General features: G+C 41.6%; 1 protein-coding gene across 1 annotated transcript; it reads right to left on the bottom strand.

Annotated features, from left to right (window-relative positions):
• Positions 1-30,548: 30,548 nt before the first annotated feature.
• On the bottom strand, positions 30,549-55,226 carry LOC130192664 (ATP-binding cassette sub-family C member 12-like). The gene is made up of 26 exons (XM_056412771.1): positions 55,122-55,226; positions 54,367-54,423; positions 53,972-54,123; positions 53,694-53,840; positions 52,959-53,106; positions 52,333-52,569; positions 51,342-51,515; positions 50,900-51,047; positions 50,338-50,486; positions 50,118-50,225; positions 49,509-49,739; positions 49,352-49,423; positions 48,998-49,122; positions 43,553-43,625; positions 42,982-43,185; positions 42,153-42,287; positions 41,761-41,860; positions 41,219-41,269; positions 40,827-40,888; positions 34,536-34,601; positions 34,115-34,304; positions 33,539-33,698; positions 33,338-33,416; positions 32,475-32,588; positions 31,351-31,515; positions 30,549-31,275 (listed from the first exon to the last, which is right to left on the bottom strand). The coding sequence occupies exons 1-26, from the start codon at positions 55,209-55,211 to the stop codon at positions 31,183-31,185; spliced, it is 3,330 nt and encodes a 1,109-aa protein (XP_056268746.1). The 5' UTR covers positions 55,212-55,226; the 3' UTR covers positions 30,549-31,182.
• Between the last annotated feature and the right edge of the window lie 5,767 nt (positions 55,227-60,993).

The following is a 60,993-nucleotide window of genomic DNA, read 5'->3' as shown; positions in this document are numbered from 1 at the left end:
AAAAGGGAAAATCCCGGGGTAAATTTCAAATCCCAAAAAAAAATTTAAAAAACCCCTATTTAAAAATTTTTTTTAAAATTTTTTTTGGGGGAAAAGGGGTTAAAACAAAAATTTGGTTGGGGGGAAAAAAAGGGAGGGTGGGGGGAAAATTTTTCCCCCCCTGATTTTTACCGGGGAAAAAAAAAAGGGGGGGTTAAAAAAGGGTTTGGGTTTTAAAACCCCTTGGTTAAAAAAAAGGGGTTTTTACCCAAATTTTTAAATCCAAAAAAAAAAGGGGAAAAAAAGCGGGGAAAAAACCCCCAATTTAAAAAAAGTTTTTTTTGGGGTTTTTTCCCCAAAATTCCAAGCCTTTTCAACCCCGGGTTTAAAAAAATTTAAAAAGGGAGGGGTTTGGGGGGGAGGAGAAAAATTTTGGGGCAATTTAAAATTTTTTTTTTAATTTCTTTTTAAAAAAGGGGCCCAGGGAACGGTGTCCGGGGGTAAAAGGTTTGTAAAAAGGGGGGGAAAAAAAATTTTTTATCCAAGTTTGATTTCCCAAAAATTTTAAGGGGGAAAGGGGGAAAGGATGGGGGGTTTTTTTGGGGGCCCGGCCGGGGAAGGGGTGGGGCGGGGGGGGAAAAGCCACCTTTTTTTTTTTTTAAGGGGAAAACAATTTATTTTTTCCCCCCGGGCCCCCAGGGGAAATTTTTTTAAAACGGGGGGGGGGGGGGGGAAAAAAAATTTTTAAAAAACCCCTTTTTTTGGAAAAAATTTTTTAAAAAAAAACTTCAAAAAAAAAAATTTTTTTTCAAAAGGGTTAAAAAAGGGGGGAATTAAAAAAGGGGGGTTTTGCCGGCTTTTCCCCCCTTTCTTACCCAAAGGGGGGGGGAAACTTTGTTTAAAGGTTTTTAAAAAGGGGGGGTTTTAAAAAACCAAATTTTGGTTTCCGGGGGAAGGGTAAATTTGGGGTAAAAGAATTTTCCCCCCCCAAATTCCCCCGGGGGAAATAAACCCAAAAAAAACCCCCTTTGTCTTTTATTAAAAAAAGGGAAAATTTATTTCACCCCCCCCGGGGAGTCAAAGGGGGGGCCAAAATTTTGGCAAAACACCCCGGGGGGGTTGGCCCCCGGGGAGGGGGGCCCCAAAGGATTGAAAATGGTTTTGGTTAGGGAAAAAAAGGTTCCCTAAAAGGGTTTCATGGGGGAAAATTTTCCCCCGGAAAATGGGGGGAAAAAAGGGGGGGCAAACCCGGGATCCCCGGGGGGAAAGGCCCTTGGGGGGGGTTTTAAAAGGAAAAAGGGGAAAGGGAAAGGGGGGGAGTAATTTTTTTTTAGGGGGAAATTCTTGGGGGAAATAAACCAGGGGGGAAAAAAATTTTTTGGGGGGAAAGGGGGAAAAAAGGGGGGGGGAAAAAAGGGGGAAAAAAAGGGGGTAAATTATTTTTTTTGGGTTTGGGCAAAAAACCCCCCCCAAAAAAGGGGATTTTTCTTTTAAAATTTGGGAAAACCCTTTTTTTGGGGGGGGTTTTCCCCCAAAAAAATAAAAACCCGGGGGGGTTTAAAAAAACCCAAAGGGCTTTTAAAAAAAAATCCCAAACCGGGGGGCCCCCCAGGGGCTTTCTAAAGGGTTTGGGGGTCCCGGGGAAGCCCCTTTTTTTTTAAGGATCGGGGAGGCTTTTTTTCCCGGGGGAAAATTTTGGGGGGAAACAAAAAACCCCCAAAAGGTTGGGGGGGCCAATTGGCTTTCCCTGGAGGGGAAAAGGGGAAAAAAGGGTGGGGGGTTTTTGGGGAAAAGCCCCCCCTCCCCCTTTTCCCCCGGGGCCCCCCGTGGGGAAAAAAGGAAAAGGGGGGGGGAAAGACCCCCCTGGTTTTAAAAACCTTTTTCCCTTTGGGGGGGAAAAAAAAGTTAACTTTAAATTTAAAAACCAAATTGTTTTTGTTCGGGGGGAAAAAAAAAATTTTTTGAACACCCCCCCGGGGCCCCGGAAAAAAAATTTTAAGGGGCCAAAGGGGGGGGAAAAAAAAATTTGGGGGGGGGCACGGGCCCCCGGCCCCTTTTTCCCCCCCCAAATGGCCCTTAAAAACCCCCGAGGGCCCCCGGGTTTTTTTAAAAGGGGGGGGCCCCCCCGGGCCAAGGGGGGGCCCCCCGGGGTTTTGGGGGACACCCCCCAAAGGGGGGGGGGGCCCTCCCCCCCGGGGGGGGTTTCCAAAAAAGGGCGGGGGGGGGGAAAAACCCGGGGGAAACCCCCCGGGGGAAAGGGACCCGGGCCCGGGTTTGGGAAGGGAAATTTTTTAAGGGGCCCCGGGGGGGAAAAGGGGAAAACTTTTTAATTTTTAAAAACCCCCCAAAAAAAGGGCCCCCGCCTTCCCCTGAAACCCCGGGCTTTCCCCCCTTTTTCTAGCCCCCCCCTTTTCCATCACACCCCCCCGGGGCCCCTTCCCCCCCTCACCCCCCGGAAAAGGGGGAAAGGGGAAAGGGGAAAAAAGGGGGGGGGCCGGTTTTCCCCCAAAGGTTGGGGGGGGGTTTTGGGGGGAATAAATTTGGGGGGGAACCACCCCCCCCAAAAAAACCCCCGGGGCGGAAACCCCTCGGGAAAAGGGGGGCCCCTTGGCCCCCCGGGCCCCCCGGGGCAAAAGTCAAATTTCGGGGGGGGCCCTCAAAAGGCCCCCAAAAACCCCAAATTAAGCCCCTTTTTCCCCAAAAAAAATTTTTTTAAAAAACCCCCCCCCCCCTGGGGCCCCAACCCCCATTGCTTGGGGAAGCTTTGTTTTTAACGGGAAAAATTTTTTCCCCCCCATCACAAAAAACCCCCCCCCAAACCCTTAAAAAAACTAAATTTTTTAAATTTTAAAAAAAGGGTTTAAAAAAATTTTTATAGGGACCCCTTAATTTAAAAGGGGGGGGGTTTTCCCCCGGGGCCCCCCCTTAAAACCCACCCCCAAAACCCTTAATTTTTTTTAAACCTGAACCAAGGGGGCCCCCCCCTTCCCCCCCCCCCACCCCCTAAACCCCGGGGGGGCCCAGGGTTTTCCCGGGGGGGGGGGCCCCCCCCCAAACAAAACCCTCGGAAAGGGGGACAAAAGGGGGAACACCCGGGGGGAACCCTAAAGGGGGGAAGGGGTAGACTTTTTGGGAAAGCCCCCCAAAATTTTTTTTTTCCCCTTTTTTCCCCGGGGGCCCCCGAAAGAATTTTTCTTCCCCTCTTGGGGTTTTTCCCAAAAAACCCTAATTGGTAAATCAAAAAAACCCCCCCCCGGGGGGGGAAACCCCTTTTGGATAAATAAAAACCTTATCATTTTAAAAACTTTTTTTTAAATTTAGTCCCAACTTTTTAAAAAATTTTTTTTTTAAAAACCCTTTTGTTTCCCCTTTTGGGGGAAATTTTACTTTCTTTTAAATATAACCAAAAAAAAGGCCCAACTCCCCGGGGCCCTTTTTTTTTTGGGGGGGAAGGGGCCCTTTTGGGCCCCCTTTGGGTTGACCCCTTTTTTTTCCCCCCCTGCTGGGGGTAAAAATTGGGGTTTATTTAAACCTGCCCCGTTTTTAAAAAAAGGGAAATTTTTTTCATTTTCCCTCTAATACCCCCCTTTTTTTAAGCGGCTTTTTAAAAATTTAATTTTTTAAAAGTGTTACCCTTTTGCTTATAAAAATTTTCCCAAATCTTTTAAAATTAAAAAATTTTATAGGGCCCAAAGGGAAAACCCCCTAAAAAAGGAAATTTTCCCAATTTTCCCAGGCCAAAAAATAAAACCATTTTTAAAGGGAAAACCAAGGGGGAAGGGGCAACTTTTTTGGGGTTTTTTTAAAAAGGTTAAATTTTGGGGTTTAAACAAAACCAAAGAAAAGGGATTTGAGTTTAACAATTTTTTTTTTTAAATTTTAAAGGGGACCTTTTAAAAAAAGGGAGGGGGGCCAAACCCGTAAAGGGCAAATATCTTAAAAATTTTGAACCCCCCAAAACCCCAAAAAATTTTTTTGGGAGGTTTTTTGAAAAAAAAATTTTAAAAAAAATTACCCAAAAACCCAATTGAATGGGGGTGGGGGAAAACCGGGGGGATGGGGTAAAATTCGGGGGGTTTTGGGGTATTTAAAGGGGGAAAAAAGATACTTTTTTTTTTTAAAAAACAAAAAAAAGTTTTTAAAGGAATTTTAAATATGCTTCCCTTTAAAAATTTGCCCCAAAATCCAAAAAATTTTTAAAAATTTTCCCGGGGTTTAAGGGAAACAATTAAAAAAATTTTTCGCGGGAAAAAAAGGGTTTTTGGGGCATTAAAGAAAATAGGGGCTTTATGAAGGATGAAAAATTTTTGCAAAAAAGGCCCAAAAATTTTAAACAAGGAAAAAGGGGAAAAATAAAAAAAAGGGAAAAAAAAAAATTTGGGAAAAAGGGGGTTAAAATTTTCCCCCAAAAGCCCCCAAAAAAAAATTTGGAAGTTTTCAAAAAAGGGGGTTGATAAATTTTTTTAAAAAATTTTTTGGGGGGGGGAAAAAAAAAGTTTTTTTTTTTTAAATTTAATTGAGAAAATGTTCCCATTTAAAAATTTTTTCAAAAAATTTGAAAAAAGGGAAAATTTCCAAAAAAAGGGAAATAAAAATTTCCCCGTTTTTTAAAAAAAAACCCGGGGTTTTTAAAACGTTTTGGGTTTTTTTGGTTTTTAGGGGATTGGCAATTTATTTCCAAAATTTTGGGTTTTTTTTGGGGGGGGTTTTTTTGGCCAAAGGGAAAAGGTTGCCCTTTTTGAAAATTTTTGGGGAAAATCGGGGTTTGTGGAGGGGGGTTTAAAGGGTTTTTTGGGGGTTTTTTTGGGGGGGGTTTCAAGGAAAAAATTTATTTTTAAATTTTAAAAAATTTTTTTAAAAAAAAAAGGGGGTTTTGGGGGGGGTTTTTTTAAAAAACAAAAATGAAAACAAAAAAAAAAAAATTTTTTTTCCCAAAAAAATTTAAATTGGGGGAAACCCCGGGGGGTTAAAAAAAAGGGGTTTTTTTGGGGTTTAACGGGGAAAAAAACCCCCTTAAAAAATTTTTTTTTTTTTCCAAAACAGGGGGGAATTTTTTTTTTTGAAAAATGTTTAAATTTTATTTTTTTTTAATTTTAAAAAAATTTTTTTAAAACGGGAAACAAAAAAAAAAAATAAAAAAAATTAAAAAAAATTAAATAAAAAAATAAAAATAAAAATTTAAAATAAAAAAATTAAAAAACCCAAAAACTATTATTTAAAAAAATTTTTAAAAATAAAATTTTTTAAAAGGGCCCTTAATAAAAAAAAAATTTTTTTCCCTTTTTTTTTCCCCCCCTTTTTTTTGGGGGAAAAAAATTCTTTTTCTCCCAAAAAAAAAATTTTAAAACTTTTTGGGCCCAATATTAATATGAAAAATAAGGCCGTTTGAAACCCAAAAAAACAGGAAAAATAAAAAAACCTTTTTGAACAAAACCGGGATTACCCAAAAAAGTTCGTTTTTTTCTTCCCTTTTTATATTAAAACGGCCCTTTGGAATTTAAAAAATTCTTCCACAAAATAATAAGGAATGAAAAACTTAAAAAACCCTCCTTCTTTGAAACGGGAAGCCAGGGATGATTTCAAGAAATTGAGAATTAGGCCCAAAACGCTCCCACCAGGAATGCCCAACAAGAACAAAAACCCCTGGCTTTGAAACGAAAAACATGGACAGACCCCCACCCCCAATTTTGCCCCTTTTCCTCCCAGGTTTGGACCTTTGCAAAAAAAAGCAAAATTTTAAAAAAACAGTTTTATAAACCAAATGGGTAAAAACTGGTGTCCATGAAAGCAAAGTTAAATTTCTGTTGGATAATAAAGGTGCTTGGGATAGACTTTTCCTAAAAAGGACTAGGGGGGTATACAAATTAAAGGAAAAGCCTGATTGTAAGGGGGGACCAAAACTAAAAACATACCCAACTGTAATGGTAATACGCAACTGCACCTTTTTTTACAAAAAAAAATAAAGGACAAAAAAGCTTTGAGAAAACACTGATAAGAGGCCAGCAATTTGATCTCCGGCTGTATTTTAAAAGGGGGCATGGGATTTTTTTTTAAATCATTGTTGGGATATAACCGTTTTTTTTCCTTTTGGAAAAACATGTTCCTGTGGGGGAAGAGGAGATTTGGGTGGTCAACATAAAGGGCCGGTGACTCTTTTTGTTTTTTTAAAAAGGCCCCATATGTCTCCCCAAAGCCAATTTTGCCTGTCCAAGGGAAAACAAAAAGACTTTTTTACCAACGGGGTTTTGGTAAGATTGCTTAAAAAAATAACAAAAATTTCACATTAAATAGGCATAAAATGGAGTTTAAAACTTTTTTGGGAAAAAGGGGCATTTTGATTTTTCCCCTGCTTTCCCCCCGGGTCTTTTTTGATTTCCCTTCCCAAAGGGGGGGATGCCCTAAATTTAAAAGAACAAAAAAAAACGTTACCCCATTTCCCCCAAGAGGGAGAGGCCCAATGATCATTTTCCCCCCCCCCCCCTTTCCCCTTTTTTTACCTTCCCCCCCCTTTCCCCCCTTCCCCTTTCCCCCGACCGATTTTCCCTTTTCCCCAACACCTGCACCAAAATAATTTCCCCCCCTTTTTTATTCATTTTTACCCCTTAAAAATATTAAACCCCAATGCTACTTTGGATTGTTCCGAACTATTTGGAAAAACTTACTCCTTTTTTTTCCGTTTTGTCTTTTTTAAAATCCCTTCCCGTTTTTTTTCCCCTTTTCCGCCCTTGAGCCCCCCGATTTTTTCCCCCTTTTAGTTCCCGCCCCGGCCCACCGTGCCAACACCGCACCTTATTCTTTTTTTAGGGTTTTGGGCCTTTTTTAAAAAAATTAAAACTTCTTTTTTTCTTTTTTTTGACCACCTCAAAAACATCAATCTTCAAAACATTTCTTTACCATAAAACCCATCCTTAAAAAATTTTTCAATTTATTTTTGTATTGCGGGTAAATTGGGTGGGGGACCATCGCTGGGGGAAGTTCACCTACAAATCAAATTTTTGCTCTTTTAAACCCCTATTTTAAGTTTTTTTGTATCTTTTTCCCTTTTTTTTCTTTCCTATTTGGGTTGTTTGGGGGGTTTTCTTGTTGATTTTAAAAGGCTTTAAAAAAAAAAAAATTGCCAAAAAAATGCATATTCTGGTAGTTGTGCCCTTTTATAAGAATAATTTTTTTTTTAAAACCCCAACAAAAACCCCAACAAAAATTTTTGGAAAAAAAATTAAATTTTCTGTCAAGGGGAATGAAACCATTTTTTAAATTAAAAATTACATGGATTGAAAAATCCCAAAAGGTTTAAAAGACGTCGTTTTAACTCGAAACTCATCTTTTTACTTTTTTTATTTGAAAATGTTACCAAATATATTTTAATTGGTTATATGCCCTTCTTATTTTATTTAAAAAAACTTTAAAATTTTCTTAAAATATTTAATGGCTTTTGGGAATTTTTTCCATTAAAGGGGTTTTAAAAGAAGTTAAATCTTACTAATTTTTTCAGTTTAATTAATCCAACCCATTTTTTTATTTGGTTTTATGTAAAAAAATTGATCAATTTTAAATAGAAAAAGGGGTTTTTTAAAATCTAAAAGAAAAATCTCTTTTAAAAAAGCAAAAACCATAAAAATTAATGTTTACTGAATAAACTTATAAAAAAATAAAAAATGTAAAAAATTTAAAGGGCTGATTAAATTAAATAGAAAGTAAAACTCCCTTGTGTGGAAAAAATTTGGATTTAACCCAACCCTTAAATTGAGCCTTTGGTTAAAAGGTCCTGGCCTTCAAATGGTTAGAGGTAAATACCTCCCAACCCCTCGGGGGAAAATTAAAACTGCCGGGAAATCTAAAAACTGAGTTTGTTTGTGAAACATTGAACTAAAATAATATGGTAAGAGGCAAACATTTAACCCAAACTATGGTAAAAAAGGGAAACCAAAACCATAAAATGCCCCTAGATAAGAAAAAATAAAGGGGGGCTTAATTTACTAAACCAACCCTTTTTGGGGCCCCCAATTTTCTTAAAAAACAGGGCTTTTTTTTTTAAAAACCCAGATAAAGTCACCTGTTTTAAAAATAAAACCGGCAAATTTTTTTTTGGAAGAAGTTAAAGCTGAACCTGTCCAGGGGGAAACTAAATAAATCTTAAAATTTTAAAAGAAATTTCAGGGGCAAAGTGGGTATGCGAAGATTTAAAAGTAGTTTTTGCCAAACAGTGAAATTTTTTTTAAAACATTGAGTTAAGGGAATTTTTTTTTGGAAGCTGAAATAAAGGACTAATGCTTTTAACTGCCAATTTAAATGAAAATTAAAAAATAAGGGTTAATTAAAATAAAAAAACTTTTTGCAGTTGTACCAATTTGTTTTTTTTTAATTTTTCTAAACCAGATAAAGGGCTTTTTCTTCAAAAAACCCCTAATCCTGAAAAATATACCTTATTTCTTTCATTGTTTGCTTTCCCCTATTTTAACCCATTTCATGGACCATTGTTAAACTCAATTCCTAAATAGAAAGGGCTAATAGGGGTTACTTTTGCGTGGGGGTCCCCTAATTAAAACCCCTGAATAAGCACCACGTCTAAGATTCACTTAATTCAACATTTATTTTTGGAAATTAAAATTTTACCAATTTTTAAAATCTGTCAATTGACATTTGCCCCAGGCCTAAATATAGGAAAACCCCGAAAAAAAAAAAGGGAAAAAACCTTAAACAAAAAGGGAACCACTCCAGGGGGACAAACAAAAATTTTTTGGCATTCAGAGTAACAACCTTAAATAATTCACAAGTTTAATGTTCATGGCTAACAAAAAAAAACTTTCAACCCCTTCGGGGGAAAAATTTAAATAGTTTATCTTTTAAAAAAACCCAAAAAAAAGGTATTTAATTGGGGGTTTAACACAAAAGATAAATTTTCTTTTATTTTTTATTTGGGTTAAATAAAAACATTAAACCCTTTTGAGGGCCTTTAAATTTTTTTAACATTTAAAAATCTTCAAAAAAATTTTTATAAATTGAAAAAAAGAGAAACTTTCAAAGAAAGGGATTTCAATCCCCAAAATAAATTTTTTCTTTGGGAAACCCCCTTTCGAGGCCCACAAAATCATTTTTACAGAGGTAAGAATTTCGGGTGTGGGGGTTTATTAACGGTTAAAAGCTTTTGGGGGTTTCAATTATGGGGCCCTTTTTTTTTTTGGAGTTATTTATTTTTTGATTGGAAAACACAAATTAATTTTTTTAAATAAATTTTATTTTATTTAAGTTTTTAACTGAGGGGACAATTAAAAATTTTTTTTCATATTTAAAAATTTTAAGTTATTAATTATTGGGGGAAAATGAAAATTTAATTATTAAATTTTTTTTGAGTGTATACCAATAGTTCAAAACCCACTTCATCCCAGCTAAATCGTTAAAAAAAAAATTGAAAAAATCACCCTTCTTTTAAATGGTCACTCCCGTTAAAGAAAGAGGCCTGGTTTTTCAATTCCATTTCTGTATTTTTAATTTTTGGTATGGAGGGGGGCAACAATTTTTTTAATTAGGGGGGATAGGAAATTTAGTTGAGGGATACAATGATTGTTTTCCCTTTCAAAATCCACTATTGTTTGGGGAAAAATGCTTTAATTATGAATGAAACCGGGGGCCCCATTGGTCATAAATGTGATAAAAAAAGGGCACATCCGCCTTCCCCCTTCCCTCCATAGCTCATTTGTTACCCCCCCAAAAGACCAAAAATTTTCCCCCCCATCTACCCCACCCTTTTGGGAAGCCGGGGGGGGGCTTTTAAATTGTTCATTATTAATTTCAGTTTAAACCCTCCCCCCCTGCGGGGGCAATGAGAGTGGGCTGAACCCCCCGGGGTTTGGTTGGATTCCTGGGGGCCCCAATGGTCAGGGGGGGGAAAACCACCTAAATCCCTCCCCTGCCAAGGCCCCCCCATTGGGCCCTCCCCCCATGTCTCCCTGTAAAATGATTTTGGGGCCGGTTTCCTAAACCCTCATAAGTTTGGGTGAAAGTTTGGGGGGCCCTTTCTCCCCCAAAAGGGCCCCTGGGGGGTTGCTATCCACCGGTCCAGGAAACGCCTCCAGAATGCCCCAAAAACTAAGGAGCGAGGGCTTTGGAGGGTCAAAAAAGGGGGCGTTCACCACTTTTAAGGGCTCGTGGGGGGGGGGGGGAAAAACCTGGGATACACCCGGGTTGACTGGAAAAAAAAACCAGCCCCTTGGTAGGGAAAGGCACCCTCAACCCCTCACACAGGAAAAAGTTTCCCGGGGTCCTTATCCTTCACCGGGACTGTGGGCGTCCGCAAACACACACCGGTTTGGAATGCCCGTGGGGGGCTCGCAGAGAGAGGCTTCCTGGTTTAAAACCCCCCCCCTGCAGGACACACCAATGAGAACCAACCGGAGGATTGGGACCTAACCCCAACAACAGAGTTTCACCTGGGTACGGGCCTCCGTGAGTGAAGCGAAATAAGGGATTTTTTTTTCCCAGGATCGGACTGTAACCCGACCCCCCGGACCCCAACCCCAACCCTCCCCTCAGGCCCCAAAAAAAAACCCCAAACCTTTGTTTTTTTGATTGTAAAAGGTTACGGCCCCTTCACACCTGTGGCATTGCCCTTTCACAATGGGGTATGGCAAAAAAAACATTTGAATTTTAATTTTAACTTCCCAGATGGGTCGGAGGGGGCAAGAGGGGGGTTTTTGAGGAACCTCCACCAAAACGTTTTTTCCCGTTTTTTTGTACGGCCGTGGCGTGAAAAACAGGCCCCCCAGACGTTCCTTCTTCGCCCAAAGATGGAAAAATCCGGGATTACGACCATGACAAAATCCTTTGGGGGAAAAAAACATTTTTGGGGAAATTGTTTTAAAAAAATAAATTTTGGTGGTTTGTTTTTTCACCTTGAGCCTGGCCATAATTTATTTGCCCCGGGTGAGGCCCCCCGGTTTCCCCCCGGAACGCCTGTTTGGGGCTTTTTAAACCCCGGGTGGGCTTGCGGAAACAGGGAATTAATTGGGTTTGGGGATTGGAACGGTTTTTTTTTTTTAAAAAACTTTAATCATTTTATAGGGTTGTTCTCAAATTTTAAAAACTTTAACTTAAATCAGGGGCTTTTATTTTTCCCATTTTTTTGAATTACATTGTAATTCATTTCAAAAAATATATTAAAATAAATTTGTTTCTTTTTTATTTACTTTTTTAGAAATCAAATATTTTTAAAACTTTTAAAAAAAGTTTTTTTTTGAAAAAAAAATTTTAAAAAATTTTGTGTGGGAGGTGTCGGAAATTAAAGTCGATGGTTCTGCTTCCGTGGCGTTTATTTTTTTGAAATTTTTTTTTCCTTTTGGGTTTTAACCCCCCAAGGGTATTTTTAAAAGGGGGGAATTTGAATAATTTTTTTTTTATTTTTAATTATTTAAAATATTTACTTTAAAAATTTCAATAATAATTTATAAACCAACAAAAATATTTGAGTATAATAACTTTTAATCCAAAAAGTTTCCCCCTTTTGGGTTCCCCCAAAAGAAAAAAGAACACAATTTATCATTATTGGTTGAGCGGAAATTTTTACCCGAAAGGGTGTTGCGGGGTCTAAATGGGGACCAAAAAAAATAACTTTGGTCTACTCTTTAAAAGGGGTTTTTAATTTTTTTTAAAAAACCCCTTGTTTTCCCCCTTGGTTAATTTGGTAATAATTACTTTAAATTTTTAAAAAAGAAAAAAGAAAAGGGAGAAGTGATTTGTTGGGTAATAAAAAAACGTGTTCATAAAACCGGTCTGCCTGGCGGATCAGGAGGGGTCAAAACAGGCTGGGTTACCAGGGGAATTGGATGGGGGCAGTTTAAAAAGGAAAAAAGGAAAAGGTTTAAAGTCGGAGAGCCAGAAGAAAACTTTTCTTAGAAAGTGCAAGAATTTTTTGGGCCCTTAGTCCCCCCCGTAAAAAAAGGGGGTCAGGTTTTTTTTTGGGGGCCGAATGGGGGGGTAGTAAATAAGGGGGAAAGGGAAAGGGGATTTAAAGAAAGGAGAATGAAATAGGTTACATATAACGGAGGTCAAGAAACGGGGAAAAAGTAAAAATGTGGCAAAATGGTGGGCGGGGGAAAAAGGGGAAAATTTTTTTTTAAAAAAGGGTGTTGGCCCCAGGGGGGGAAGGGGAACAGGAAAGGAAAATGCTCAAGGCAGGTTGGGCCTACGCTTCAATCTCATAAAAAAAAAGGGAAACCCAAAAGGCTTTAAAAGGTTGGGGAAAAGGACCAACAGGGTCGGGAATATGGTCAAGCCATATAGGTTTTGTGAGGCAAGGTCCCAAAATTTTAAAAAAAAAAAAAAATTTGGCCCCCCCCCGTAACACCCGGAGATTACGAAAGTAAAAGGCCTTTTTAAAGAGAGGTTTTTTTTTTTTTAAAAACTAAAAGATTGTTAGCCCAACCAGGGTGATTTTGCCACGTGTCCAAAACCTTTGCCACGCCCCAACTGAAGGAAAAAAAAACCCCTGAAAATTTGGAGGCCTCCCAGAAAAAGGCCATGAGTGGAAGGGGGGGTAATTTAACCACAAGAATCGAGAGTTGTAAAAACAAAAGGGTTTGGGGTGATGTCATGGGTCGAAGGGGGGAAAATTGGCTTTAGGTTCAAAGGCCAGGGGAATGGGTTTAAATTGAAAAAGGGGGTTAAATTTTTTTTAGGGGGTTAAAGATTATGTCCGAAATCCCCAGAGAAAGGGGGGAAGCCCCAATTAAGGATGAACCCCTTAAAAAAAGGGGAAAAAAGGAAAAGGGGAAGAGGAAGTTATAAAAAAAAATATTTTTAATTAAATTTTCCTTTTGGGGAAAGCCCCCCCACCAAAATTGTTCCAAGGGGTAGGAAGAGAAACCCCCCCGAGGAAACGAAGGAATCGGAAGGAAAAAATAAAAAATTTTTAAAAACTATGGTGGGCTGGGTCGAGGGGGACCCAGGGGTTTCCCGTGGGAGGAAACCCCTTTGACCCAACGTGGGGATACCGAAGCCCTTAAAAAAGGGGGGTGGCGGGGTCACAGGACAGGGGGGTCCGGGGAACCCCAAACGTGGGCCGGAACCCCCTTGTCGAGGCGGAGGACCATGGTGGCTGGGCGGGGACACAGAGCGGGGCCCCGAGGCCCCCCAAGGCCCAGGGGGCTCCGGAGGGCCCACTTGGCCTCGGGGGGGGGGTTTTTCCGTTGGGCCCCAACCACCCGGTGGTCCCCCCTCGGCCCCAATCCTCCGACCCCAAAGGGGGGCCCCCCAACCCTTTCCCGGCCAGGCCGGGGGAAGTCCGGGGCACACGGGCTGGCGGTTTGGTCCATTTTGCCCCAAAAACCGGCCGGTTTTTTAACTTTGGGGTTTAAAGGGTGTCGGGGATTTTCAGTACCCATAGGAGGGAAATATGCAAAATTTTGGGTTTTCAGTTGGGTGATCTAATGTAAAAGAATTGTGTACCCCCCCGGTAAAACCCCCCCAAGAGAAATAAGACACATCTTTTTGCCAAAAAGGGGATACTATATCCCCATTTCCCTCCATCTGCAAAATTCACCCCGTTGTAACCACCGGACAAAGCAGCCCTTCCCCCCACAAAGAGGACCATCCAACCTGGGCGTTTAAACAACTGGGGGGAATTTCGTGTCCCATGGGGAAGAACGCCCCCCCCAAACATAACCGGGAGCCAACCAGGATTTTTCCCGGGGAAATTTCCCCCAGGATCCCCCCTTGGGAAAAAAGGGTTTTTGATCTGGAAAAAAAGGGGGAAACGGAAAGGGGGACTGAGGGGGTAAAAGGGGAAAATGTTCAGGGGGAAAAGGGGCCCCCAGGGGGAAAGGGTTTGGAAGGGCCCAAACCCACTGGGCGGGGGGCCCCAAAAACCGGGGGGAAAAAGGGGGTAAGACGAATTAAAATTTTGAGGCCACCCCCCCCCCCAACCAACCTGGGTTCCCCACCCCCCCGGGACCAGTTCCCGCTTACCTTTTAAATCCCCCCCCCCTCCAAAACCCCCCCGCAACCCCTCCCACCCCGAACCCCCCCCGGGCCCCTTTCCCCTGGGGGGAAGGGGGGGTAAAATAAACCACTCCACCACACCCAACTTCCAAACCTCCAGCCACCAAGGGGGCCTTTTAAATTGAGGACTGGGAAATCCAAGTAGGAAGCCCGGGTGGGTCCCAAAAGCCCCCCCAAACCCAAAGACCGGCGGTGGTTTGAAGCCCCCCTAAAACCCCCGGGAGGCTGGTTTCCCACTGCCCCTGGGGGTTTCCCCGGACCCCCCAGGCCTCCAATTTGGCACGGGGTGGATGACACCCCTCAAAGACCTTTCCTCCCGGGAAACTGGGCCTTGGAGTCTTTTCTGACCTCCAGTCCCTTTCAACCCATCGTTTTTTTGGGGGACCGGGACAAGGGGGGCCCCACCTGAGCTGGACCTGGATATCACCCCGTCCTCAAGGGGGGGGTTGCTCGAGGGGCCTGAGCAAGGAGCCCCACGGAACCGCTGGTCCTTCCTCTTCCCACCCTCGGATTAAACCCCCTTGCAATCCATCTTTCTCCGAGACCCAACCGGTCTTTCCCCCTTCAAAACGGGAAACTAAACCAACTTTTAATTGCCACGGAAGCCTCCGTTTAACCCCAAAAAACCGGGGGGGGTTATTCCCCCGGGGTCCCCCCCCCCGGTACGGGAGCACCGGGGACTTTGGATGAAAAACAAAGCCGGGGGGGTTTATTTGAAAACAAACTGGTGGTCCGCCCTAAGCCTTTTGGGACGGAGACCCCGCTGAGGAGACATCTTTGGGTCGGGTGCCCCTAAAACCCCTTTTTGATTTGGGGGGGCATCAGCCTTTTGGGGGGTCTTCGGGTGAGAGACCTGGCTCGGGGAGGGGACCTGAAAAAAACCCACTGTGGGGCTCCTCTTCCCGGGAAAGTGGTGGGGCAAAAAATTTTTGGGGAGAGCCCCCCCCCCATGGGGAACCCGGAGCGTCCCGCCCTTGGTACCGGGATTTGGGCGGGGGAGGTAAAAGCCTTTCCCCCGTGGGGGGCTCCAAAACCGGCGACCCCGGTAGGCCATTTCCCAAAACCAAATAACTTGGTCCTAGAGTTTATTTTTTTTCCTCTCCCTCCTGGTAAACAACTGGCTTCGAAGATTTTTTTAATACTTTTTTTAATTTAAATTATACTTTTTTTCATTTTACAATACTTGAATTTTTTAATATTTTTGAGTTTTTTTTTTTGTTTTTATATTTTTTTTTATTTTTTTATATTTTTTATCAGTGACTATACTACTGTTTGTAATTTCCCCACGGGGGGGTTAAAAATTTCTTATTTATTTACTTTTTATTTAAATATCCTAATCATTGGGGAAAAATCCCCTGATCCTGTATTTCCCAAAAGGGGATTAGATTCTTATAACTTTCAACCCTTTTTTTATCTTTTCACACTAAACCCAAAAGTTGCATTGAAAGATTCCACATTTAAATGACTTTAATCCTCCTTTCGGTAAAACGACAAAGCCATTTTTTTTTTGGTTCCATTGTTTATGCTTATTTCCTTTTAAAGAAGGCTTTTAATTTTATTCATGTGTTTAATATTTTATTTTTTCTTGCTTTTTGCCTTTGGTTATCCTTTAAATCCTTAAAATAAAACCCTTTATGCCGTGAAATGGAGCAAGTTCCTTGGAGTCAGCTTATCTAATCAAGGGTATAAGATAGGCTGAACAGCATTTCCCCATCACTGACCTTTATTGAAGCTCTCCTATGTCTAGTAGTGTCAAATCTCTAGCTGCACTAAAAAATAAAAAATAATATTATCATTACTGCAGTCCCCCCCAAAAAAAAAAATTTGGGGGCGGATGGCCAAAAGGCATTTGGGTTTGTTTCATTTCAAATCTGGGGAATTGAGGTTAAAATTTAAAATAGTCCAAAAAAAGTGACTTTAAATGATTTGAAGGTATTTTTTTCCCTTTTTTTTGGGGTCTGGTTTAAAGGGTCTGTTTTCCCTGTGCTTATTGGGGGTTAGGGGGGAAAAATGGACCAAGCGATAAGAAAAAAAAAAGCCCCGGGGCCCCAAAAAAAAAAACCCCCGGGGGCCAAAAAAACCCAAAAAATTGGGGGGAAATTGGGGGCCCAAAGGAAGGGCAAGGGAAAGGGAAAAAGGGAAAAAAAGGGGAAAAGGGGGAAAAGGGGGGGGGGGGGTAAAGGGAAAAAAGGGGGGGCAGGTTTAATGAAAAAAAAAAAAAAAAATTAAAAAAAGGGGTTGGGCTAAACTGTTTTTTTTACCCCCCCCTTCCAAAATCCCTTTTTAAAATTTTTTTTTTTTTTAATTGGAAAAAACTTTTTTTTAAAGGGCCTTTTTTTTTCCGTTTGTTTTAATTTTTTTTTGGTTTTTTAAATTTGATTCTTAATTTTTTAAATGTTTTCAATTTTTAAAAGGTTAAAAAGGAAAAAAACAAAAAAAAAAAAATAAAAAAATTTTTGGTTTTTTTCCCGGGGGGGGGGAAAAAAACCCCCCAAAAAAAAAAATGTCCCCCCCGGGGAGGGGGAAAAAAAAGGGGGGGGCCCCCAAAAGGGTGCACAGACATTTTGGGGGGCAGGTGCTCAAACCAAAAAAAAGGGCAAAATGATTTTTCTATTTATCACTGTAACTTGAAGTGAGCAAGTAATTGGTTGTTACGAAACACCTGAAACACATTGTGTCGTGAGAAGACATGAGAGCTGAAGGCATGAGCGCCGCGGAGCATGTCGAGGCGAAATTCTCACAAGAACTCAAATAAATGCCCCGACAGATATCCAAACACATTTGGGGGGAATTGATGACAGAGAGAGTAAGCGTTATTCTTAAATACTGATTAATGAAGAAAAAATGTGTCTACGTCCCTGGGAAATAAATCTTGAGCCGGAGATGTGCCAGTTGTCGATTTACAATATTCTATTTCTGATGTTCATTTGTGTCTATTCCCCAAGACATGTGGTAGAATAGGTTGCCCGAACTCAAAGAAGAAGAACAACTCATGTTGTCATTTAATTTCTGGATATATTGTACTTGTGTGATACTGGGTATTGACTCTGTGCAGGTGTGTCTACATACAGATGTTCCAGATGTATGTGTGTGTGTGTGTGTGTGTGTGTGTGTACGTCTGGCTCAGCGAAATAAGGTGACCTCTTTGTATGTATTGTTTATGTATTTAATGTCCTGTACTCTAGTGTATACAGTGGGAGGGGTGGGGGAGTGGGTTTGTTATCTGATATTTCAACAAAAAGATGATAAACAATGGAAATATCAGGTAATGTTTACTGTGTTATGTACCTGTCAATATTTCCAAATAAAAGAATACATTATTTGTTTAAAGAAGAAGAACAAATGGACTGAAGACCTTACGAAAAAAGATAATGGAATGTAATCATTTGACCTCTCTAACAGTTTCAAGAAGTTGAGAGGGGAAACATATAGCTGTCAAATAAATGAAGTTTAGTCGGAAGACCATACACCTGCAAGCCCGCGTCATTTATTTCTCATCCATCTGCCAAGTACAATCTGGTGTAGTGCATCAAATGGTGACATTTGTTTTAACTGTACATGGGTCCCTCTGAAATAATAAGATTATAATATATAATATATTTCATCTAGCATACAGTTTGGCTTTACAGCTCATACAGCTACTGAATAGCACTACTGAATAGCAACAGATAACTGAGAAATAATAATATAATAATAATAATACTTATATATAATAATAATAATACTAAAATAATACAAATAATAATAATCAGGATGAAACAAATATATATTTAAAAATATGGGGAAATAAATAATGCCTCTGTATTGCTCAATCGCACGCACGCACGTCAGTCAATGCCATGGAAACCAGACCGAGGGTATTTAAGGCCGCGGACGTTCTGATTCTGCCCTTTGCACTTTGGACTTTGTCACGAGCGGACCTCACCTGTGAACCCTCCTGTGAACCCAAACCTGTGAAGGAAACTCTGAGACTTTTGCACTGCTTAAGACTTTTTGTTGGAAACAAAACTTGTTGGCGAACAGAACTACACGAGATCCGGACTACGAGAGACCTGAGACCTGAGACCCCGAGGAAGGCCCTCCGACGACCGAGAACCGAGGACGAGCCCCTGCTGAAGGGACCGGGCTGTGATTTGGACCATAAGGTAAGACCATTTCTACATTTAATTTCGCATTTTTATTATTAACGTATCCCCTTAAATCCATAAAAGTGTTCTCAGTTTAGAAATCAGTGAAACCTTTTGAGTTTTAACGTTTAGAATGTTGTTTGTGAAAAGTGACACTCAGTCGATGATTCGTCGTGTAAAATGAGATTTGAGCTGCAGAATGTCTTGAAAATGTCAGGAGATGTACGGAATGTGTTGACAATTAGTGCAACTCCTCGAAACCCCTTTTATTTTTGTTTTAAGGCATCAAAACGTCGAAATTTAACTTTGAAATTACAGAAAAATGATGGCGCCTGAACCATTTTTATAGAATTCTCAAATAAACTCTGTAAAATGCATAAACTCGGCACCATGGTACCCATATGGAACGTGCGGGCGTTCGGATGGAATCCAGCGGTCACCTGACCTGAGCTGCGCGTGACCCGGAGCTGCTCTGTTGTGACCATTGAAACGGGCCTTATTGTACACACGTCTGCTCCTTTTACTTTATCATATTAAAGTGATTTATTTAACATTAAAATGCACTGTGCTCGTTGTCGCAGCGCTTTGTGCGCACGCTGCCTCCAGCATCTCGTCCTCGCGCTCTGAGATGCACATCGTGAAGTGGAGAATAATGGGTTATGAACGAAAGAGGTTACTGTGGTCGTGTTGGGTTAATATCGCCATGTTTCACTGTGCGCCATGATGCGCGTGGTTTAACCAACCCTGTATCACACAAATCACGTTCCCCCAGAACTAAAGCGTAATTTGCAGTCACGTTTGACTGAAACGTATTTATCTCCAGATTACGTTTGTATTTGACGTATTACAAATACGTCTCTAATCAACGTATCTTTGCCGTTTGTTGTCTCTCTTTTCTACAATGCTGTTATGAATTGGAAAAAGCGTCCTCTAGTCTTATTTATTATTATTGTATATGTTGTTTCACCTTATGACAGCAATAGGCGTTGTAACGGATCATATGAATTGGCGTGAAGACTTAATGCTGGTGACGCTCCTTTATTTTCTTTCTTTAGGTGACAATACATTAATTAAAACTCGTAAACTATCACCACCTTATCACCACCTTAAGAGAGTTAGCCTCATACGGGTCCAATCAACTATTCAACTTTTGATAAAATGCGCACCTGTCCGTGAGATCTGTAGCCGGATACCATACAGTTCGCATGGACCTGTTTTTGGGGCCCTTAACTCAGAGCTATCGGTCCAAAACGTTTGGGTTTTCATATCCAGATGCCCTCTTTGAATTTGAAAAGGATCCAGATATTTAAGTTGTGTGCACGCAATCAAGACGCGCGCATTGCCATGGTAACGACCTGGCCGAGGATATATAAACAGCCGAACGTTGAGCCTCGGCCCCTTTGCACGTTGACCTCAACCCGAGCTTGAACCCTCTGGTTGACCAGAGCTGTGAAGCTAACTTCTCGAGCTGTTGACCGCTAGCTGAAAGTTATCCTTGAATCTCGTTCTAGCTCCTGACTTCCTCTTTCGCGGACCACCGAGAAGCCGGAGAATGGAGGACCACTCGTACGCGCTGCGCGGAGGTAAGTTTTATATTTAGCATTTTTGTTATTGATTCTTACCTTAAAACCATTTAAAACGTTCTCAGTTGAGAAATCAGTGAAACCTTTTGAGTTTATAGTTGAACAGTTCACAATGTCAAGGGGCCTGTTTGAAAAATGCAGATGTGGTGGAGGTTTCTCCGTGTAAAATGATTATTTGAGGACCGGAATGTCTTAAAAGTCGCTGGATATCTGTGGTATGTGTTAACTATTAGTGTAGTGGATTTAAAACAATGTTATTTTATTTAGAGGCTATCAAATATGACAGATTTTACCTTGACATTTCTGAAAAAAGATATTCTTAAGACTGAAATAGAATCATGCGTCAGTGTGATGTCATCGCACCAGGTGTGTTAGAGACGCATCTGATTGTGAGAATGAGTTGGTTTGTTTTGACTGTTTGACTGAAACGTCACTTATTCAACAAACATCTGCCCCTTTTACTTAATACTATCCCATGAACTATTTCTTTAACAATTAACCCTCCTGTCAGACAATTAAAGGTTTATGAAGGGGAAAGTGAGAAGATATGAAACATTGTTCAGTCTGGAAGGTGTGGCTCACGAGTCTAAACAGTTGTATCTTGACCTGCTAACTGATAGATTAGCAGCTGGAATCTGAATCTATTATTGCTCAATGTAATCCAGAACTATTTTATTTAATGAAGAATCCTTAAATGTTTCCCTTCGGCTGGTGGAGACTACGATGGAGCTCCTGGCCCCCCTACGGCCATCAGGTTTGTCCAGGAAGGTAACGTTGTGGATATTGAGCTTCACAATGCACGTGTGGCTTTGTTGCGTGTCTTGGCCCGTTTACCACCAGACGTGATCCGACGCCGACTCCGACCCGTCCGACTCCGATTCCTCCAACTCCCCCTGATCGTCCGACTCAGACGGGCCCGCAGGTAAGTTATCAGGTTAGTAATACACTTGTCCCTTTAAACTTACACTTACACTACACTGTTTAAAGTACTGTTATTGGTTTGTATGTGCACTTTATTTTATATTCTACTGTAAATGTAATGTTACAATTCTTGCACTTTGTTGATTGTTGATTGTTGAATGTTATTGTCTAATGTTGCACCGCCACACATTCTTTGTATGTGAAAACATCCTTTGCAATAGATAGATGGATAGATAGATAGAGAGATAGAGCGATAGGCAGACAGACCGAGAGACAATAGATAGATCGACAGACAGACAGACAGACAGACGGATAGATAGAGCGATGAACAGATACTTTATTCATCCACAAGGGGAAATTTGGTTGTAGAAGCAAGGTTACAGAGTAAACACACAATATATACAATAAAATAGCAGAGCAGGAAATATTCAATTTCAGAAAATTAGATGATAATGAAAATGCAAAGTCTATAGAGTGTATATACAGTGAAAGGGTTATTGATCAATTTAAGGAGGATATGGTCAGAGGTGAGTTATTATAAAGTCTTATAGCAGTTGGCAGGAATGTTCTCCCGTATCTGTCCTTTGGTATTCCTGTCCTCTCACCCTCTCTTTAGCTGTGGAACGTCTTGAAGCAGCTCCGGCTCCAGCCCCCCAGAAACCAGAAGAGTCCACCAGGAGGAGCAGGAAGAGGACTCGCTCGACTGCCCGGCAGGACTGATAAAGTTCCAGACGGCCTTCTGTGACACAGAAGAGTCTACCAGGATCTCCTTAACGACGACGAAGAAGATGACCAGGGAGGACCACATGAGAAGGATGAAGGACTACAGGACCAGATGAAGAGCGGCGGTTGTCTTTCTTTTAGTGGGCGGAGTAAGTAATCCCTCACTCAGACTACAGAAGTATCAGTAATACGATCCCATCATTGGAGGCCAGATCCAACACAATAATGTAAAGGTTGTGTGGTTCAGTTCAAAGGTATTCATGTCTAGTGTTTGTGTCTCACAGGGCAGGACTCCTCTGTCTCTCTCCCAGCTGAAGGTGGACGTCAACCAACCCGTCACCCTCAGCAGACCACTGAACAAGTCAATCAGGACACCCCCCCCCCCCCGCCCGTCCACCCAGCCCCCTGACACCGCCCGCCCCGCCCACACAGGAAGCAGCTGTGAAGAAGACGGACGCTTCAGCCTGAACGAGACATAATAATTCTTTCATTTGTCACATGGAATACTGTACGTTCATGTTAACTGTGTACAGTATTTAGATTATCTCCTGATTTTAATAAATACATGTACAACAACATCTAAATATGTCTTTTTATTCAAAACTACTGGGTCAGCAAACACTGTTATGATGTTCATATTGGGTTATAAATCAACTTTAATGGTTATGCACTACAATGTTATAGTTTTTATATGTACTTATTGTGTTGATTCTTAATAATTAGTGTTCATTTTTCGTCGTCATAACGGATAAACGATTAAACGATTATATTTTTGTTTGGTGTTTTGCCAAACAGCTTAAATGACCACAAAGATATTTTATCGTACAAAAAATCCGACATGGCAAAACGTGTCATGTCAGTTGGCAACCATCAGTAACAAATACCAACATATATCTTCACTCTAAATAATCCAACTAAAGCAATGCATCATTTCTATTTACAAGATTTTCATTGACAAAAATAGGAAAGTAAGTAACAGAACCCGGCAGTATATGAAATTATGCTTTTATACCAAACTCCTAACTGGATGGAGAACATTGAAACAAAACCAATGAACAGACAACATGGAGGAGGACGTCTCCACAACCGCTGGACCTCAGCAGCATGAATGGACGTCCTCTGGAGTCTGAGGACAGGAGACATGAGCCGGCACCTCGTCCAGCAGCTCCCGAAGAGACCGCCTGGAAGCTCCTCGCCTCCCAGCAGCCGGACAAAGGGCTCAGCCTTCTGGACTCGTTGAACGTGGCATGTCGGTTTCAACCTGTAGAAGGAATCAAACGGAGACTTTAATCGTAACGTTCATCTTTGGGCCGACTGGCTTTCTGGAAGAACAGCTCCCGTCTCACATCTAAAAAACAGAAAAAATAAACCGGAGCATAACGACCACAATAATGTGTATTTGACATGAATACAGAAAGGGCACTTTTCTCATCCAGGGCAAAGGGGCACGTGCTTGAGCACCACTAGGGCTCTACCTGTGCACGTGCCTATGTATATAGATATTTATAAATATACATATGTATATATATATATATATACATATATATATACACATATATACACATATATATATATATATATATATATATACAGGCACATGCACAGACATTTTGGGGGGCAGGTGCTCAAACCCCCCCAAAAGGGCACCCATCGCAAAATGATTTTTCTATTGATCACTATAACTTGAAGTTAAGTAATTGGTTGCTAGGAAACAACTGAAACACATCGTGTCGTGAGAAGACATGAGAGCTGAACAAAATGACATCTTACAATTTGTTTTTATTTACAAAACATTAGGAGCGAAAAAATGCCATATAATAAACGACTTACTAACCTCGACCGCTCGGATGAAAAGAGTAATGAAGAACAACACTTGTATACTACTACTTACAATTCCAGAGTGAGGTCATGCTGGGAAATATCAGACTGAGGCATTATAACGTTTTCACGGAAGTCTGATATTTCCTGGCATGACCTCATTCTCAATTAGTAAGTATAGTTATTACAAGTGTTGTTTTTTCTTGCGTTTACTGCGCTCTAAGTGGAGGAGGGAGGGCCCCGACAGACATCCATACACATTTGGGGGGACTTGATGACAGAGAGTAACTTTATTTCTTAAATACTGATAATGAAGAAAAAATGTGGCTCCAGCAGAAAGGGCACTTTTCTCATCCAGGGCAAAAGGGCCGGTGCTTGAGCACCACTAGGGGTCTATCTGTGCACGTGCCTGATAGCTATGGTAGGAAAATCCATGCGAACGAATGAGAGAGCCGAGCGAATTAGTGTACAGAGAGAAGAGGAGGGGACCCAGGAAGGAGCCTTGAGGGACCCCAGTAGTGAGAGGACAAGGATCAGACACAGATCCTCTCCAAGTTACCCGGTAAGTGCGGTCGTTGAGGTAGGATGAGAAAAGGGAGAGTGCAGTGCCTGAGATACCCAGGTCCTGAAGGGATGAGATAAGGATCTGGTGGTTCACTGTGTAAAATGCTGCAGGAAGGTCTAGACTCTAGAAGGATAAGGACATTGTGATTATTCGCTGCCATTAAAACAATTCAAGTGGATTAGAAACAGTATTTTCCCTAAACTTATAGCACTCTGTGATGGTCTATCAACACATGTGATCCTGATCGTTAACTGTAGTCAGAATAATTGATTATTTTATTTATTTTATTCTAAAAAACAAAGTCCATGCAAATGAGGTCTTATTGGTCTTACATTATAATGAAATACATAAATGGTGTTAGTGTGTTCAAATGAAGTTGTTATTAAGGTATAACATATAATTGGGTGAAGTATACACTTTATATTCTTTAAATTACAGTCAAACCAGACAGAGTCAATATTTACCCCAGAGGACAACAGGTGTGATTATGTGCTGCCATTAGAAATTATTTTTGAAAAGCATTCTCACTACACTTTGACATATCCATCCATCCATTATCAATACCGCTTCATCCTCATTAGGGTCCCGGGGGCGCTGGAGCCGATCCCAGCTGACATAGGGCGAAGGCAGGGGACACCCTGGACAGGCCGCCAGTCCATCTCAGGGCACACTTTGACATATACCACTCTGTAATAAGTCAAATAGTCAAAATGATATTAAGTCAAAATAATTAATATATTTTTTTTAATATCCACTAAAAAACAGGGTATACTTTTAAGTAAACACTATTGTAAACTAATGGCCGTAAATTATTTTATGTAAACACTTATGTAAAGTATTGGCTCTGAATTCCAAAAGGTGGGAAAAATTGTGCGGTCATATGCTTTAAATAAGAGTCTTACTAGGCAGGGTAATTTTTGACCCTTTAGGATAAAAGGTGTATGGCAATCGGGAGGACATTACGACGTCTAACAAACACTGATCAGCTGCTCTGGAACCGTCTCAGGGTTGGGCTCAGAGTTTGTTCTGCCAGCTTTCTAAAACAGGGCCAAGAAGCCTAATTATGTGTACAGTGTTTAACAGTGCAAACAATGGCAACTGCTGACAGAGGTAACGGTATACACCTAAGGGGGAACCTGAGGGCGATTGCTAAGCTACCATGCAACGCTGTCGGTCCGGTCCAGACCGCATTATCATATGTAACCACCGTATGAGAGCCGTACAGAGCGGCGCCCGTCAACTGTCAGGTGGTGATCAGTTGACAGCTCTGCCTGTCTGACCGACATCTCTCAGTGGATGTCTGCACACCACCTGAAAATCAACCCTGACAAGACCGAGCTACTATTCCTTCCAGGGAAAGGCTCCCCCACCCACGACCTGACTACCACCTTCAACAGCTCCGTGTTGGCCCCTACCCTGACTGCCAGGAACCTCGGGGTGACACTAGACAGTCAACTCTCCCTGACGGCCAACATCACTGCGACAGCGCGTTCCTGTAGGTACATGCTGCACAACATCAGGAGAATACGGCCTCTTCTTACTCAGAAGGCGGCACAGGTTCTCGTCCAGGCTCTGGTCATTTCACGCCTTGACTACTGCAACTCCCTCCTGGCTGGTCTACCCGCTAAGGCCATCCGACCTCTGCAGCTCATCCAGAATGCAGCAGCTCGGCTGGTCTTCAGTCTCCCGAAATTCACCCACACCACTCCGCTCCTTCGATCTCTTCACTGGTTAGCGGTGGCTGCCCGCATCCGCTTCAAAACATTGGTTCTGGCGTACCGTGCTCTGAACGGATCGGGCCCCGTCTACATCAGGGATATGGTCACACCGTACACCCGGCACGCCGCTCCGCCGCAACAGCCAATCGACTTGTGACTCCTGCACCTCGAGCTAATCACTCGAAATCCAGACTGTTTGCTGTCCTTGCTCCTCAGTGGTGGAACGAGCTCCTCACTGACATCAGGACAGCAGAAAGTCTCTACATCTTCCGCCGGAGACTGAAAACACATCTTTTCCGACTATATCTGGATTAAAACACAGATTTGCACTTCAGTGGCACTTAAATAGCTCTTATTATGGTACTTTTGTAGTTCGACTATGTTGAGGAAATGTTACTTCCTGTATTCTTGTTGTTCTTAGTTTATACTCTAGGTTGAATGCACTTATTGTAAGTCGCTTTGGATAAAAGCGTCTGCTAAATGACATGTAATGTAATGTAATGAATCAATGGAATGTTTGTTGAAATTGATTCGATCGCCCCACCTAAAAAAAATCCACCAGCCGCCACTGCAAGGATGTCTTATGTGTACAGATTGTAAAGCCCTCTGAGGCAAATTTGTAATTTGTAATTTTAGGCGACACAAAATAATCTGAATTGAGTAGAATCTCAAAACATTGATAATGTGCCAAAAATGTAATGCATACATCTGCAGAGATCACACCATTACCTGCCTCGCATGGAACTGAGGGCACATTTACATGTGTTTTACTTGTTAGTTTTAGAATATTGACATGTTGTATATGTCAGTTAATGAGTTGACTAAAATGTTGAGGTGGGTTTTACAGTGATACCAGACAGGGTCAATTCAAGTGGTTTGAAATCAGCATTTTCCCTAAACGTTGACATGTACTACTCTGTGATGATCTATCAACACATGTGATCCTGATCATTAACTGTCGTCAGAATAATTTATTATTTTATGTATTTTATGCTAAAAAACAAGATAAAAGTCCATGCAAATGAGCTCTTATTGGCCTTAAATTTCAAATGGAATAAATAAATGGTGTTAGTGTGTTCGAATAAAGTTGTTATTAAGGTGTAACACATAATTGGGTAAGGTATACACTTTATATTCTTTAAATTACAGACAGAGTCAATATTTACCCCAGAGGCTAAAAGGTGTATGGCAATCGGGAGGACATTACGAGGGCTAACGAACACTGATCAGCTGCTCTGGAACCGTTTCAGGGTTGGGCTCAGAGTTTGTTCTGCCAACTTTCTAAAACAGGGCCAAGAAGCCTAATTATGTGTACAGTGTTTAACAGTGCAAACAATGGCAAGTGCTAACAGAGCTAACGGGATACACCTGAGGGGAAACCTGAGGGCGATTGCTAAGCTACCATGCAACGCTGTCGGTCCAGACCGCATTATCATATGTAACCGCCGTATGAGAGCTTTACAGAACGGCGACCGTCATCTGTCAGGTGGTGATCAGTTGACAGCTCTGCTCCTCTCTTCACCCAAGTGCCCAAGACATACGGCTACAGATCCAATGGTACGATTATACATCAGGAGCTTTTGAACCACTCTTAGTCTGGGCTCTCCCCCGATAACTGTTTTCCTTGTGATGCCCCACCAAGGGTGAATAACCCAGACTGACAGCACATTTACCTATACCCTAATACATACATTCTTAACCTCTAATGTAAATGATCTGCATGATCGCTGTTGGTGTCACATGTAACCATAGAGATCATATAAAGGAAAATAGACTTTAAAAACACCCCTCTACTAATCATCACTTGGAATCTCCTGGAAACATAAATTGGTGCTCAGGCACCCGGGGGACTCATTTAGATAGAACACCCTGGAGAGGAGACACAACAGAGGCGAGTGACTTGAACAAGAAACATGCTTACTCGCGAAGGGATTATTATTTTTAGAATATATATGATTGTATGTTAATATGAATCTGAATTATTGAAGGGGCTGTTGTGTTCAAGTTCCTGCAAGTTCAGAATGACATCACATAGCAGATGGAATATGTGTCCGATAAGAAATATCATGTCTGCTCCTCAAAAGTTTAGGTACGCGCCTCACACAAATGCAACATTCAGACTTGTTATCGTATTGTTACAATGAGAGAGGGGAACGAGGCCATTGGAGGGCCCCATCCTGTGAGAAGGTGCGGGAAGATGAAGCACAGAAGCGCTAATCCGAGGACAGAAATTGTGGGTGCTTGAAGGGCCGTGCTTCGCTTGGGAGGGAGAGTTGTCTTGGGCTTCAACCTGTGTGTTGAGAAATAACTCGGGCGGCTGTAGCTCAGTGAGGTAAGGGGGTCGTCCTGCATTCCCAAGGTCGTCGGTTTGATCCCGCTCTCCCCATTCGTTGCAAGTCAAAGTGTCCATGAGCAAGGCACTGAACCCCCAGTTGCTCCCCGGGCGCATCACTGCAGCCCACTGCTCCTTAATAACTAAGGATGGGTTAAATGCAAAGAATACATTTCGTTGCCTCTGTACCTGTACTCTGTGCAATGACAATAAATTGAATCCAAAAAACTCCCGGTGTGGTTGCAATCACAGTGCGCTTGTATTTTACTTGTGATCAGTGAATAAATTATCTGGTTGAAAAGGAGAGAACGAGAGAAGGTCGTTGTCTGATGTGACAGGATTCCTGCTGTCACCCGAGGGTTTCCCCCCAAAGCACCAAGGATACTCCAACACCAACGAGGTTCTGTCACATCAGAATTATTCCGTTAGCTCTTCCAGGCATCCAATGTTGATGCACGCTTTCAATATGTATGTTACTCCCCATTGTTGTTAATGTGAGTCGTAGGTGGGGATGAAGAGTGGAGAAATCAAGGAGGTATTGAAAAAGCAGACTGAGGACGGCCCTCACCATTAAAACACAACGCCTTAACAGCCTTTCACAGAAAGGATAACCCTCTTCCTCATGAGCCACTGCTTAAATGTTGATGCCCATGTGTGTGAAATCTCTTTTAAAATATGTCGTAGCAAACTGTCTCTATGACCTGATCTTCAAGCTAATTCACTGACTTTGCAAAATTAAAGAGCATTAGCCAGCGACACCTATTCAATTGTAACGCCCTGTTCTGTTTCTTCTGTGTCTCCTGTGTTCTGGATATCTTGTGTTCTGTGTCTCCTCTGTGTCTCCTCTGCCTAGATTGTTTCATTCCCTTCACCTGCCCTCAGCCACTCCTGTCTCCTTGATTGTTTCATTCCCTGCACCTGCCCTAAGCCACCCTTGTTTCGCTAATGTCTCATGCTGTACACCTGTTTCCCTCCATATATAGTGTGCCAGTTTTCCCGTAGTCCTTTCTTTCGTGTTACTAGTGTGTATTCTGCCTGCCCTGACCTCCGATCCTCTGCCTGCCCCTTTTTGGATCTTGTTTTTTTTTTAAACCTTTTTGGCCTCAGTAGGGAGTGTTTTTTGTTGTTTTTTGTCTGTGCCTGCGCCTCACCCCGTGACAAGACCCTGACAGAACAATTCAGCCATGATTGGCTCAGCAGAGGACAGTGTGCACTTAGTCTATCTATCCAAGATTGAACAGTTAATCTCTGGGAGGTACAAGGAGCTCAACGACCGTCAGAGTGCTTTGACGGAACAACTGCGGGATCTCCTACTCCCAAGCGAGCCAGTGCAGGACAGCTGCAGTTCCCAGTCGCCAGCCCCGTCCGGCTACCAGCCCAAGCCCCAGCAGCCCTCACCGTTCTCCACTGCCCCCTGGCAGCCACTGTAATTCCTGACGGGCATTTCCATTGTCCCGTCCGAGCCCCGACCGTTCTCCACTGTCCCCTGGCAGCCCCCGCCATTCCTGACGGACATTCCCCGTGTTCCGGCGGAGCCCCGGCCGTTCTCTACTGTCGCCTGGCAGCCTCCGCCGTTCCTGTCAGGCATTCCCCGTGTCCCGTCAGAGCCCCTTCCGGTTTCCGCTGCCGCCTCAGTGCCCCCGTCCCCGCCGGTTCCCGCTGCCGCCTCCGTGCTCCAGTCCCAGCCGATCCGAGCTCCACGTGTCCCTTCTCCGCCCCGGATGACTCTGGTTCCCCATGCCCCTTCCCCATCCTGGTCGGCTCTTGTTCCTCCAGCCCTGTCTCTGTCCGGCCGGTCCCAGTTCCCCGTACTTCGTCTCCGTCCCGGTCGGCTCTAGCCCCCCCTTCCCGTCTCGGCCGGCCCCAGTTCCCCATGCTCTATCTTTGCCCCGGCCGGCTCTAGTCCCTTCTGTTCCTATTCCGTCCCCGTCCCGCCCGGTTGTATTTCCCTGTGTACCGGTTCTCCGTGTTCCACCGCCGTCCCGGCCGTTCCCCCTATTCCGCTCTCGACTGTCCTGCCGTCGTCCCCCCCTTTACCGCTTCCGATTCCCAGTGTCTTGTCGCCATCTCGTCCGGCTCCAGTTCCCAGTGTCCCGTCGCTGTCTCCCTCTTTCCCGCTTCCAGTTCCCAGTGTCCCGTCACCATCCCAGCCGGCTCCAGACCCCGGCCTCTCCTGAGCCAGGTACCCCAGCTGCCCGTTCCTGTACTCCGGCCCGTCCCCCAGAGCGCTTTCTTTCGCCTGGTGGTCGCCCTCCGGCTCGCCCCCCCCCCCCGGACTGCCTCTGCAGTGCCCTTTGTCCCTCCTCCGGCTCCCCTCCACCCACCCTTGGTGATCCTTTGGGACATCATGTATCCGTCCCTTAAAAACGGGGTACTGTAACGCCCTGTTGTTTCTCCTGTGTCTCTTGTGTTCTGTGTATCCTCTATGTCTCCTCTGTGTCTCCTCTGTCTTGATTGTTTCATTTCTTTCACCTGCCCTTAGCCACTCCTGTCTCCTTGATTGTTTCATTCCCTGCACCTGCCCTCAGCCACCCTTGTCTCATTAATGACTCATGATGTACACCTGTTTCCCCCCCTATATATTGAGCCAGTCTTTCCCTTGTCTCCTGCTGGATTGTTGTCTATAGTTGTGTCTTTTGTTCGTAGTCCTGGCTTTCGTGTTGCTCGTGTGTATTCTGCCTGTGCATCACTGGTTGCAGCAAACAACACACTGACTGAAGCTTGCGCAGTTTCAGACTATATTACCACTTTGTGCATGTGGCAACATAGTTTATATACTTTACATAAAAAGACAGTATATATTCTATTTTATTCTTATACAATATGATGAGTCAAAAAACATTTAACGAAAAAAATAAAACATTTTAAAAGACATGATAGTTCACAAAAACAATAAATTGTCCCATCACGTTTTACTATCCATTCAATGAGGAGGAATCATCGGTTACAATGAACCAAGTTTTGGGTTTCAGTCTTACCAAACATCTTTGTCTTGTCTCTTTTGCCATTTTGTGAAATTCCTGTTGTGTTTTGTCTCAGTGCTATCGTATAAGTATTATATTATTCACCCAGCAGACTTCACACATAAGCTTTGCAAAGTGTGTTACAAAGTCAAAGAACATCAATAAATAAAATGTTTTAAATATACATTCAATTCCGCTGTAATAAAATATGAAATACATTGTCCAGGCATTTGTTTCATCAATCAATGGACATAAATAAATCCAAATCTACACAGTTTGTAAGGCGAACATTTGTGTGTTTTTCTCCATGAACGTTGGACCCCTTCTCTGCAGTTTAGTCACACCGGATATAACCAAAGTCCAGATGACAATATTACAGGATGGATGAAGATATGGTTGAATGCGTGAATATTATTATGTTATGTTGTTAATGTGTAGTAATGCCACTGGGCCTCTGTAGCTCAGGTGTTCACAGTGTTGGCAGCCATGAGGAGTGAAGAGAACAGTGAGTCTGGTCTTTGCTTCAACACATCTGGATCATCAAATTCTGCCACCTGTCGGACAAATCACTTCCTGTTAGTCAAGGTTTGGAAGCAAACAATCGTTCTCTTTGTGTATTCGCCCGTTACCTCGCCATTCTCCATGACCAGAATACGATCTGCGTGGAGCACAGTGTTGATACGATGGGCGATGGTGAGCATGGTGCAGTCCTTGAAGACGTCTTGGATGGTGTTCTGGATCAAGGCGTCTGTCTCTGCATCGATGGAAGCTGTAGCCTCATCCAAGAGAATGATCTGATGGACAACAGGAGGGACAGTTAGTCCAGACGAAGAAATATTTTTTTTACAACACGTTGGGTGTGTGAGCTCTATAGAGCTTTATGGAGCCTTGAGCAAGGATACAAGAAAGCAGCCGAAGGGTTTTAAGGACCGACACGCCCCTTTATTGTTGATATGATCAGACACTGCAGCAGATAGGACATATCTGATATTTCTCAACATCACTAACGTTTCATACCAGAGTGAAGAACGATTACAATTAAAAAATAAAATTAAAAACAAATTTATATTTTATTTGGTTCCTTATTTTACCCTCTGGTTAAATCGGTATTCATTGTAGGACCAAACAACAAACGCAGCACAAACAACTTTCATAATTCTTTTGAAAGATTTGTCTTTTTATGATCCGTTATTACCCCCAATGACTTTTATGATGGATACCATTTAAGTCAGAGACAGTGGGAAAGTCTCTGTCAGCAAGAAGCATTTTTTTACATATTTTGTTGCCATTTCATTCAGTCATGTGAGGCTGATAAATGAGTGTCAGGTTCCATAAGTTACGTTTTTAAATTTCCCAGAAACATTTAGTCTTAAAAATGATTGACAGTGTTCAAAAGAAGAAAAAAACAACGCAAATAAAGAATAATATGTATAAACGCATCAGTGATCGATCCAGACACAGAAGACAGTAACAAGTGTGTTAAACAGGTAACAGGTTACAGAAAAGAAATACTGCTCCTCTGGTAGTGATGATAACTGTATCTTCTCGAGTATTAGAGCACAGACTGCATCAGAAGATTATACAGCTGTTGAAGCCCAGCTGTGATCAACTGATCAGGACGTGTAAACGTAAGTCCAGAGAATCCATGACGGATAAATACCTGGGAGTTGTAATCGAGTTGCTGTTCAGTGGCAGTAAGATTGGGAAGTGTGTAAATAACAAGGACTCAGGAGAAGCAGATGCATGAACAGACCTTGGAGTTGCGGAGTAGTGCTCTAGCCATACACATGAGTTGTCTCTCTCCTACAGAGAAGTTCTCTCCATTCTCCAGCACCGTTGCCTGTAGTTTCCCCTCCAGTCTGGAGATCTGAGTAAACAAAACAATACTCACAGAAACACTTTTACTACTGCTACATCCACCTATGAGAGTAAGCTAGATTAACTATATCAACCCAAATGTTCATAAAATACAAATAAATACATAAAAATGCTACATGCAAATAAATGCTTTGGGAATAATAATCTAATAAAATCATTGTGTTGTAAGGGACTAAGGATGAATACATGGGGGCCCTTTAAGAGAAGGGGAATAACCCTGGTGAAGAGGGGTGTTAAAGGTCACCAGGAAGTTAATGTCAACACAGATGTTAGGAAGAGAAATACACGGCTACAGGTTACGGCCAAAGGGAATACCAGAGTCCTCGTTTCTTTACACACACCTACAGTGTAAAACTCGAGTCAGGGTATATTTTTCTGCTCCACTTATTGGGGTCGAACCAGCTACCTTGTTGTTTTCAGGACGACCACTCTCCCCATGAGCTCCAGTCGCCCCACATTTTATATAGTACTTTTATACTTTTACTTAAGTAAGAACTTAGATACAGTGACTTTACCTGTGATTAAGTATGTTCACAATATGGTATTGTTATTAATACTTCATTAATTCTTCAATAACACCAATACACCACTGAAGAGCAACTATCTGGGCAGATAACATAATTCAAGATATACGAGAAAAAATGCTTCACACTGGGAAAAAATATGTATTCTGGATATCTGACCACACTATAATGAAACTGTTGATATACTGTGCTTCATATTGTCTCTGGAACATACTGAGTCCTTCATGTAGGTCTTCTCCAGCGCCGCCCAGATCTCCTCATCATTGAAGTTATTGAAGGGGTCTAAGTTGTACCTGGAGTAGAGGACATGCACCATCACAGTTGGCCGGTCAGTGACTAACCAACCTCAGTAAGAACATTGTGTACAGGCATGTACACATTGACCTCTATGGAGTTGGGGGTTGGCTTAGGTTACCTGACTGTGCCACTGAATAGCACAGGATCCTGGGGGATGATGGACAATTTGCTGCGCAGATCCTGTAGTCCAATGGCCGTGATGTCCACGCCATCGATCAAGATGGTTCCTGCTGCTGGCTCCACAAGCCTGAACAGAGCCACGCCGAGAGAGGACTTCCCTACAGAGACAAAGCAGAACTGTAACCCTCACGGTTTACAGAAGCAGGGTTCCCCCAAGCACCGTGCAGAAATGTATTTCCAAGTTAACACACTAATTATTCATTATTAATACAGTGAAGATCTTTCATTTTCTCATTTAAATTCAAAGATGCAGTTGTAACAACAGGGCTATCAACATTTGTATATTTGAAGATACATTATGATCAATATAGACTATAGTTTTTGTGATTTATTGTAATGCATATACGTTGTTTGATATATATGACGTATTGAAATGTTTAAAATTGGGTGTGTACTCAGGACTGTTCAAAATGCAACTCAGATAATTTCCCTCAATCAATCAATAATGAATATGTCTGAGTCATTATGACATTTTTACAGTTATGAGTAAAGACTGCTAGAGTCAGGGTCTTACCAGAGCCTGTCCTTCCCACAATGCCCAGCTTCTCTCCAGCTCGGATGGAGAAATTAAGTCTGTTCAGGACAATGGGTGTATTCTCCCTGTACCTCATCGAATAGTCCTGGAAGGTGATGGTTCCACTCTTCGGCCAGTCCTCTGGGACTTGGGCCTCCTTTATTTGCCTGGGGGCCTCAGACTTACAACCCTGTCCACCGTTTAAAAAAATAAATAATTTGAGGGAGGATAAAGGAGGTGTATCAAAGGTTAATTAACATCATAGAAGATAAACTAATAGCTTTAGAAAGTTTTCTTCTTGAGAAGTTTAACGGAGAGTTTTAAGAAGACCAGTAAAGTTGGATGGACATTTTATAATTATCAGGCAACCTGTGTATAAACAGTCATTGTTTTTATAAGGAAAAGAAGTTTAGATTCTGACCGTGATGTATTCCTGCAGCCGCTCCACGGTGAACCCTCCACCCGTTTTTGGGGGTTTTGAGGGCCCCTTTTAAAAAAATTTTTAAAAAAATTTTTAAGGAAAACCGGAACCCTCCACCCAAACCCTTTGGGGGAAACCCCCAAACTTTTTTGGAAAAAAACTTTTACAAATCCCATAAAACCTAACCTAACCCAAAGGCCCTCCCGGACCGGAACCGGGGGAAACCCCTTGGGAAAAAAAAGGGGGGTTTTTTAATTTTTTAAACCTTCTTAAAATTTTATTTAAATTTTCATTTAAACCCTAAATTTTTTTTAAAGGTTTTTTTTTTTGGGGAAATTTTATAGTTTTTTTGTAAAAGGGAATGGGTTTTGGGGGCGGGGTTAATGGAATGGGTTTTGTTTTAATGAAATTTTAAATTTTTTTTAAAAAAAAAGTGAATTTTAAAATTTTTTTTTAAGGGAAAAAGGGGGAAATTTTTTGTTAAAAAAAAAAAAGGCCCAAAAATTTTTGGGAACCCTTTTGGGAATGCTAAAAAACCGGTCCCAAAACCCCCCGGGGAAAACCCGGGTTTCCCCACTTTAAATTTTGGTTTTTAAAAAAACGCTCTTTTACCTTTTGGGTTTTTCCTGCCCTTTTTTCCCTTTTTTTTTAATTTAAAGAAATTTTTTTAAAAAATTTACTTTTGGGCGTGGACGGGGGTCGCTCCTTTAAAATTTCCCTCCCCTTTAAAATCATTTTAAAAAAATAATTTTTTAACAAAATTCCCTTGGGTCCTTTTTTTTTTCGTGTTAGTCGTAGGGGGTTTTTTTCCCCCCTTTCCCCTGGCCCCCAAAATTTGGGTTTTAAGCCCTTTTTGGGTAATTTTTTTTTCCCCAAAAATTTTTATTTAAAAATTTCCCAAATTCCCCTTCCCCCTTTCCTTTTTTTCCTTTTTAAGGGGTAAAACCCTTTTTAAACCCCAAAATTTTTTTATAAAATTTTTTTTGGTCCCTTTTTTGGGCAAAAGGGAAAGATTGCCCGGGGGTTTAAAAGCCCTTTTTTTTCCCCTTTAACCCAAAAATTAAAAACGTAAACCAAATTTAAAATTAAAATTTGCCTTTAAAAAACTTAAATTTCCTTTAAAAAAAGGCCGGTGGGCTTGCCGGAAATTTTTTTTTTCATTTTGTTTTGGGTTTTAAAAATTTTTTTTAAAAGGAAAACCCTTTTTGGTTTTTTAAATAAAAAGGGCCCTTTTAAAAGCCCCGTTTTAGGGGCCCGGTTTTAAAAAGGGGGGTTTTAAACGGGAAAATTTTTGGGAATTTTGGGCCCCCCTTTTTTTTTTTGAAAAAGAAAGTTAAAATTGCAGAAAGGGGTTTTTTAAAATAAAAAAGAACTGCAGTGTTTCCCCGGGGAAAAATCCCTTTTTAAAGGGGTTTTTTTTTTTTAAAACTTTTTTTTCCCTTCCCCAAAACCCCCCAGGAAAATTTTAAAAAACCCTTTTTTTTAGAAATTAAATTTTTGGGGGGTTTGAAAAACGGTGGGGGGTTTCTCCGGGTTAAACCCCCCGGGGTTTGGTAAAAATTGGGTTTTTAAAACTATTTTAAATGTTTTTAAAAAATTTTATTTAAAAAATTAAATTTTCCCCTTGGGGGGGAATTTTGCTTTACCCCCCTTTTTGGAGTAAACCCCTTGGGAATTGGGTTAAAAGTGGGGGGGTTTTTTTGCGAAAAAAACTATCAAAAAAACCCCCCATTTTAAACCCCGAAAAAAATTTTTAAAAAAAATTTCCCGGGAAAAAAATTTTTTTAAAAATTTAAAATAAAATTTTAAAATCTTTAAAGGTTTAAATAAATTTTTTTACCCTTTTAAGAATTTTTTTGGGGGTTTTTAATTTTATTTTTCAATGTTTCCAAACCCCTTTTTTTTTTGGTTTAAATTTTTTGGGTGGGAAATGAAGTCCGGCCCCCCCGGGCCAAGGGGAGGAAAAATACCCCGGGGTGGAAAAGAGGGCCCTTTCAAAAAGGGGGGGTTTTTTTGGGTTTACCAAGAAATGGGGGGAAATGGGGTGGGGGTTTTTTTAAAACTGTTGCCCGAAGCCCCGTAATTTTTTTTTCACCCCTTTAAAAATTAAAAAGTTTAGGGGGGGGAAGCCCCAAAATCCCCCGGGAAAAATAAATTCCCTTTTGGGGGGAAAATTTTTCCCGGAAAACCCAAAACCCCGGGGGGAAACTCGCCGAAAGGGGTTTTTTTTTGGGGGGCCCCAAATGGGGAAAAAGAACCCATAAAAAAGCAGCAACAAAAAAAGGTTTTTTAAACAGCAAATTTTTTTCCAAGGGAAAAAAAGGGTTAGATACAACAAAAAAATTTGGACAAAATATTTAACGAAAAGGGGGGAAAAAAAGGGGTTTTAAAAAACAGTAAAAAAAATAATTTTTAAAAATTTTAAGGAAAGGTTATTTAAAGTTAAGATTTAAATTTTTCCTTTTTTTAATTTTTAAATTTTTTTAAAATTGGGAAAAAGGAAAGGTTTCAAGGGAAAAAACAAAAAAACTATGGGAAAGAAAAAAATTTAAAATTTTAAAAAATTTCCAACCCTAAACGGGATAAAAGGGGGAAAAAAAGGGGTTTGGGCCAAACCGTGGGGTTGTCAAAAGGGCCGGGTAGTTTTCCCTCGAAAAAATTTTCCAAAAAAGGCCCAACCCAAAAATTTAAAGAAAATTTTTGGGAAAAGGTTTTGGGGTTTTTTCTAAAAAAAAATTTCCCCAAACCCATGGGGAACTAAAAAACCCCCCACAGGGGGGGCCCCCCCCTCACCCCGGGACCGGGCCCCCGGCCCCCAAAAAATTTAAAAAGGGGGGTTTTCCCCAAAACAAAAATTTTAAATTTTAATTTAAAAAAAAAAGAATTTAAAGGGTTTTAAAAAATTTTCCCTGTTTTTTAAAAACTGCCAATTAAAAAAAAAAAAAATTTTAGGGAAAACAAAAGAAAATTTTTTATTTTGGGAAAAACATTTAACCCTTTACCTCAATATAAAAAATTTTAAAATTTTAAAAATTTTAATTAAATTTTTAAATTTTAAATTCCCTTTCCCCTTTTTATTAAAAACAAAATTTTTTTTTTTTTCCCCGAAGAACCCAAAAAATTTTTGGGAAAAAAAAAATTTTCATTTTGGGAAAAAAAAATTTGTAAAAAACCCAAAAAAAAACCTTTTTACCCAAAACAACTGCCCGGGAATTTTTAAAAACCCCGAACAAAAGGGAGGCCGGGAAATATAAGAGAAAACCCAACTTAACCCGAAAAAAAAGGGCAGCCCCAATGGGGGGCCCCAAAAAGGGGATAAAAGGAAAAAATTCCTTTAAAAAGGGAAGGGAGAAAAGGGACTTTTCCTCCAGGGCCCAAAGGGGCCCTTTGGGCCCCACCCGGGGAAAAACCCCTTTAAACCTTTGGTGGAAAAAAAATGGCCAATGAGAGAAAAGGAATTTTTTTTTTCAAAAAGGGGGGGAAAGGGCTTTTGGCCCCCTTAAAAAACAAAAAAAAAGTTTTGGAAAATTTAAGGGTGAAAATTTCATTTAAAAACGGGGGATTTTTAAGGGAAAGGGGTTTGGAAAAAGGGTTATTTTAAAAGATTTATTTATTAAAAAAAAATTAAAATATTTTAAATTTTTTCCATTTAAAAAAAAGGGCGGGCCCCATCCCAAAAAAATTTTTTTTTTTTTAAAAAAAATTAAAAAGGGTTTAAAAATAAAAAAAATTTTTTTTAAAAAGGGTTTTTTTAAAAAACATATTTTAAATTTTTTTTTTAAAAACATTTAAAAAAAAATCCAAATTTAAAAAGGGGCAAATTTTGGCCCGGGAAATTTTTTTGGAAAAAGGGCAAACGAATAACCTCCCCTTTAACCCTTTTTAGGGGGGGGGGGAAAGGGGCCCCCCTTTAAACCCGGGGGGGAATTTTTAAGGGCCCCTCCAAAAGGGAATTTTAAAAAATTTGGGTTTTCATAAAAATTTAAGGGAAAAAAAAACCCCCCAAAAAAAGGGTTTTCAAGAAAAATATTTTTTTAAAGGTAAAAAAAAATTTTAGGGAAAAGGGGTTTTAATTCCAGGGGGAAAAGGGTTTCCCTTTAAAAAAATAACCGGGAAATCCCCCAAATAAAATTAGCCGGGTTTGGGGGAAAAATTTTCGGGGGGAAAGGGCCCCAGGGGGGGCCCAAAAGGGCCCCAGGTGTGAAAAAGGAAAAAGGTCAAACAAGGTTTCCCCATTTACCCCAAAATGGGGGAGTAAAATTTTGGGGAAAAAGCAACCCTGGTCCCCTTAAGGGTGACCCCGGGGGGTTTGGGGAAAAGGCGGGAATCCGGGTTAAGGATGGGCAAAGGGTTTTCCCCGATTCCCCCCCCAATGATTTTTCCCCCCCCTTTTTCCCAAACCCCATGACTGGGGGCCCTTTCCCTTTATCCCCGAAAAAAACCGAAACCCTTTTGGGAATTTAAAAAATTTTTCAAAAAACGGGGGGCCCGGCTTCCCTTTAAAGCCCTTTAAATTTTTGTTGGCATTTGGTTTATTTTATTTTTTGGGGAAACCTTTTATTTTTAAATTCCAAAAACCCGCGTAAAAAATTTTAAAAGGGCAAAAATGTTTTTTTGCCCCTTTTGGGAAAAAAGGGAAATTTTTAACCCCGGGCTTTTTTTCCCAAAATCAATTTACCCAAAAAGGGGGGGGAAACCCAAAAAACCCCCTGCCTCCAGGGGGCCCCGGGACAAACCCCCGGAAAATTTTAATTTTAAGAAAAAAATTTTAATTTTATTAAAAAATTATTAAATTTAAATTTTTAAAACGGGTATTTTTTAAAAAAACCCTTTTTTTTGCTTAAAATTTTTATTTTTAAAAATTATTTTAAAATTTTTGGTTTTAAAAAAATGAAAATTTTCAAAATGTTTTAAAGGGTTTTTTAAAATAAAAATTTTACCCCCTTTGGGGTTTTTAAAAATTTTTTCAAACAAAAATTTAAATTAACAAAAATAACTGTTGAATTCTCAAATTGGGCCAATTTTTTTGCCAAATTTTTAAAACCCAAAACCAAAGGGGCATTTTGTTTTAAAAAATGAAAAAGGAAAATTGGGAAAAGGGTTTAACTAAAAAATTTTTTGGGGGAACCCCGGGAAAGGGGCGACCCAAAGTCATAAGGGTGTCCCCCTTTTCCCCCCAAAAAATATTTAAAATTTTTGAACCAAGGCCCCTTTCCTGGGGTTTTTTTTTTTGGGAAAAGGTTTTACCAAAAATTCCTTTAATTCTTTCCCAAAAAAAATACCCAGAAAATTTTTTGGAAGGGCCCCCCAGAACAAAAAAAAGCTTTAAAACCCTTTATCCAAGGCTCCCTTTTAACGGGCCAAAAACCTTTGGGGGAAACCGGGAACTTTGGGGAAAACCTAAAAAGGGAAATTTTTTTTTTAAAACCCAAAATTTGGTAACCGCTTTAACCCTTTAAAAAATTTCCGGGTGGGTTTTTGGCCTTTTTTTTCCCCCCAAAAACAACTCGATTTTTCAAAATAAAACCCTTTGCCCTCCGGGGGGAAAAACCCCCTTTCCCCCGGGGGCCCAAAAGGGCTTAAAACCCTTTCCTTTTTTTGGCTTACGGTTTTTGGGGTACCCAAATTAAAGGAAGGGTTTCCCCCTCCCAAAAACCGGCTCCTGAAAAAAAATTTCCCACCGCCCTTTTTTCCCCCCTGGGGGGCCCCCCATATAAAAGAAAAGGGTTTCAAAAATTTTTTTTTGATTTTGAAAATTGAAAAAAAAGGGGTTTGTTTCAGTCCTTGAATTTGGAAAAAAAATTTTAGGAAAAGGAAAGGAAATTTTATTTGCTGGTTTCCCAAAGTTTAACCCCAAAATCAAAAAAGATTTGTTTATGTTTTCTAAAAACGGGAAAAAGGGGTTTTTTTAAAAAAAGGAAGTTTTGGGGGGGGGGAAATTTTTCCCAGGCCGCCCCAAAAAATTCTTTTTAAAAATTTTTAAAAAAAATTTTTCCCAGGGTTGTTTCCAAAAAATTTGGGTTTGTCCCCCTATTTAAAAATTTTTCCAAAAAGGTAACCCCATTGCCCGGGGGCCCCCCTTTTTTCTGGGGGGAAAAAAACACTTTCTTTGTTTTTGGTTGAAAAAAATCCCAAATTTTTTAATTTGTGTTTTTTCCCCGGGGAATTTTTTGGGAAAAGGGCGCTTTCATTCTCCCCTGGGGAAAAACGGTTCCCAAAATTTTTTTTTTGTTGTTTAAATAAAAAATTTTTTTTCCCCCGAGTTCCCAAATGGTTTTTTTTAAAAAAGACTCTCCAGGAGATGGAACCTTCTGTGCTGGACTCCTGACTGACCAGCTGATCCCCGAGAGAAGCTGAAGGGGAAGAAAAATGAAAACCGCCGTAGAAAAGGGAGAGATTATTGTTGAAATACTGGAATAACAGTGCAAATATTCTCCCCTGGAAAGGATTCATAATGTTGCGCTCATTTGTTGTTAACACAAAAAGTGTGAGGAAAATGTGAAAAAAAGAAGAAAGATCTTAAAAGAGAAGCTGTTCAACCATCCAGCCAGCACTTCTGTCCACTTAACATCCATAAACTTTTGTCTTTAATGTTCCCACATTAAAATGGAACCAAATGAGTCTGACAACCTTGCAGAGACTTGGCGAGATCAGATCTGAATTCAACGATATCAGAGACTCACATCTTTGGTCAGATGTCATTTCATCATCCTTTTCATCCGACATGTCAAATGCTGAAAGGAAGCACAGGTGTGGAAGAGAGATATCAATAAATTGAGAGAAGAAATTCCTGTGCTGTCGACTAAAATGGAGACACACACATGTCCAAATATTACAATAACAACAGGATTCTAGGTTTGTTGCCCTGTCTTCTATTGTTTTACAAAGCTTTTAAAAAGCTGCTTGTCTTTTCTTTTGTCCGACACGGCCCCTTTGTTACCTCGGTGGACAGCTGGCGCTACCTTTTACCTACTCCTGGTTATATATTGACACAATGGTATTTTGGTCCATGGATGAATATTCCAGAATTAAAGCAGCCATAGAACATCCACCTGACTGGTTATGCTCTCTAAATCGCTTCCAGTTAGGGTATATTTATACTAAACTCTAGAATAATCTCCAGCATTGTTTTTGTTAATATAAATTATTAAGTGGTGAATTGAGACATACAAATAATCCCACACAAACTATTTCAGATCATTACATGTTTTCCTGGTTTTCATACCTGGGTTCACTAAGCCCCTGTCGGGGCTTTCTCTTGGCTTAATGTCCTTCGGCTGGGCAGCGTCTTGGGGAGACAGCTCATCCTCCTCCTCCTCCTCAGTCTGAATTAAAAAGCAAAAACGCAGTGATATTGCAACTCTGGAAAAGTTGAGGACAAGTCACTTTCACCCAAAAGTAAAGAATGAATAGTTAACCTGTGGCCTAGTAGAAGACATGTTCCTGCCACCTATAAACCTCTGACACACTTGGTATAGGTGTATCGGTTTATTGTCTGTGCTAAATAAGAATACATTTTAAAAAGGTGAATGGTTTCACAGCTAGTAAAACATGGAGGAAAGACATCATAAGAAAAGCGACAGTACATTACAGTTTTGTACTTTGCTGTTTTTTAACCTTGGACTGTTCCATCTGGTAGTTGCTGATGAGTTTAGCGTAGCGGCCATTGGCTTTCATCAGGGCCTTGTGGTGTCCAGCCTCCTGCACCTCGCCATCATCCAAAAGCATAACGTCATCACAGAACTCCAGATACTGTTCGACACAAGTGAGGACAACCATGTCAACAAACCATCTCAGCACTGTGGCCAGAGTTCTACCTAATGTAGTCCAAACAGCACATGTTTACTTCTATGTTATTTGGCAGACGCTTTTATTTTGTGATTTAAAATTCTGCTCACAATTAATAAGAAAGAAAATACTCATGGCACCAGGCACCACTTACTGGTGTTTGACTTACCGTTACGGTGAGATTTTACCACAACAGGTGTGGCCTTCGAATCCTTTTTTTTCCACTCAAAAAGTATGGCAATTCGATTGAGAAATGTAACGTTAATAATAAGTTACTTGGGATTCAATATCTGCTAAAGAAACAAACTGTGTCTACCTGGAGCTGGTGTGTAATCAGTATGACGGATTTCAACAAACCATCTCAGCACTGTGGCCAGAGTTCTACCTAATGTAGTCCAAACAGCACATGTTTACTTCTATGTTATTTGGCAGACGCTTTTATTTTGTGATTTACAATTCTGCTCACAATTAATAAGAAAGAAAATACTAATGGCAGCAGGCACCACTTGTGTTTGATTTACTGTTACATTGGGATTTTACCACAGCAATCCTTTTTTTTTGTTTCACTCAAAAAGTATGGCAATTCGATTGAGAAATGTAACGTTAATAATAAGTTACTTGGGATTCAATATCTGCTAAAGAAACAAACTGTGTCTACCTGGAGCTGGTGTGTAATCAGTATGACGGATTTCCCTTGGAGCTCCTTCTTAATGCATTCCTCAAAGATGTGTTTCCCCACATGGGCATCGACAGCAGATAACGGATCGTCAAGGAGGAAGATGTCCCTATTGGAGTAGACAGCTCTGGCTAGGCTGATTCTTTGCTTCTGCCCCCCTGACAGATTCAGGCCTCGTTCTCCGATCTGCCAAAAAACAGCAGAAAGCTACTGAAAAAACTGACAATATGTTATGGTACGTCACAAAACTCCTTTTCCCTTAATTAATTACAAAAATATAGAACAAATACAACCATGTGTATCTTAAACTCAGTTAGACTAAATGGTTGTAGGCTTTAAAAAAGTTAAAAGAAAGAAAAGCAAAGTTAATTATTAATTGTACCAACTAATCTGCATCCATATTTTGTTAATATTAATGTCCGCAAGTGGTTTCCTACCATACATCACAGGGTGTTAGTGTTAAAAGTTTCACTATGCTTGTCAGAAATCGTTTTTTTTTTTATTACAATTTTTTTTACTTCTGGGAGTTGAGAGTACAGCAGAAAGTTCTTACCTCAGTTTGATCACCGTATGGGAGAATATCCAGGTCAGCTCTGAGGCTGCTGACATCCACAACTTTGTTGTATCTGTGGAGTAAGATAATGAGTTACCGAATAGTCAAGGGACGGCCACAGTATTCAACCAAGCCATTTTTTAGATACGATTTAAACATTGAATTCAGTTAACTTCTAGACCTTACGCCGCCATTTGACACAGTGAACCCCTATATCCTTATTTCCTCTCTTTAGGACCTGGGTAAGTTAAACACTGGCTTTCCCTTTTTTTCATCATACCTCAATGACCGCACTTAATGCGTAACTTTGAGAGGATCTGTGTCTGAACCTTGCCCTTTCACTACGGGGGTCCCTCAAGGCTCCGTCATGGGTCCCCTCCTCTTTTCTCTGTACACTAATGATCCCGAGTCTGCCATTTGCTCGCATGGCTTTTCCTACCATAGCTATACTGATGACACTCAACTGATCTTCTAGTTTCCCCAATCTGAAACACAGGTAGCAGCACAAATCTCTGCCTGTCTCACAATGGATGTCTGCACACCACCTGAAAATCAACCCTGAGCAAACTGAACTACTTTTCCTTCAAGAGAAAGGCTCTCCTGACCACGACCTGACTACCACTTTCAACAACTCTGTTTTCGCCCCGACCCCGACTGCCAGGAACCTCAGTGTGACACTCGACAGTCAACACATTCAACACATTCCTGTAGGTAAATGCTGCACAACAGGAGAATATGTCTTCTTCTTACTCAGAAAGCGGCACAGGTTCTGATTTAGGCACTGGTCATGTCATGCCTAGAGGACTGCAACTCCCTCCTGGCAGGTCTACCTGCTCAGGCTTTCCGACCTCTGCAGCTCATCCAGAATGCAGCAGCTCGACCGGTCTTCAGCCTTAATTCAGTCACACTACTCCGCTCCTCCGCTCTCTTTACTGGTTAACATTGGCTGCCCGCTTAAAAACATTGGCTTGAGTACCGTGCTGCGAACAGATCGGGTCCCGTATATATCCGGGATATGGTCAAACTTTACACCCCAGCGTGTTGACTCCGCTCTGCATCTACCTATCAACTTGTGACTCCGTCACTGCGATCTAATTACTCAACAAAATCAAGACCGTTTGCTGTCCTGGCTCCTCAGTGGTGGAATGAGCTCCCCACTGACATCAGGACAGCAGAAAGTCTATTTTTTTCCGCCTGGAAACAAACAACACCCTTTTCCGATTATACCTGGCTAAAAAAAGATTAGCACTTCAGTGGCACTTAAATGGCACTTACTTATAGCAATTTGTAGTTTGGCTTTCTTGAAGAAATGTTACTTTCTTGATTCTTGAGTTTGTACTCATGGTTGTATGCACTTATTGTAGATCGCTTTTGATAAAAGTGCCAGCTAAATGATATGTAATGTAACGTGATAGTAAAAATCTATTGTTTTAAATATATTCTTTAACATTTTAGAATAGACATACTGTACATAAAGGAAACAAACAAGCTGACAAGCAAACGCCACAAAATGTACAGAGCAGCCAAATGACATGTTATACAACAACACATAACAGAGAAGGGAGGTGTACAATATAGTGCCTCAAAGTTAATTATTGAGTGACTTCTCATAGTGTATGCTTGATCTGTATCGGGGGAACCAAGATTTTAAAATAGTCTCACATGGTGAGGATAAGTCCATATTAACAGATAAGCAGTGCTGAAACAGATTCACAAACTTCATTCCAGAATTCTATTCAGTATCGTCTATCATATCAGCTATTCATTCCAGAGAAATTAAATAAATGTAATAGTAACCCTTTTTCTTTTCAGGTGTGGGGCATGTTAAGAAAAATGATTACATCACAGCAATAGGCCTCCCCACAGTCATAAACACCAGCTGAATTCTGTAACATGTCAAGCAGTCTCCCTTCTTGCCATCTCTGGCTGCTTGGAGTGGTTTCCTAATGATACACTCATCGGATAACAGAGATGACTTCTTGACTGCCTTGCCAAATGATAAGAGAGACTTTCTCCATGTATTACATGTGTCACAGGAGATAACCTCAAAAGGAAAGACCTATTCATCCCTTGTTTCAATGGTCCATGGAACTGCAATGATGAGGAACAGTGGTTAAATATAAACATCGCAAACGGTATCTCCTCCTTTTGTTTACATATTCAAAAGTCTGTGGTTACTTATAATTAGTGGTGGCTGGCCGATAGAGGGCCACGAGGCCTGGCCCCACCCTCCTTGAGCCACAAAAAAACTATATCTTTTTGTATCCTTTTCCTTGTTTGTGCAAGGCAATGATCTCTTCTCTGAAGTACTGAAGATGCTTGTCAAGAAGGGGTTGAATCATTTTGAGACTGCAGTAAATTTATTAAAGTGATTAAAAGTAGCATTTTATGTTGAATTTGGATAAAACCCTTGTAATATTAGTTTAATTAAACTACTTAAACAATTCTTGTGTAATTTGTTTATCGCTGAGCAATTGTATATTTTGCCAATAAACCTAATGTGCAATGGGGGTTGAATAATTTTGATTGCAACTGTATATATATATATATATATACAAATATATATACATATAGATATGTATATGTATTAGTGCTGTGAAAAATAACGCGTTAACTCAGTTAATTAAATTACAGGTTTAACTAGTTTTTTTTTATTAACGCATTTAACGCATGCGCAGAATGAGCTTCCAATCCTTCTGTTGTTGGTCGTCGGGACGAAAAAAAAGTCACTTGCAAAATGAGCTTCCAATACACCACTTCAATCTGAACTCTGTCCGCTCTCATGCAGACGGTCTGTTCATCGGTAATGATCCTTCCGCAGGTTCACCTACGGAAACCTTGTTACGACTTTTACTTCCTGTAGATCAGGGGTCTCAACACGTCGATCGCGACCTGCCAGTCGATCGCGGCGTAGTGTTGGTAGATCGCATGACATTAAAAAGATTGGCCCGCCCCCTGACATGTTCTCTATAGCACGTCTTTGTTCTCTTCGCGTTGCGTTAACACTTATCGATCTCCGTCTCGCGCGCCACAGAGCTCCGTGCGCGCGCATCGGGACCGAACAAAAAAAAAGTCACTTGTCAATCTGTCCACCTGTCCGGGCCGGTGAGGTTTCAGCTTTGCAGCGGTGTCCCCGCCGTCCCTTTCATCACGGCCCAGTTCATGAAGAAAACCCACACAGTCAGTTTGCCTCAGCAGCTGCTAGAGGAAGACTAGAGGCATTTAGATTGTATCATGGTGGAGTTAATGGTTGACAAACAAGAGAAAAATGTTCTGTTTAACCCTCCTGTTACCTTTACATTTACTAACATATTTTACCGTCGGGGTCAATTTGACCCCAGCAATTGAAACCTCCAGAAAATTATTAGAATTAATATTGCTTCCCAAGTTTAAGTGTGAGGTACTTTATGTTTGTTTGTTGACAACCTAAATAGCCCTTTAAATAAATAAAAAAGTTGATATTTCTTATATGTTTGACACAGTGAAAAACAGCCTAGGGTCAAATTGACCCCAAAGAACACCGACATTAAACATTGAATGGGGTCAAATTGACCCGAAAGGTAACAGGAGGGTTAAACATTCTGTTTAGGATGAAGATGTATTAATGTTCCATATGGAAGAAAACTGCTAAATAACTGCTGAGTTGCAGCACCATTGTATAGAAGAATGTATAAATGTATATATCCGTCTTTTGTCATAAATCTCTATGTTCTCACAAAATATACCGAGAATATCGGTAATATGTGATTAATCATGATTAATCCACAAAAACCTGTGATTAACCCGATAAATTTTTTTTTCGTTTCACAGCCCTAATATGTATATATACATATATATATATATATGCATATATATTCATATACATATATACAAAACATTTTATAATAATATTAATACTATTTATAAATTATACAAATTGTAAAAAAAATTGTGTTTTGGAAATATAGAACATACCCAGTAATATTTGTAAAATAGGATATCTGTGCAAAATATATACTTTTCCTGTACGTACTCTCCTATCTGCATGTCTCAGCATGTCTCAGCTGATCTGGGGCCAAATCGAATTGGCCCAGAAGAGACGGGTCTAAGAAGCAGTTTAGCCTATTACTCATTAAATATTTAAATGAGTGATATAAAATGTTGCTTATTTTGCCCGCGACCTCGTTCTTTCGGTCACAACTCAGAGTTCGTGACTATAGGTGAGGGTTGGAACGTAGACCGACCAGTAAATTGAAAGCTTTGCTTTTCGGCTTAGCTCCCTCTTCACCAAGACGGTCCGGTGCGGCGCCTCTTTCACTGCTGCAGCCGCACCGATCCGCCTGTCGATCTCCCGCTCCATCTTACCCTCAATCGTGAACAAGACCCTGAGATACATGAACTCCTTTGCATGGGGCAGGCACTCCCCATGGCCGGAGCATCAACCGGTTTCCAGCAGAGCACCATGTCCTCAGATTTGGAGGTGCTGACTCTCATCCCCGCTGCTTCACACTTGGCTGCAAAATGCCCCAGTGAATGCCGGAGGTCACGGTCCAAGGAGGCCAACAGGACCACATCATCTGCAAACAGCCGATAACTGATCCAGAGACCCCCATACCTGACCTGCTCCACCCCCCGGCTTCAGGATATCTAGATGCATGACCGGTGTTAAAGGGCAGCCGGCGGAGACCAACACCCACCGCGAACGTGTCTGACTTAATGCCGAGAATGCGAACACAACTGCTATTGCAGGCATACAGAGTCTGGCACCCCAAAAACCGAGGCACCCGGTCGAAAGCCTCATCCAAGTCCACAAAGCACATGTAGACTAGTCGGGCAAACTTCCAGGACCCAGGGGTCGTGCCAGGGTAAAGAGCTGGTCCACAGTTCCACGACTGGTTACTGAAGGTTCGACCATTGGTCGGAGCCTCCTTTCCAGCACACTGCCTTAAGCTTTCCCCAGGAGGCTGAGTAGTGTGATACCACGATAGTTCGAGCACATTCTGGTCTCCCTTTTCAAAAATGGGAACCACCACCCCGGTCTGCCAGTCCATGGGCGCTGTTCCCAACTCCCATGCGACATTGAAGAGGCGTGTCAGCCAAGACAGCCCAACAATGCCCAGCGCCTTCAGCATCTCAGGGCAGATCTCAACCAACCCCGGCACCTTGTCCCCGAGAAGCTTTTTGACAACCTTAGCGAGCTCTGCCAGGGATATGGGTGCGCACCCCCCGCCATGTCTCCAGAAGCTTCCCCCTCTCCAGGTGACATGTTGGCCGGGTATAGGAGTTCATCAAAGTGATCTTTCCACCACCCATCGATGTCCCCCATCTCCTATTTTACAGAATATTATTATATTATATATATATATATATATAAACAGTATATATAATATATATATAACAAAAATAAATTCCACCAGCCATCGCTGCTTATAATGTATTTGAGTTACGTTATCTATATACATATACTTGGACTGATCGAAAGGTTCCCCCATCAGGATGTTTTCTTGAACAGTCCCATGAAATATCCAGGCCTGCTGGGAAACGTAGGCAAATGTCCCATCAACGGTGATGGAGCCCTGCAGAAGGTGCATCTAAAATATAAAAATGAGCAGACAACCATAATAAAAGTTATGTTACATGGCATCAGTTATATGTAGTTTAACAAAATATAAATAAGGAGAATCATTTTCACATAACTGTATAACAGAGTGGTAGACATTAAATTAGTGAAAATCAACAGCTGCTACAAATGTCAAACATGATGTCATAAACATGATTGTAAAGAGACTAAGTACAAAAAAGACAAAAGGAGGAGCCAACCTGTTCCAAAATGCTGGAAATCAGTGACGTCTTTCCACTCCCAACGTTCCCACAGATGCCAAGCAGGTTGCCCTTCAGGAGATAACAAGGAGAGTGGAGGTTAATCTTTAACCCCATTGAGAACACCTCACTTATTGTCACTGGTGGAAGAACACACCTTAGGCAGAGTGAAGGAGATGTTTCTCAGGGTTGGTAAGGTTTCAGTCCTCCCATTCTGGCACATCTTCTCCACTTTTTGTCCCTTCTCCCCATTGGCTGAGATTAGTGGGGAGTCTGTCTGCATGGTTGGTCTGGTCCAAGAAAGTGTAGCATTTTTCAACACAATCGCTGAGTCCCTGTCTTTTCTCTGGATCAGGTAGGGCTCTGGATTCTGGATCACCAATATTTTCTGAAATATCCAAACATTGCATTTATAATCATATTTATATATTCATAACAAACACAATGCAAGCTGGCAAAGATGTTGCCGTGAAGAGAACAGATCCAATAACAACAAAAATAGAGAAACAATGATGAAACAAATTTATTTTTCACGTTTTAGAGTCATATATTAGTCACTCTTAAAAGGCAAATGGGAAACTAAGAGAATGACCACAGAAGCATGGAAAACAAGTTTGTACTGCAGGTTGGCTTACATGGTAAAACTCTGAGCTGTTAATTATGTTTGAAATAAAGAATAGAATAAAGATAAACATTTTAAACTACATCATGTTACTCTGGGAGTAATAATGAATACCGTTGACAGGACACAAATAGAGGAGTTTACCCTGAGTCGTTTGAGTGAAACAGCAGCCTCAGCCAGGACCTTTGCACACTGGGGCATAAGCACCAAGCAGAACCTCAAGGCGTTGAAGATGGCGATGGTGGTGAAGGCCTGTTAATAACAAAGAATGACCAAGTTCACCTCAATCAACCACATAAATCACACAGTTGGCACAATGGTAAAGGTTGTTGTACTATATGTGCTGCTCTGCTGCAGTACTCACTTCCGATGTGCTGAGCTTCAAGCCCAACAGAGTGTGTACAATGAAGGTGAGAACGGTGGCAATGACGGGGATGATGCTGGTGATGCTGGAATTGGCGTTCTGGACATAATTGACCTTCTGCAGTTCTTTCCTCTCATTTTTCCGGAAGTCTATAGTGAGAGAGACAGCATTAGAGTTTAAGTTTTGTTTAACTTGACTTCTCCCGATAAATTAGCCAACATTAAAAGAGCATGGACTGGTGGAGTCATGGGCACATGGGAACTCAACCCATAGGTTCCTGTTTTGCATCTATCGGCAGCTTGTTGGAAGGTGGAGAGTATGTGGGAGCCTCATCTTTAGCCTCTGGTGCCTCTGGCAACATGGCTATGGGAGTTTTCATTAAAATCGAATTGCTGTAAGAGGTGCACACAATTTCCCTTGAATGTTGCTGTTTTGCTACATGGAAAGTAACACACTTGACTTTCAAGATTGGGTTTGTGTTTGTAGAAAGGGACTGTATAAATGATGAGCATGATATTTAATATTGAAGAAATATAAAAAGAATGTCTGCCTAACTTCATACCTGCGATCTTCTTTTCAAAAGAATCTTCCCAGGCGTACATCTTGATAAGCTTGACACTGTTGAGAATCTCATTCATTGTGCGAACACGGCTGTCTGTTATCAATATGGTTTTCCATCTGTATGTGTTAATGAGCTTGGCCAAGCCTAACTGAAAGCACAAAACATGTGAGTCAATTAAAAACAAGCCACAAAGGAGAGAATACAAAGACATTAATGTTGATGGTTGAATTAGTTAGAATGAATTAGTGATATTAATTAATGATAAGGTATAACATTTTTGACGACTACTAGATCACTAAAAGGCAGTTTTGTTATAACATTTGATTATTGCTTTTGAGCTCTGATTGTGATGTGGCTCGAGTAAATCTGAATCCATTTATTTTGCACTGCTTATGAAAGATGACAGATTAATAACTGTTTATGCGGTTTCTAACATACAGACCTGTATTGGGATGAAGATGAGGTAGACGCTGACTGCAGTTAGTGCAGTGTAGCCCAGAATGTAGCAGGAATAGACAATACACACAATAAGGATTACTGGGCAGGACACCACGAAGCTCCCAAACAATACTGCTTCAAATAATTTCTGGCCATCGTTGGTCAAAACACCAATCATCTGGATGGAGAGAAGGAGAGTGAGAGTTATCTACATTTGCCAAGCCTGCTTTGCCAAGGCAAGTTGCTTCAACTAATGGTGAGAGCAAGTGAATTCCACAGGATGTTTATGACAAAGAAGTGTGGCCTTGTAAAACATGATCCAAAACAAGGTTATGCAGGAAACGAGAACACATAACAAAAAGGGACCATTCCAGGGAACTTGGTGTGTGGCTTCACAAAGTTGAGCAAAATCAATTCAACTGGTTTAACCTTGTTAAAAGACACATCATTACCATGTATAAGCCTTTCAGAATGACACACTCAAAGTCCCACCAGTCATATGTTTTGACAAGTCACCATGTATTAACAGCTTAATCAAAAGTAGCCGGCAAGTTTGGTGCTGATTGGAGGAAGTGTCATTGTTTTACGGCCACATTTGCCTCATGTACATGAACTTAAGAACTAGTCCCGCCCCCTATTGGAAGACTTCAAAATAGTTTCACACACAGGGTTGAGTTATGTACTGATTTATAGTCTGATTTAGGCTGTGCCACTCTCATCTATTGCATTTGAAGCACCACCTTTATGTTTAAGGGTATATTTCCGGTACTCATGTAGACATACCCTGCTAGTTACAAGATGATTGGCCACACATTTGCTGAGTTGTTGACTATTCAAACAGGTTTTGATCACTTTGTTTGGCTTGGTCAAATAATTATCCAAAGAAACTTCGGTCGCAATCAGATACATTTAAGGAGATGACAAACATGCATACAAAAAAAGATGAGAATGCTTTCCTAGTGAAATGCAGGCACCCTAATTTAAATAAGCATTACCTCTCCCATTGAAATGCCGGTGTGCAGCCGCAGAGAGATGATTTTCTGAAAGGCCATTGAAGAGTAGGCTCCCTTTAGTCTGACTGCAGTGCGCAGGTTTAATGCCCACAGCAAGGAAATCATGAAGGCTTTGGAGACCTCTGAGACGAACAAAGCAATGGACAGACCAACACCGTAGGCTACAGTGGACTTCTCTGGCTCCACAGCGTAGTTCAGGATCCCATAGACCAGAACAGCCTGAGAGGACAGACAAGTTTGTAACACATAAAACAGGATTAAATACAAAAAAAACAATCATTTTGTTAACAAAACCTTTGGGATGTCACCCATGAAAGCCTTACGTTTCATTTCTTGGCCATTTTTACATATAATAAAAACTTTTAATCTTCATACATAGAAAATGTAGCTGATTATACCTGCGTATTTTGAATGTAGTCATTTTAAGTGGAGTGTATTTTACAATGTATTTTACAGTGTTATACTTAGAAAATTATCTGAATACTTCTTCCACTACATTTGCACTGAATATGATAGAAGGACAAACTTTAGAAAAAGGCTTCTGGATCTGGTATGAAACAGAGGAAGCACTAGTTCTGGTACTGATATTCAGCTTCAAATGTAATTACCGGGCCCAAAAACGCTGCCACCATGGCAATGACACCAACAATGATGGACAGAATCAGCCTGGTTCTTTGAAAGCGAAAGACTACTCGAGTCACAGAGGCCTTCTCCAGGCCCAACTTTGCCACCTCTTCCTCCCAGAGTCTGTGGAGCCTTTGCATAACGCACAAAATCAGCCATATTAATTTATTACTCAGCTAACCCTCCTGTTGCCTTCGGGTCATTTTGACCCGATTCAATATTTAAGCCTCCTGTTGCCTTCGGGTCATTTTGACCCGATTCAATGTTTAATGTCGTTGTTCTTTCGGTAGTCAACAAACAAACATAAAGTACCTCACACTTAAACTTGGAAAACAATATTAATTCTAATAATTTTCTGGAGATTTTAATAGCTGGGGTCATATTGACCCCAAGGGTAAAATATGTCAGTAAATATAAAGGTAACAGGAGGGTTCAACATTGAATCGGGTCAAATTGACCCGAAGGCAACAGGAGGGTTAATTATTGAATCGGGTCAAAATGACCCGAAGGCAACAGGAGGGTTAAAACATTAACACACACGTTACCGCCTATTAATCATTTCCTAACATTTTCCTGAGTCCTTTTACCAGATAAACATTACAGCAATTGGGCTTGTCATGTGTAATATCTATAAATATCTGTAAATATATAAATATACTGTGCGTCAAATGACGGTAGAGAAATGCATGTGTGTCCATGAATCAGCAAGAGTGTCAGACCTTTCTCCGCTGCTGTCGGATACATCCAAAGGTGACAGGTTGAGGGAGCTCATGTCCAGCTTATTCCTGAAAAAGGCCCACATCATGGGGGTCATCCAGGCAAAGGTTGCAAAGGAAAAGAAACCTGCATTGTCCAGAGGGTGGGACCTAAACATGGAAACATCACCCAACATGTAATGGTACAGTATCTGTCTGTTAACATATCACCTTACATTTATTCATCAAATGAAATATAAGAGCATCAAAAGAAGACAATTGATGTCATTGATAACACTGACTGAGATGAGGACCAGCGGAAGGGTTTGAGGGTCTGAAGGCTCTGGCTGTATTTTCCAAAAAGGGTCGGGTAGGATTTCTTTCTGTCATTCAAATCAGTATGATCTGGACTGGATGACACAGATCCATTTCTCTGTTGGACAAATGTTTCCTGCTGAAGAGTCGTAAACACAAAGAGGGAATGTATCAGACAGAGATGGTGAGGAGAGAGAGACCGACACAGAGCGATAGAGAGAGAACCGTTTGTCAATATTCCAGCTAATGAGTCTCAAAAAGTGGATCAAACAAATGTACCTCAAAAACACAGGATGCAGGAGAAACAATAGGAGAGGAAAGGTTCTCAGGCAGTGAGAGCCACACACAAAGAGGCTGGGACTGCTGTTTGTTTTAAACTTACAAAAGAGGCTCCTTGACTCTTCTTCCTCTTCAGAGAATAGTCTTTCTTCATTTTGTCCTGTAGGGAAACAAAACATGCAGCATTACTATTTTAGATTTTATCTATAAATAGTAAATACATATTCTATGTGCCTCTCACCTCAAAGTTCCAACAGCCAAATTAAATGAGGGTGTAGCAAATGAGTGAATAAGTCCATGTGACCCTTGTTACCGCAGTTCAAAACACAATAACATACTTATAAAGTACTTCTGATCAGGTGTAACCTCAGTGTGTGTACTGATTTATTATAAGTATGGTAGACCTAAACCAACCAACTGCTAAACCAACACAAAACCACTGATAATGAAACCAACAGGGAACCGCCAGGTGACTCAATCAGCATTGTACACAATTTTTTCTCCGACTACAAAACAAACCTTTGATACAAACTGGGATCAATATATAAACAGGACTTTTTACAACCTCAAGCATGAAAGACCCTTCAAACATATCAAGTAGTCCTCTCAGACATCTGACTGGACGCACTCAAGCTTTTGTGGCAGACGATTTCAAAACTTTAGTGCATGTAAATAAAAGAAAAAATTAAAATAAGCTAAACTTGAATTATACTCAAAAATATCCAGCGCTGTCTCTCAAGAAACCTAAATTGATATAATTACACTAAAATACAAAGACTACAACAAACTAAACAACACAAAAAGATCTAAACTCATTTAAACTGAGTGAAACTGTAAAGTAGCAAAGTGAAACAATACCTCTGTGTGGAGGACAAGGATGACCCGCTGCAGCTGGTTGATACTGACTCTGAAGCTCACGCTGGAGCTACATTTTACTCTGTATTGCATAAGTCACGTTTACAGAGATCAAAGGTTGGCGTGTTCAGAGGTAAACCCTCCTCACTCCAGGGGGAGGGGGGTTTTATAACAATGTGTCACATCTTGTTGAATTTTAAATCCTTATATAAGTGAACTGCTGTTATTGTGCAAACTATCAAAGCCTGCATTGGGTGATGGGGGGCGTCACAAACAGGATTTTATGAGTGATTGTCAGGAGCTAACAGCGGGTGGTGGGAAAATTCCCTTCTGCTTCTACTTCCAAAAAAGATATTGAGAGATGAGAGGACCAATTGGTGGCTCCTGATCGTCTCTACTGGAATCCTGACGAACCTGGTGTGGGCCGAATAACGAAAACATATTTAAACACGGTAAGTCTCTGAAATATTTTAAATCGATCTAGAACAACTTTTCTGAATTCTTATTTTGTGCACACTGATATTTTCTACGTGTTTTGTGGATATTGGCTGATTTTAAAAAGAGTTTTTGTTTCATAGAAAGTCACATAGGGTGATGAAGCAGAATGTAGGAAAAGTGAGGAAATGTGTAAAAATCATTCCTGAAGTAGCTGCAAACAAAATAGGAACAGAGAAAGCCTCTCAGAAATCCTCTTCTCTCCATCCCTCGCTGTACAGGAGGGATTCCTCAAGTACAACATCCATATGCACCTCCACCTAAACAGCAGAAAGCTGAGCCAGTAAACAGAGGTGGCTACAAGGAAACTGTGAGTGCCATCTTATGCAATGCTTCCTGGATGGCCTGTTGCCCCATATCTCAGCGGTTACGTTGAGCTGTGTCATCTACGAAGACGCCCGCCTCACAAAAAACATCAGATATCTCAACCACGTGGAGAAAACAAACTGCAGCCAGAAAGAAAGAAAAAACAACAACTGAACACGGCTCAACCGACAATCGGCCCGGATGTACATATTATGTCCATAGGTCAGGACCACCACAGTGCCATTACGGAGGTCCAGACCAAGAACGACGAGGCAGAAGAAGAGGCCAAGGACGAGAATTACATGAGGAGACCAAGTGGTCAACCAGCCATGACCAGTCAGTCAATCAGATTAGCCTCAAAGACACAGACTGGGAATGACAGAGAGACTCACAAATGCAAACACACAGATACACAATTGCGCACAGAACAATTCACAAATATATTCAATTTACAAAAGCATGCATAAAGATTTACAAATAAGCCTTAGAGGGGTGTGGCTTATCTCTGTGGCTTGACTGCTGCTACTCTAGTAGCGCTGAAAGAGGCAGTTATTAAGACATAGTCGGTGAAAGTCACCAAGCTGTGTGAGCCTACGGTTGATGTTATGAACTCAGACACAAGGGCAAAAAAGCAGAACTAGTGGTTAGTTCTTCATGGTGGATGAAGGAAATGATAACCGTTTCCACAGAGTAAAGCCACGGAGATAAGCCACGCCCCTCTAAGGTGGGAATGAAGCGAATGACGCTCATGTGATTGGTTGGAAATTAATTGGTTGGAAAATCTGATTGGCTACAGATATGTCTATGTTTAAAAAAACATTTACGAATTGAGCCATGGCAGAGGAGTCTCAAAAAAGTTGTGCATAAATGTGTAGCAATCCACAAACAAATGCAGTGCGATCAACAAACAAACAAATCGTAACTTATGTGTGCATTCGAATGTATTTGTGAATCGTTCTGCGTGCATTTGTGAGTCCAATTTATTTGTAAATCCTTCTGTGTGAATTCGTAAATCTAATATATTTGTGAATTTATTTGTGAATGTTTTTTGTTTGGTTTATGCATGAGGAGTGAGATTGGTTAGGGTTACACTGAAAATCTATTAAAACTGCTCAACATACGAAATAAGCCTGATGGAAAAAAGAGACACCTAGACCAGTTGTGAATATGAAGCTGTAGCAATGGCTGGCAAACACCGACAAACATAGTCACAGCAAAGTGAAGAATAAAGTCCAAAATCATAAATTGAATAAACAGACTGAGGTCAAACCCTGGCATACAAACAAAGAAGACCAATCAGGGTTTCTGGCAGAGTGGCAGGATCAGACAAGAAATGCTGAGCATAGTGCAAAGGACAATCTAGCAGAGAATGAGTGAAAATGGGCCGGTGTATTCTACTGAGGTCATCAGGGAAACGGAAAGCAGGTGAATAAGTGGGTGGCGCAGTCAGGTGGTGAAATAGGCAGAAATGGGTTATAGTATATTACATTACATGGCATTTAGCAGACGCTTTTATCCAAAGTGACTTACAATAAGTGCATTTCAACCTAGAGTACAAACTAAGAACAACAAGAATACAGGAAGTAACATTTCCTCAACATAGTCGAACTATAAAAGTACCATAATAAGAGCTATTTAAGTGCCACTGAAGTGCAAATCTGTGTTTTAATCCAGATATAGTCGGAAAAGATGTGTTTTCAGTCTCCGGCGGAAGATGTAGAGACTTTCTGCTGTCCTGATGTCAGTGGGGAGCTCGTTCCACCACTGAGGAGCCAGGACAGCAAACAGTCTGGATTTCGAGTGATTAGCTCGAGGTGCAGGAGTCACAAGTCGGTTGGCTGTTGCCGAGCGGAGCGAACGTGCCGGGGTGTACGGTGTGACCATATCCCGGATGTAGATAGGGCCCGATCCGTTCAGAGCACGGTACGCCAGAACCAGTGTTTTGAAGCGGATGCGAGCAACCACCGCTAACCAGTGGAGAGAGCTAGGAGCGGAGTGGTGTGGGTGAATTTCGGGAGGCTGAAGACTAGTCGAGCTGCTGCATTCTGGATGAGCTGCAGAGGTCGGATGGCCTTAGCGGGTAGACCAGCCAGGAGGGAGTTGCAGTAGTCAAGGCGTGAAATGACCAGAGCCTGGACCAGAACCTGTGCCGCCTTCTGAGTAAGAAGAGGACGTATTCTCCTGATGTTGTGCAGCATGTACCTACAGGAACGCGTTGTCGCAGTGATGTTGGCCGTCAGGGAGAGTTGACTGTCTAGTGTCACCCCGAGGTTCCTGGCAGTCAGGGTAGGGGCCAACACAGAGCTGTTGAAGGTGGTCGTCAGGTCGTGGGTCGGGGAGCCTTTCCCTGGAAGGAATAGTAGCTCAGTCTTGTCAGGGTTGATTTTCAGGTGGTGAGCAGACATCCACTGAGAGATGTCGGTCAGACTGTGTTTCGGACGGTGGAAACGAGAAGATCAGTTGGGTGTCATCAGCATAGCTATGGTAGGAGAAGCCATGCGAACGAATGACAGAGCCGAGAGAATTTGTGTACAGAGAGAAGAGGAGGGGACCCAGGACGGAGCCTTGAGGAACCCCAGTAGTGAGAGGACAAGGATCAGACACAGATCCTCTCCAAGTTACCCGGTAAGTGCGGTCGTTAAGGTAGGAAGAGAAAATAGCGAGTGCAGTGCCTGAGATCCCCAGGTCCTGAAGGGAAGAGATAAGGATCTGGTGGTTCACGGTGTCAAATGCTGCAGAAAGGTCTAGAAGGATAAGGACAGAGGAGAGAGGCTGCTCTAGCAGTGTGAAGCTGCTCAGAGACAGCAAGGAGGGCAGTCTCTGTCGAGTGGCCGGCCTTGAATCCAGACTGGTGAGGGTCAAGAAGGCTGTTACTGTGGAGATAGGAGGACACTTGGTTAAAGATAGCTCGCTCCAGAGTTTTGGAGAGAAAAGGAAGAAGAGAGACCGGTCTGTAGTTGCTGACTTCAGACGGGTCGAGCGTGGGTTTCTTCAGGAGAGGGTTGACTCTCGCCTCCTTCAGAGAGTTGGGGAAACAGCCAGTTGAGAGGGAGCTGTTAATAAGATGGGTGAGGAAGGTCAGAAGGTCAGGAGCAATAGCCTGGAGAATGGGAGACGGGACGGGGTCAAGGGCGCAGGTGGTCGGTCGAGCGGAGGTCACCAAGCTAAGAACTTGATTGGGAGACAAGGGGGTGAAATAGGAAAGAGAGGGGGATGAAGAAGTTAGTGTTGGTGAGGTGATAGAAGATGGATTAGTAAAGGAGGAGCGTATGTCGTCTATCTTGTTTGTAAAGTAGTCGACAAAGTGGCTCGGCAAAAGGGTGGAAGGAGGAGGGGGACAGGGGGGATCAAGGAGGTTGGAAAAGATAGAGACAAGTTTTTTGGGGTTAGAGAAGGAAGACTGAATTTTGGTCAGGTAGAAAGAGCTTTTGGCTGCAGAGATAGAGGTAGAGAATGAGGAGAGGAGAGATTGATAGAAGAGCAGGTCTTCCGCTTGATTCGATTTGTGCCATTTCCTTTCCGTCGCTCGCAGGGTGGCTCTCTCGGCGCGCACCGAGTCCGACAACCACGGAGCCGGAGAGGATTTCCGAACCGGTCGTGTCTTAAAAGGACAAAGAGAATCAAGAGATGAAGACAGGGAAGAGAGGAGAGTGTCTGTGGCAGAGTTAGGCTGCATGAGTGAGAAGCAGTCAGTTGAGGGGAGAGCAGACAGGACAGAGGAGGCCAGAGAGGAGGGACAGAGGGTGCGAATGTTGCGGCGTACAGGTGCAGAATCTGTAGATATGTGTGGGTCGTCAGTACCAGAGAGTGAGAGAGAGTAAGAGATGAAGAAGTGATCAGAGACATGGAGAGGAGTTACAGTGAGGTTAGAGGTAGAGCAGTTTCTAGTGAAAATATAGTCAAGGTGGTTGCCGGCTTTGTGAGTGGGAGGGGAGGGACTGAGTGAGAGGTTAAAGGAAGACAGTAAGAGTAATAGATCACATGACTTCTCTGTCTGGATGTTGAAGTCACCCAGAAGGATGAGCGGGGGGCCGTGTTCCGAGAAGTTCGATAGGAGGACGTCTAGCTCTTCCAAGAAATCTCCCAAAGAACCAGGGGGACGGTAGAGAACAACAATGTGTAGTTGAACCGGATGAGTAACCGTCACAGCATGAAACTCAAAAGTCAGTGGGATAAAGAGTGGAAGTGGGTCGGGAGAGAAACACCATGTGGGTGAGATGAGTAAACCTGTAACTCCACCCCGACCAGAGGGTCTGGGTGTGTGGCTGAAGGAGAAGGCAGAGGAGAGAGCAGCCGGGGTAGACGTGTTGTCTGCTGTGATCCAGGTCTCAGTGAGAGCCAGGAAGTCAAGCGACTGCTCCATAGCAAAGCCAGAGATGAAATCGGCCTTGCGGTTGGCTGACTGACAGTTCCAGAGGCCTCCCGTGACAAGGTGCTGGGTGTGAGTAGAACGGGTAGGAAGGATAACAGAGGAGGGGTTCCGGTACATGAATGAACGAGTCCTATAGTAACTACGAGTAGAGATACGCACAGGTATGGAAAATACACACATATTCACAAAATGGTGAAATACTCAGCCACCCACGAAGACTCCAACGGAAGACTCCTATGTCTTTGTCCTCCGAGTGATTGTTGATTTTGGAGGAACAGGAACACCACCACCCGGACGGCACTGACTGAAAGAAACAGCGGGAGACTTCTACTTTACATTTATTAGCGTTTTATTCAGAAATCAGGATACAAGTAGACATCATGCATGGGCCCCCCTCCGCCTGGTAACTATTGTATTCAGACCAGAGAGAGGCGCCTTAACAGAGGGCGCAACGGTTTAAATAGTCATCAAGGCCAGTTCTGATTGGTCCAGCGAAGAGAGGGCGGTGTCTTCTCATTGGTTCTTTGTCTCTCTGCCTCCATCGCTGTCGCTCATTCATTGGTCCTTCTCGGCCTGCCAATGAGAGCATATGTTGTGAAAAAGTGTGGGAAGAAAGATGGAATTCACTCGTAGCTTCCTTTGACTGAGCTCGGGAGTTTTCTAAGATAATCTTATCTCTTCCGAGGTGGGATGCGCTGCTAG

The sequence above is a fragment of the Pseudoliparis swirei genome, chromosome 4, assembly GCF_029220125.1.
Source record: "Pseudoliparis swirei isolate HS2019 ecotype Mariana Trench chromosome 4, NWPU_hadal_v1, whole genome shotgun sequence".
NCBI classification, from domain to species: Eukaryota; Metazoa; Chordata; class Actinopteri; order Perciformes; family Liparidae; genus Pseudoliparis; species Pseudoliparis swirei.
The sequence above is the reverse complement of the archived record's forward strand: the minus strand, read 5'-3'. Positions and strand labels throughout refer to the sequence as shown.

Coding starts and splice junctions, on each gene's coding strand:
- LOC130192664 (XM_056412771.1), bottom strand. CDS start 55,211: ATGCAATACAGAGTAAAATGTAGCTCCAGCGTGAGCTTCAGAGTCAGT. Junction 54,124..54,366: donor AGAGTCAAGGAGCCTCTTTT/GTAAGTTTAAAA, acceptor ACGACTCTTCAG/CAGGAAACATTTGTCCAACA. Junction 50,226..50,337: donor TGAAGCTCAGCACATCGGAA/GTGAGTACTGCA, acceptor TGTTATTAACAG/GCCTTCACCACCATCGCCAT.